This window comes from Juglans microcarpa x Juglans regia, chromosome 1D (genome assembly GCF_004785595.1).
Source record: "Juglans microcarpa x Juglans regia isolate MS1-56 chromosome 1D, Jm3101_v1.0, whole genome shotgun sequence".
Lineage (NCBI taxonomy): Eukaryota > Viridiplantae > Streptophyta > Magnoliopsida > Fagales > Juglandaceae > Juglans > Juglans microcarpa x Juglans regia.
Genome location: NC_054594.1, coordinates 8842253 through 8913997, shown reverse-complemented (window position 1 = coordinate 8913997; position 71745 = coordinate 8842253). Strand labels below are relative to the sequence as shown.

The window sequence follows — 71745 nt, the reverse complement described above, 5'->3', positions numbered from 1 at the left end:
CTTTCGGGAGGGAGAAAGGGGACTGAGGAAGGGGAGAAAGTCTCATCGAGTGAAGGAGGGGAGGAAGCGAACCATGATGTGGTCGACCAAACCGGTTCGCCACGTCAGGTGTGCGGAGGTTGTGCTATAGTGGGGAGGTTGTGTAGAATATTTCTTTCTTTGGAATCTTCCTATCTTGTTACTCTTTTGAGATTTCGAGATATTCAACTCTAAAAAGAACTCATACAAACAAGGGCGGAACAAACTTCTAAAACTTGTTTTTTGCATATACGTTAGTCCTCGAACCAGTTATGAAATAATATTTTGGCATTGATTGACTCCATTAGATATCCATATTTATTTCCAAATTATTTAGTTTCTTTTCCTCGATTTGTTCCTTTTGTTCTTTTCTGAATAAGAGGAAAAATGAAATTTAGTGAAGTTAAGTTTTAGTTTTTTTTTCTTTTTTTGGTAAAATGGATGATAATGAAGCATTTTTTATGAGTTTTTTTATGTGTTGATATCTTTTTTTAAAGGTCTCTATTAAAATACAAAACTTTTTGCATTTATAGACATCTATTTTTTGTATATAATTTTAGGACGTATGAATTTTTTTTTATATAATCATGTGTAAAAAATATATATTACTTATACTGACACATACGACACACTTTGCCAATCGCCCCCTCCCCCCCCCCCCCCCCCCCCCCCTCCCCTCCCCACACACCAAATTCTAGTTCCGTCCTTGGTTGTGGGTCATTGAGGTCACCACCCTCTAACTTGATAGAGTGAGGTTTTTTTCTTTGGTAGGACATTGGGTGTAGAAGTAGGTGTAGGGCAGCTAGCATTAGTGCTAGTATTCAGACTTGACCCACGATCCATGGAGTCACAAACTCACAAATACCTGAAATTATGCAAAAAATCAATAAACAATTAAAATCATACACAAGCTATTTTGGGGTTTCAAAAGTGGCACCCCAAAATAGCTTGGGGTTTCAAAAGCAAAACCGTAAAATTCCTTGGGGTTTCAATTTTGAAACCACATACTGTTTTGGGATTTTAAAATTGAAGCCTAAATTAGTTTAGAGGTTTCATAATCAACCCTAAACTAATCTAGGGTTTCAATAAACAAATCCTAACATAAATTAGGATTTTGAATTGAAACTCATCATACAAATAATTAAATTAGGGGCTCAATCTGAACCCTAAATCAACCCCAATCAACACACAAAGTTACAAACACCAATCAATCTCATCCTCTAAATCCAATGAAAAATTCCATCCTCCATAGTCCATTGTAAAAAAATAATAATAATAAAAAACAAACAAACAGAAAAGGGAAACTTTCATATTGATACTTACAGAGATGGTGAGAGAATAAATTTGGCCTTGGTGACAGCATGAGTTGCGAATAGCGATGGAAACGTCGAGTGAGTTGAGAGAAAGAGACTGAGGCAAGAGTGAGAGACAAAGAGAGCTAAAAGTGAGGATTGAGGAGGAGTCGAGACTTCAAGCACCAGGGCAGGAAGGGTTTCATTAACCCTGTAATGAAACAACATCGTTTTGGATATATCCAAAATCGCGTCATTTCATTAATGTCGTTTTGGATATGTCCAAAATCACGTCGTTTCATTATAAATCTAACTTATATTTTATATATATATATATGCATGATAGACGAAGGATATCCCAAGTAAGCCTAGGCCCAACTCAGGCCTCATCCCCATAACTCACTAACGTGTGGGCGGGGGCACGCACGTCCTCACCTAATGGGCAAGGCCTCCGTCTGCCCCTAGTAAGGTCCGAACAGTGGGGGCAGGTAGATGGGTGGTGGCGACTAGCCACGCATCCCTATTGGAGACAAAAATCGAGGGCCTGATAGTCGAAGGAGGAGATAACTGCACCAAATTCTTTCACTGGGTGGCTAATTAGTAAAAGAGAAACAATGCCATAGAGATGTTGATGGTGGATGGGGTGGCTACCTCAAGCCAACCCAAGATCTCATATCATGTTGTTAACTACTATGGGAATTTGCATTAAAAAGTATGGCAAATGATAAAGCTCCACATTTGGATGGCTTCTCTATGGCTTTTTTTTAAAACTTGATTAGAAGTGATCATGGACAACATTATGGGAGTCTTCCACAAATTCCATAAGAATGAAAGGTTTGAAAAAAGACTCAATGCAACTTTTATTGCTCTAATTCTAAGAAAACCTAGTGTAGTAGAGGTAAAACATTATCGACCTAGTAGCTCGGTGAGTGTGATGTATAAGATGCTCTCAAAGGTCTTGACAAATAGATTGAGCATGGTGGTGGAGAAGCTAATATCAAAGCCCCAACATACCTTTGTTAGAGATAGTCAAATTCTTGGCTTGGTGCTTATTGCCAATGAATGCTTAGATAGTAGACTCAAGTCAGGAGAGCGGTGAGTCCAAAATTTTGTGCAAACTTGATATGGTAAAAACCTATGACCAAGTCAATTGGAGGTTCTTGCTTTACATGCTCGAGAGATGTGGCTTTGGTATGATATGGTGTTCATGGAGCAAACATTGTATATTAGTCGCTTGCTTCTCTATCTAGGTGAATGGCACACTAACAGGCTTCTTTAAAGAGTCACGAGACGTAAGACAATGTGGTCCTCTATCCCCAATACTATTTGTTTTTGTAATGAGAAATATTTAGCAAGTTGCTGACAAGTGTTGTGAAGGGTAATTTCCTATTTGGATTCTCAATAGGTGAAGCACATATCGACTCACTCAACATATTTCACCTATTATTTTCCAATGACACTCTAATATTTTGTGGGGCCAAACATGATCATATTCAAGTTTTGATGGCTCTTCTTCTATATTTCGAAAATGTTTCAGGTTAAAGATAGAATTGGCCAAATCAGAAGTAGTTCCGGTTAAGGGTGCTCCTAACGTGGATAATATGGCTTCCATTTTGAGATGCTAGATATCACACTTGCCGATGAATTATCTTGGCCTCTCTTTGGGTGCTCTATTCAAATCAAAATCAATTTGGGACAATGTCCTAGAGAAAATGGAGCTGAATTTGACTAAGTGGAAGAGCATGTACTTTTCCAAAGGTGCTAGGGGGTCACTTTCAGTAAAAGTACCATTTCCAACTTGCTAACATACGTCCTATCATTATTCTCACTCCCCACCAAGATAGCTTATTGCGTGGAGAAACTACAGTAGGATTTCTTAAGGGGGATAATTTATGAGCTTAGATTTCACTTGGTAAAATGGGCTATGGTATTCTCCCCTGTTTCAAAAAGAGTATTGGGCATTAAGAATTTGCAGATTTTTAACAAGGCTTTGTTGGGCAAATAGCTTTGGAGACACCACCAAGAACGAGAGTCCTTGTGGAGAATTGTCATAGAATTGAAGCATAGTGAAGCATGGGATGGGGCTTTGAAAACAAATAAGAAGTGGATGGGATACATAGTTTAGAAATACCCGCTTTAAGGTGGGGGACGAATCTAAGATCAAGTTTTGGCATAACATATGGTGTGACGATAGGGCGCTCAAGGAAAGCTTAATTAGAATTCTATGGATAGTAAAAATGAAAGAAGCCTCAATTGCAAAACTCATGATGCTATCCAATGGAATGTTACATTCTTTAGAAGTGCACAAGATTGAAAAGTTGACACATTTTCTAAGTTTTATGACCTAGTATACTCTACTCATATGGTGGGAAAATCGAAGACAATTTCTTGGCATTACTCTAAGAAAGAGATATGAGGGGGAAGTTTAAGACAAGATTTCTTGGCATTACTTTATTAAAGAGAAGCTCATCATCCGCTCCTTCTACCAAGCCATGAACACGAATAGTGCAAATCCATTCTCATGGAAGAATATTTAGAAGACAAAGGCACCTCTAAAGGCAAAATTCTTTATATGGATGACTTCCTCGGGAAAGATCTTCACACCAGACAATTTAAGAAAATGCCAAATTATTGTCATGGATTGGCGTTGTATGTTTTAAACAGGGGAGTCTGTTGATTATGTACTATATTCTGATATTGTCATGACCTTGTGGAATAAATTCTTAGCTCAGGTGAGACTACCTTGGATAATGCCAAGAAGAGCGATCAATCTCCTAGCTTCTTGAAGAGGCTTCAGGTTAATTCTTAGTTTGCAAAAATATCAAAGATAGTCCCAATACACGAATTGTGATTTGGAGGGACAAGAGTGAATGAAACCTCAATGATCGAGAATGATCAATGGATGAGTTTAGAAATTTATTTTTCAATACTTTATTTCATTGGCTGGTTGTAATTAATTTAATGCAATGAACTTTCATGAATTTCTTATATTATTAAATTAGCATGCATAGACGATGTTTTTGTATATGTCCCACATACTTGAACTTTTACCTATTCTTATGATCAAAAATATTTTATTTACCGATAAAAAAAATTACTAAACAATTTGTGTGTCATGTATCTACTAAGGAGGAAGAGGATCACCAATCTGACCTGTTCAGGGGAAAATCCAAAAGGAACAAATTGATTAGAGATATTTTTATGTGTAGACGCGGCTAATTGTCAATATTATTATCCAATGTAGGGGGATGATAATGAATTGCATTTCCTAAAAGACAGACATTGAAAATAGGAGTGACAATATATGACGCAATTCGTGAACCCAACACGAAATTAGGGGTGATAAATCGTGTTTTCAGGTCGTGTTCATGTCGTGTCAAGTCATGAACATTCAACTATATAGGTCAACCTGAACCCAACCCGTTAAGCTAAATGTGTCGAACTTCCAAACCACAATTCAACCCATTTAGATAACGGGTTATGTCATGTCACCCATTTAATAATTACTTAGAAATAAGTTAACACGACATTACTCATTTAAACCCACTTATTTCACGTAAATGGATTGAACTAAAACGTATAACACATTTGACTTGATTAACATAATTCCACATAAAAGTTAAAATATATATTTATTAATAACCAGAATATCTTAAAAAATATATCAATATTTTTCAAATTTTTACATATAATAAAACCAATATTGCAAACAGACAATAAAAAATATGAGCATAGCTCTAAAATTACAATCCCAATAATAAAAATAATAAAAACATAATCATATTTAATAAAATTTTAATTTTGAAATAAATTCTAAACGGGTCAAAAAGGGTTAATTTCATGTTAAGCAGGTTGACCCGTTATTGTCCCGTTTATAAATCGTGTATTAACGAGTCAACTCGTTTTGACCCAAACCTGTTAACATCAAACTCAAACCCGCTAATTTCGTGTCATGTTCGTCTTGGGTTCACGGGAGCTGTCACATATTGCCACCCCTACACGAAATAAGAGAGTTTGGATTTGATATAAATGAGTTTAGGTCAAAACAGGTTGACCTGATAAAACAATTAATAAATGAGTTGATTGCAGGTCAACCCGCGAAGCCTGTAATCGACCTGTATAACACGAATATATTCTATTTTCGAATTTTATAAATATTTAATTTTATATGCATTTTTTTGTTGTTGGGATGTAATATTAATATTATTATTTGCATATTTAATATCTCAAACTATTAAATTTTTTTGTTGATATGTAATTTTATTTTGTGAAAATATTAATTTTCTTACATATTATTGGTTTGGATATTGATAATAAGATATTTTATCATGAATCCAGTTATAGTTGTGAATGATTTTATATAATTATTTTGGTATTATATTTGAAATTATATTTATTTGAGACGGATTAAACGGGTTAAAGCAAGAAAAGCAAGTTGACATGGGTTAAATGTGTCGTGTCTAGATTGACCCAATAAAATTTAATTATTAAACGGATTGAGTGAGTCATATCGTGTCACTCGTTATTTATATTCGTTATTTATATGAATTGTGTTAGGATTTATAGTCTGACCCGTTTAATTGAACGGATCATGTTTGGGTTAACCCATATATTTGTATACTCATAATTTAACATGATACAAACACAACCTGCAAATACAACTTGTAAACCCTAAGATACCGTTTGGATAGTGAGTTAATATGAAAGTTGTAAATTGAATAAAATATCATTAAAATATAATTTTTTTAATATTATTATTGTTTTGAGATTTGAAAAAGTTGAATTGTTTATAATATATTATATAAAAATTTAAAAAAAAATTATAATGGTAAGAAACACTTTTTGTAACCAAATAGGGTCTAACTAAAGATGCATGTTAGCAGAGATTGAGCCCCTAAAATACACATGCTTTTGTGCCCGTGTTTGACGTGTCTCCTTGTCTACGTTTCTGGCTGCCCTGTGGTTGTTCACCCTCAGTTGTGGATTTTTTATTTTCTTATGTTATTTTATGTTCCATAATGTCAGTGCGTATTTGGGAGGGGTCTAAACAGTTACTAGCATATAGTTATGGGGAGGCTTATCTTGGTCCCAACCCTTCCATCTTTACGAAAGAATTTCACACGCATTATTTTATTCATCCAATTAACCCATAAATTAGAACGTACCATCCCATTTACCTTAGATTTATAGCTGATTTAACATCATTTCAGGAATATAAAATATTTATAGTGAACTTGACATTGCATCTCTATTTTTAGGATTTCTTTCCAGAGTGTTCATTCTATTATGTTCACATCCACTAATTTTGTACACCTCGAAGTTAAATATCAAGATACGTGATTTCAGATGGATTTAAGAACTTCAAAAACTAAAGACCAACCCATAGAGGACACAAAGCCACAGGTGAATAAGATGTGATTAAGCTAAAATAACTCTACCAAGTGCAAGTTGCAAGAAAATCCCATTAATTACACTAAGCCACCAAATTCCCCTTTGAAAGAGCAATAATCCCATCCCATCAGTGATGCAAGGACTTGCAGATCTGAGGAAGAGACATTGAATACAAGGCCATATACACGAGCACAATCAGCAATCACTATCTGTACCTAAAACCCATGTCCACTTCATGACCATACATCCCCTGACCATGCCCACCAGTGGCAAAAGGCTGAATCTTCTTTGAATTTGACCTGAGTTCCAGCTCGAGAAGCCTTTGGATTGCCTCAGGATTATTACTACCACCACCAATTTCAGGAGCTGAAAAAATCCAACAAAAAATAAACGAAAGAATATAATGGACGTACACGATCATTAAATAAATAAATAAAATAAAATGGATAAAAGTCCAAATGCACCTCGGAAGATTTTAGAGTTTTCTTTATTTTCTTCCTGTGGTCTATGAAGGTTTACATTCTAAAAAAGTAGGCAATTAACAAAAATCAGCAAATAAGTACTTTCAACTTCACAAGATATTGTGTCCAGTATTGCTTTCAACTCACATCGTGAACCAACCCCCCTCTCAGGGGAAAAAAATAAATTAAAAAGCAGGCAATCAATGAGTAAGGAACTTTTTTCCCCCATTTTAAAACATGGTTGTAAAAGTAGTTGTGAAAAGAGTTGTGTGGCTATCATTGCTCGATAACAAGATGGGGCAATGAACACGGAACTTGGTCAATGGTCACCTGTTGGAAAAGAAATCATAAAAGGCTGCTACAGTCAGTCATTACTCGGCTCATCGAGAGAAATGAAGTAGAGAGAATCAATGGCTTCATGTTCAGGTTACCACTTGAGTAAGGTACGGTTACCCTTAATTTGAACTTATCATTCACTCCAAAATAGAAAATTCCGGCAAGTAAATGGGAAGTCAAAGGGTACATAGAAGGGTAAGTTTAGGCTGAGAGGCAGATTGTAGATTGAGAAGTAGAATTTTACATACTAAAAAAAAAAAGTAGAATTTTACAATCCTAAGCCAAGAGAACCATCAGCACAATTTGAGCACAAATGAAACCATTGTAGAGAATATTACCGCAAGCCAATTAAAATAAGCAAGGGAAGCAGGTAGTTACATTTAAATTAAAAATAAACTACTGAAGAAAAATCACATAGGTGAGAGCTTTACCCGGTGGTGGCATTCCAAGACCAGCAAAGTTGGGTTGCCGGTGACCAAAAGGAAAAGGTTGCAATGGATTGACTTCAGGCATAAAGCCAGTCATCTGATTATTGGCATGAGAAGGCAAAGGTGCACCCCTGCTTGGCTGAGCTGACATTGGTGTACTCCTGGGAAATCCTTGAAGCAGGTGAGGAGGAAAGTTGCCTGACATATGCATCTGTTGCAACATAGGGTGATGATTGGGAGGATCAAAACCAGTCAATCCAGTGCTGGGGTGATGAAAATGAGGATGAAGCATATTTGCAGGAAATTGATGATTTGGCGGAGAATCATGATGGATGATTCCTTCTGGTGTCATAAATTTCATCTGAGGATTAACGTTAGCAGGGTGAGAATCTAATGGATGGGAGAATGGCCCTACATGATTTGCACGAGGGGGGTGAAATTGTGGGGAAGATGGTTGGACACTAAGATTCTGATAGGGAAAATCAGGCTCCCTCACATCATAAGCACCACGAAAACGAGGTGGACCTTCTTGACCTCCCATGAAAGATCGTTCATCTTTGAAGACAGATTTTAGAGCTGCTAGTTTCTCAGCAATGTCAACTTGGGTGTTTGGGGAAGGTAACAACACTTCAGCTCTAGCTGCAGTCTTCACAGATGCATAATTCCGAAGGTTCAAAGCATCATTAACTGTAATCAAGCTATCCTCTTCAGGAAGCCGAATATCAACAGGCCCATCAAAGCCACCAAGCTTAGAGTTTAATCCAGTTCGAAGCTGCGATGAATCCAGTTCAGTTTGAGGATCATCAAAACCTAACCATTGCTGCTCAATATTTGCAGGTTTAGTTTGCAGTCTTTGCTTGGAGGTCAAAAGACTGCTTTCATAACCAGCTTTATTGGGGACAATATCATTAGTAAGAACAAGTGCATCATCCATGACAGAAAAAGGAAACTGATGAGGATCTGATTTATCAACTCTTGCAGGCCTAAGTGAGCCTCTTTGGACAGAAACTGGTGCTCCAACTGATTGCAGCTCCTTCATAAAAGCAGTCCCAAAAAGTGTTTCAAGTGTCAGTGTCTGCCCTAAGTTGGAAGAATGCTCGGCATTTACCTCTTTTGTCTGAGCTGCAGAGACAAAACTTGTTTCCTCATTGGTCTGTAGTTTCTCTGACCATTGGATGTCTAGGTTGGAGGATGGCACACCGTCTTTCAGTAACAATGAAAGGAGGTGATGAGAAGCATGGTCGTCAATATTAACTTTTGGCAGCTCGGTCTTTGGATCGGGAATGCTTGAGACGTGGACAGGCGGCTGCAAAGTTGAGCCATTTTCACTAATTTCTGACAACATTGACTGTTCAAGGTCTTCACAAGTAAGGACAGCTGGAAGTGCCTGTGGTTTATTGTTCTTGTAAAATTGCTCAGAATTTTCAACTATATCAGCTGTTACATTTGATGTTTTATGCTCCTCTGCTGGTTCAGATCTTTCAAATGGAATATTAGGTAAAATGTGCTCAGTATTCTTCACATCAGAAACCTGGGATCCACCTTTATCCCCACCAACAATCAATGAGAGCAAGTCATTCGGCATGCTGGAGAGATCATGCATTGGTTTCTTTTCTGCAGTAAAACGGAAAGAAGCATCAGAGTTTAAAGCTTTCTTGTTTAACTCAATGTACAACCAGTTCAAATTTGAACATGTCCAAAAACTTTTTTCTTTTAATCGGTAACATGTCCAACAACTTAAAACCAGAAGATTAATGTCAGCATACCTTCTTCAAGAAACCAACGGGCAAACTTGGAAGATTGAGTAGCATGAGAGCTCCTTGTCTCCTCTACCATCCTATCACCCATCTCTTCTCCTGTACTAACAGGATGCTATACAAGCAACACAAATAATTTTATGAGAGATGCATCAAGTAGAGGAGTATGTAATCACAAACAAGAAAACAGATGTTTTTTGAACAAACTGAAGAATATGCATCAACCAAAAGTTAGCAAAGCATCCATTCATTGGGAGATGCAGTGAGAAATCACACAAGTAAAGATCTGCCAAAAGATCTACAGGCAGGTCATATATTAATGCAAAAGCTCAACCAATAAAATTTATTCTCACTTCACTTGGGACTTAAATTGGAGCCATAAGATGCTCCACCCATTTCAATAAATCATAACCCTTTTTTCTTTTTTTTAATGTCAGGGAACCTCTCAAAGATAGGTCCCTTCGTACCCACCCCTGCAGAGTAAACCCCGGTCCCGAGCACCCCCGGTCCCGAGCACCGCACCCTCGGAAGTTTCCATACACAGAATTGGTTAAATCGCCGGCTTTTCTCCAAGGGGTGTGGCCCCAAATGATTGTTTGCACCCATGAAGTGTTGAACCTTGGACCTTGAAGGGAGTCATACCCCAAGACCAAGGCCTTCACCACTTGGGCCAACCCCTTGGGGTTTCAATAAATCATAACTTTGAATAAAACCTAATACAAGCAAAGTCTGATTGTAAGTAATGCAATTATTATCAGTTGCTTGACCAATTTTGATGATAGCAAAGCATGCTTGTATTCTCTGTATAGTCTTCTAATGTTGACAGACATGGTTACATTCGGTTATCTACAAATAGTTAATGAACCTTAAAAATTCTTAGGAAGCAGATATCATTACACTATCAGTTAATCAAGTACGCTACACTCATACAGCAAATATCGTGGCTATGGTAGAAAGAATATCATGAAAACATCAGAAACAAAATTCAGAATAATTCATTGTATACAAAATATCTCGATAATTAGATTTAATCGTATAATAAAGGTTTAAAAGACAATAGACAGTGTACTATACAGCCAAAAGTTTATATATGTACCAAATAAAAGTCCACTGGAAATCAGCATTACCTCAATGAAACTAGAGGACCCATCAACACTTGATGTTAAAGCAGAACCAAAAAGCTTATCTAGGATTGAAGTTGAATGATCATGATTGGATTCACCAACTATTTTATTCCCTGTCACCTTCTCACCACTAAGCTTATTAACTTCACTATTTTCTGAAGCTTCAAAGGCTTCTGAAAAATACAAAATCTTATGCAACTGACTATCTACATCCATCATGCTACTGGATGGTGCTTTCAGATTCTTGTCACTCTTGTTATGTATGGAAACTTTATTACTAGTACTTCCAAGTTGCAGTGCGGAGAAACCCGTTTGTTCTGTCAGCTGTTTCTCCACTTTATTATCAGAAGTCCCATTTAATACAAGGTTAACTTTGGAATGTGAAAGGCTATTCTCAAGTTCAGGATTCACAACCTACAGAAGCAACAGGCACGTGCATGACTAATGAGAGGACAAGCATAGGTTAACAAATGACAAGCAAGACAACGTTTTTTATACAGGTAGCAGGCAAGAGAATTCAAACTTTGGTCAAGATATATTTAGCTATAAAAAATTGAAACAGGAAAAATCTTAAGCAGCATATGCTGAACATATACAGCAAACTTGTCTGAAAATTATTAGCTCTTATGAATCCAATAAATGATTTTCTACAAAACCACATGTTTTTTATAGGTAAAATTAAACTTTATTAATAGAAAAGTAGGTGCAGCCCAAGTACACAGGGAGTATACTCAGTAACAAAGAAAACAACAAAACCCCATGTTTCATTAATGAAAAATTCTATTCAACATCCCCACACACCACACTTTTTTTTTCTCTAGAAGAATTCAATTAGTTTAAGAAAAATAAAACCAAAATAAAAATTTCAAAAAATTTCAAAAAAAAAAAAAGTGTGCTGTTGGTGTGGGGATGATAAGTAGCAAAGCTCTTCATTAATATTTTAGAAAATACATGTAAACAATTATTCATGGATACATATATCAATATATTACACAGCAATACAAATATTTACAGGTTTTGTAGCACATGGAATTGTAGGTTTAGAGAGAGCAAGAGAGAAGAGCGCAAAAAAGAGTAAAGAATGACAAGAAAAGGGGCAAAATCCTCTTTACTCCCTAGAATTATCTAGGCATAGTCAGTATAACTTTCAAGTTATCTTAAATTCACATTTTATTCTTTATGATGAAGAGTTTCTCTCTTGAGAAAGTACTGAATTTAGGTAGAGTTACTCAAGATTTACAACCAGGATTCAGCTTTTTTCCTGGCTACTTTTCATAAATTACAAAAAATTGTAATAAACTATAAAAGCACAAGGAAGGTAAAACTATAGCTTAAATTGTCAATAAATCGGATGAACATGAAAACCCATTACCTCTGCTGTCTGAGGATGAATCATGGACTTAGGTCCAGAATTCCTTTCCAAAACTGTGCTTTTAAAACCTGGTGGTACAAGTGGTCTGGATGCAGGAGTTTGAGGGGGAAGCAAAGATTTTTCAGGATCATTGAGTGAAGCTTTTAGTATCACAGGGTCATCAGACTCCTTGCTTCTATTCAAAAGGTTTTTCTCATCCTTGGAGTCCTCTAGCAGTGTGGTGATGTCAAACTCATCTTTACGCTTGTCAGGATTTAAGTTCTGCTTGTCTTGAAATGCTTTCTGCTGCTCCTTCCTCATTAATTCAAAGGATGCTGAAAAGCAAGTAAATTAATTTTAAAATTGCTAACAAGAGAAGCAGTTAAAGTTGCTAACACATCAGGGTTGCCTTTTTTTTATAACACATCAGGGTTGCCTTGCCAGTCAATCTGGCAAAAATGTGCAAATTACCTCTTCTCTTTCTTTCCTCTTCTGCTCTGTCCTCACTTGTGTGCTCAGAAGAACCAAATGTTTCATCATTGAAGGAGTCATGGGTTCGTGAATAAGGTGCTGCCTGAAGAATACACAGTACAAAAATAATGATAATTTATTTTTATTTTTTTTTATAAGTAAACAAGTATTATTAATCAAAGAATGGGCAACAACTGCCAATTACAAAAGTCATTATGCCCTATCTACATAGAATAATGATAATTTTTTTTTTTGATGAATAATAATAATAATAATAATAACATCATCAGTATCAAGGAGGCTCATATAAACGAATTGCAACTGGCTTTCGATCTTTTTGCATTTTATTTATTATTTGAGGTAGATAAAATCATGCTGGAGCATAGAAAAAGTCATGTTATGACTCCAAATCCACAACTCTAGGCATCATATTCTATTCTTTCATTCAAATAACGGTGAGGAACATAAACAAGAATAAGTCCAACCTTATAAGGCCGCGGAGGATGATAGGGCTCGGTGCTCTTATTGAGATGGTAGTGATCATTAGCTCGAAACTTTGAAGCCGAAACTCCGGCAGCAAGTCCAGATGGTCTTGGGAAAGAACCACTACCAAGAAGTCCATCATGTTCAGGAACTTGCCACGATCGCCGAGATTGGTTCCCATACTGCCTACCTGTATCTGCTTATTAATATAATTAGTCAAAAAGTACAACATAGATTATAGATCAGTTGCTTATCTTAGGCAAACCGACCATCTATCCAGATCTCAGCACTAGAAAAAAAATATATGTTTTGTAATTTTCATGCAGTAGAAAGATAGGCATAACCGACCATCTATAGATCAGTTGCTTTCAGGACATGCAAGTAACAAACAGGCAAGAAGGGGTTACCCAATTCAATTAGGTGACAGAAGATAGATATCAACTGAGCACAAAGGAGGCCCCCCCCACTGGTACTCTAGCAAGAAAGATGAAATTATGTATTCCACACGCATTGTGCTCATGAACAACCCACTGGAAAGTAAGACACAGGACATAGGTTCAGGTCAAGAACCTCATACAAGATCTTGTATGGTGGAGGCTTTCCTGCCTTCCCTCCAAATCTTTCAACATGGTCATCTGATCCATCATCCATCAATGATCAACTAAAAAGATCTTAAATGTTCTAATTACATTACAACTTCCATATGTGTGGATATCGCAAGACATGATTTATTACAAATTTAATTGTTGCCATTCCAAGTTTAGTACACCCTCTGTCACAATGTATTAAACTTGTCATCAGTAGTCTAACAATTTTATTAATATGCAAAAATTTTACTAATAGAATACTAGCAATGCCCGAGTACACTGGATGTATGCAAGAGACACTTAGTTCAGCAGTCTAATAACAACAGGAGTGAGCTAAATATATGTTGCCAACTAGCCTTTTATTTTTATTTTTATTTTTTTGATTGGGAAATAAGGATTTTATTGATGAGAACTAGGCATAGCCCAAGTACACAGGGCCAACCTAGCCTTTTTAAATGTTAAAGGAGATTTGAACCAGCACACCCAGGCAAGATGTATACTTTAGACCAAACTTTAGTTACAAAGTACTTTCTTCCCCTTTTGATTTTAACTCACGAGCTCCCCCTTCATCCCATTCTTCTGGTGAGAGGTACCATTTGAGCATGGGCTCATTGGATAAAATGATTTCAAAAACACCAATATCTTAATGGCTAATTCTACACGCGCAATGGACTCATCGTTTCTTCCCAGGGTAATATTGCAGGCAACAAACTTATAAAGCATTTTCTTCTGACAGTTCGTAACAAACTATTAAATATTGCACGAGGCATATTAGAAATGTCATCAAGGAGGGCTTCCACATGCCACCAAGAAATACACACCACACAAATAGGAAACAAAATATCAATACACAAATAGATATGCATAGAAAAAATATAAAATCTAGTCCATGTTATTATCGAAAAAATTACAAATAAAAAATATTAAAATTAGCATGGAATATTCTACCTGACTCCAAGTCAGGTTGCAAATCACTATCTTTATCGCTTCGCACAGATGCGCGACCTTCCCATCTTCCATGGACACCCCGTGAATAACTACTAAAATCCCCTCTGGTAGGTGGGGATGAACCATATTCATTACGCTTGTAACTATGCGATGACAAGCCACCAGAGATTCTTTGCCGGTCTTGGAAAGAATCCTCAAAGTCACTAATTTTGTTCAAAAAACAAAAACAGATTAAGGCATAGCATGATGCACGAGTAAACCAGTTGCACTAACCAAAGCAATACAAGGCAAGGCAATGCTAGCAAAAGCAGACATTTTATTAGCCCGTCTAAAAGAGACTTCTTACCTTAGAATTGATTGATCAAACCCACCAGGCAACTTTTGGCAAACCTCCAATTCGCTTAATGACAATAGAAACTCCCTTGAATATGAAATTTTCAACTTCCTACATCATTAAAACCAATTTTTTTATCAAAGGTCACCAGAAAAGAAAAAGAAAATATCAAATAGATGGCGAGAAGGAAAATTGGACCATCAAAAACTGGAAATGGAATATAAGTTCATTACTTTTGCGTTTCATGATTCGTTTCAACTGGATGATCCAATATATGGTCTTCGTTCTCTAAGCTCATTCTGCAAAGTTTGACACAAACAATATTATGACAACAACAAAAAACCGTGCGGTCTCAACCACGGATACCAATACCGACTCCTCACCAACTATTAACAAACCCTTGCCCTTAAGGAATCCCCCGAAATCATATCACCATCTGAATAACTAAAAACACTTCGACATACTTAAATTTTTCGACAACTATATCCACTCAAGGACAATCCAACTCCTACTCAAGAAGCTACACTACAAAACCCTACAATTTAGTGCAAGGGAATCGCAAGCTCCTGCTCATCGATCGGCTACTCCGGCATTTCCGAGCCAAATCTCAACCCAAACAAAATGAAATAATAGAAAACCCTGAAGTGCCAACTCCACAAGCTGGCTTTTTCCTTTATACGATCTAGCTCAATCTACAAAGAATCCCCATCGAAAGCGAAAATTCCGAAACCATCGAAAAATACCCGTTTTCTAAGTTTTTTTCAATTCCCAGCGACCTTCCACAACCCTATTCCCGCAAATTCAAGCCCAAACAACAGATATATCAACAGAAAATCAGCCTTCTCACAAACCAGAACCCGAATCTCACATATTATAGGAAATGAATCCCGAAATCGTCACAAAATATTCTCGAATTTCGATCCCATCAGCTCCGGAAAAGCATAGATAAAAAGCAAACTCTAGGGTTTCGGTTTAATCTAGAAGCTGCAAAACTTTACGGTTCCGTAGATCGGAAAGAAAAGAGAAAAATAAAGTGACGTGCTGTAGAAAGTGAAAATTAGGGTTTTGACGGGTGGGATTGTGTATCTATTGGTTGGGGAGCGATCGACGAGAGAGACGGAGAGATTTCCAGACACAGCGAGATACGAAACAGAACTTGGTATGGGTGCTCTCTATCCTTCTGTTGCAGAAAAAACCATCACATCCCTCGACAAAATAACAAAAATACGCAAAGAAAATACAAGTACCACGGACCTGCTTCGTTCGTGACTACCACGCCCTCATTCATACAACATACCTCATAGTTTACCTCATCGTTATTCGTATTTATAATTTTTTTGTCTGAAATAGAAACAATATTAAATATTAATATAACTTTTTTATTATTTGAGAAGGAAAACAAAAATCTAAAATTAGGAGTTAAAGTAATCATCTTTCTTTAACCCTCCAATGATCAACTTTTTATGTTAGAGCATCGGTGATCTAGCTAAATGCCAATGTAAGTTTATAATTTGACTATATTCATCAAAAATCTCTCACATTGAACTAGTTAAAAATTTAAAATTTAACACTTGATCTACAGTAAATCTCAACTCTTCTCTAAACTTGGTGAGTCACTGTTCACCATTGAAATGTTTATTTTATTATTTCTTCTACCTTCCCTCTCTTTCCCTCGTTATTTCTCTTTCTTCGTCCGATTCCCTCGTTTTCATTTTCTTTCATCTCGAGGTTGTAGTACCAGGAGTTGGGCGAGACTGGTGGACTAGAAGGAGACTGGCATACACGAGCCTGGTGGTGGACTCGATCTCCATCGCCATAGCTTGAATACGCTCGCGCAAGCTTCCGGACTCTTGGAGCTGAACTCGGAAGTCCTCGAACTGCTTCTCCAGCGAAAAGGACGAACTAGGAGTTTGGGCTTCACCGCCACCCGCCATCGAAGAGGAGCAGAGAGAGAGAGAGAGAAAGGGAGAAAGAGTACAAAAAGAATCACTGTGACTCCGCAAGGTTGCACATTCCTCCACAAATCCCTCACAAGAAAATCGCGATTTGAGTATTTTTTACAAACTGATTTGCGATTTTGACAAACTGTGATTTGCAATTTTGATGAACTGTGATTTGCGATTTTAGATAGTACTATTGGTTTCTTTTGGTTTTGAGGCACTTCCAGTTTATGAACTATGAATGTTAAATTTGTATCACATGCACATACTTTTATGAGTTTATTTGATGCTTATCAATGGAGTTATGTTAAGTGAGGGATGCTGAATGAGGTTGGCTACCCAGGTAGAAGAGAAGAGAAGAGAAGAAACGAATTTTTTTTTTTTTTAGGTTAAGGGATTCTGTACAAGTAAGGGATTTAAGTGAGGGATATTTTTTTGGGCCTTGTTGGTCATATTTTGAGATGAAGTAAATCTAATACTAGCAATGTTTGTTTCTTCATATGGTTGATACAAGATTTGGTTCTACTCATTTTGTCACACTTCTTTCCATTTCATGAAGTTTTGTTTAAACTAAAAAATCGAGACATGAAGTTAGGATTTCACCTTTAGATATATATATATATATATATATTTATATAAAGTTTAACATTTGTGGAGTTTTATAGCATCTGTTCAATTAATCTGTTCACACTAATCTACCTGGGAAGACTCTAGTGCCCTCTAATAACATCAGCAACAAGATGTCAATCCATCAAGATATCACAAGTAAATCGTATACACAGTAGTATTGTATTGAGTGAGTTCTCAAGCATTGAAGTCCAACAAAATGACCCAAAGCCACCTCCCATTGAGTTCTCAAGTATTGTACTGACTCTGACCAACTGTTCCAGACTTGGTAGTATGTACCTTTCTTTCTTAGTCTAATTTTTAAAAAAAAAAAAAAAAAACATAATATTGCTTCTTGGAAATTTACTATTATAGGATTTGGTCTTGTATCATAAGTAGCCATGAGAAAATATGTGCTGCCTTCTGCAGCTCACTTTACTGTTTCTTGCTTTTTGTATAGGAACATTATCAAATCCATCATCTTTACAGTTTGTGAGGTAGATTAACATTATATTCAAATGGTTAACATTATAAAATCCATGAGTTATGCATTGCATTTTTTATTGTGCACTTATAACTACTGGAGCTGGAATTGCATTTCTATGATTATTGTAATTAAAAACCAAGGCAACTAAAGCTGGAATCTTGTGAACGTGCTGGAATCTTGTGAGTTTGTACTTATATTGGGTAACTTTTCTGACTCCTTGAAAATTTAATCTTTTTCAAGGATGGATACACATTTTGAGGATGACCCCTTCTTCACCACTCTCTTGCAAAGTGGGGGAGAAGGTTGTAATAGCACCCCAATTCAGCATTCTAATGTTGTGATCCAAACAACCCCAACTGACGGTGAAAAGAGGCATCATTCAAAAAAAGTTCAAAGAGGTGCATCTTTCACTGTAGAGGAGGATAATCTCATCGTCTCAGCTTGGCTCAACAGTAGCATCGATGCAATAAGGGGTACTGATCAAAAGTCAACTCAAATGAGGGAAAGAATTACCACATTTTATCATGAATATAAAAAACCAAACATTGCTGACCGTTCTAAGGGCTCATTGATGAATCGATGGTCTATGATTCAAAAATTGACAAATAAGTTCTGTGCATATATAGCACAGGTAGAGTCATTGCACCCGAGTGGTGCAATCGAGCAAGGCAAGGTATGTACCATTTTGTTTTAATTATGAATTTATGTTGGACTTATTTATGAACTAACAAATATTCCTTCACCTTTATAGATTGAGAAGGCAAAGATGTTGTACAAAGAGATAGTAGGGTCTAATTTCACAATGGAGTATTGTTGGTGTCTTTTGAGACATCAACCAAAATTGCAGCAACACATATCTACCTTTGGTAAGAAGAGAAAGCCACAAGAAAAATATGTTGGTGAAGTTGATGTTGATTTAGCCGAGAAGGACCTGGAGGTTCTTACTGAGAGACCTTCAGGCAAAAAAGCTGAGAAAGAAATGGAGAGGAAGCGGAAGTCGTTGGAAGGCAAAGAGGTAGAGATTAAAATTACATTAGCTAAAATGACCGAGGATAGAGCGATGACCATGGAAGAGTGGAGAAATGCTATGTTGAAGGCAGACGAAAAAAGCGAGAAAGTATTTAAACTAAAGAAGAAGAAGTTGGAACTAAAGGAGAAGAAATTTGAACTAGAGAAGAAGAATGTTGAACTAAAGATAATGATGCTAGATGTACGTGGCATGAATGTCATGCAACAAGAATATTTCCGTAATATTCAACTAGCAATTTTTGAGTATTCGAAGTCCCATTCCGGAGGTACATCTACATCTCTTTCGACACCTTATGGAGGTGTCTAACTTCTAGTGTTGGTAGTACTAACTTTTTTGAGAATTTAGTGGCTACCCAGCCGCATGTAGGCTGGATAAATATGTGGCTGGGTAGCATTTAAACGCTTGGATTGTTACCCAATCTGTATATATATTATTTTGTTGAGAACATATTTTATTAAACTAGATTGTGTGTCTTCATTATTTTGTTGGACTGTGGAATGTGTTTGTATTTATTTGTGGATTATCTTGCTCAATACTAAAGTTTATTTTATATATGTTGGACTGTGGACTGTGTTGGTGCCTAAAAGGAATGTGTTGGTATTTATTTGTGGACTGTGGACTCAGTTTTGACTTGTTGCTTATAAATAAATTTCTGTTATAGTGTCCTTCTTAGTATTTTTAATAGGCCTGAATTTTAGTGTAGTGGACAGATCAAAAGGTCCGAATTTAACAAGGTCTGCATTTGTATTTTTGATTCCTTCTCATGAATGAGAATAGAGTTTTGTCTCAATTCCTTTTGTCTTTTGATTTGCTTTTGATTACATTTGCAATTTTAGGCACATTGCATAAGAAATAGGTTGAGGAAACAATAATTTTAAGTAAAATATAAATTATTAATTAATATATGAAGTGTATTTGTAAAATATAAAATTAAAAAAAAATTAAAAATATAATATTATATTATTATTTTCACTTTAAGATAGCTAGTTCAATGTGGACTCAACTAGTCAAAAGTTAATACTATAGTCAAAAGTTAAGATTCTAGTCAAATTTTAGACTTGGCAATGGCCTAGACTAATCCACATCATAACTCATATTTTTAAATTAAATTTTTTTTTAGATAAAACAAAGAGAGAGTACTGTAGCGGGTGGCCAGATGTAAGTCGACTTTGTGAAAGTGCTATGGTTCGTTCGCGCCACCTCAGCGCTTGTGTGGTGCTGAATTTGCATATCGGCAATATTTGGCCAATCAAACGTTGAATTCTACCTGAACCAATCGGATTTATCTAGAGCCAATGCTAGAAGATCTGGCCAAAGATGTGCCTTATCTGGTCGATTTCTGTGAAACTAGCACCGGTTTTGGCAAAACCAAATCCAAAACCGGTGTTGCATAATTTCCAACCGTCTCTCTGCTGCTACGAAATACAATTAGAGCAGTGGTTGAATGAGATTTAGGCTGCGTTTAGATGTTGAGCTGAATTTAGTTGAGTTGAATTCTTTATTAATAGTAGTGAGTTGAGTAGTAAAGGAAGTTATGTGGAACTCATCTAAACTGAGTTTAAAATGTGTTTAGATGTTAAGATGAGTTTAGTACTTTTTATGAGAAATTGAAAAAGGTTATGAGTCCCACGTATAAAAATGTTTTAAGTTAAAAAAATTGTAAGTCCCACGTGTAAGAAGACTTTGAATTGGAATGAGTTTAATAATTTAAAAATTAGATGTTTGGATGTTAGACTCAGCTTAAAGTTAGACTGAATTCAAATGAGCTCAGCTGAATTTGAAAACCAAACGCAGCTTAGAAATTAATTAGCGCTAGTCTTTTTTTTTTCTTTTCCAAACTTCCAATTTTAGGGTTTTAATAATAATCTTGTGTGGTCTAGTCTATTTTGAAGTGTATAGGATCCTTAGGTGGTAGCATGTAGTTTGTGGGTTTAAAACTTACACCAACTCCCGATCAAAGATGCACCCTTATTTGAAAATAAGAATTATTAAAATTATTCACATTGAATTTATCTATGTATTAGATTATTTAATTTTTATAAAAAAATATTGAAGACGGTCTGTAATTTCTTATTATAAGGCTATAAATGAACCAACTAGGGCCCGACTTGTATAAACTAAATCTGGGTGTCGTTTGGTTTGAGAAATGATACGTATATAATGTTTTTTTCAACTCTTTTTTATAACTATGTTTTAAATAGAGTGTGTAGCAGACGTGTTTCGTAGCTTTGACAACGATTTATAGTGACCCAATCAGAAAGTAGAAGGAGCTGGGTATAGTTAGGAACACATTCAATGTCTAAGTCAGTATGTATTCTGGAGAGTATTTCAAGTGAAAAGAGTTCCAAAATTACCACAAACATGTCCTTTAACATCTATTTCTACGGGATGAGGGAGGCTTGACTCTTGCCGGGATCCCCTCTAATCATCATTGGATCACGGATCCTTAGGGCTCTTAGTTAGTTTTTATCCTAAATGAAATTAATGCCCTGGGTGAATATCCTAGGCGTATATCACGCAGGAGATTGTCTTGATCGTTATGTCATTAAATAGTGATTGACAACAATTGTATTTGAATTCTATGTTAGCACACAGTGGTTGTTGGTCCTTTGGTTGTGGATTACAGGCCTTAGACTTTTAGCCCGTAGGTTTTCTTGGTCAAGGGACTGACCCACTCTTTTATGAGGGCTCATTTGGCTATTCAATTACCCCGCAAATTCCTGTCACATCTGTGGTGGAAATTTTCAATTCTATCTATTTATTAATTATCCCTTACGTTTGAATGATTGCTTCGACGATACATTTCCCTATGCGGGGGATGGCGTGTGCTAGTTTATTCCCCACATCCCTTCGTGCAGCATAGATCACGGGATTTGGTTGTTCCGTATATGTATCGGTGATACTTTTCATGGTCTAGTTGGGGTCGTCCAACCATTGATGCCCTTATTTAAATTCCTTTTTTCAAATGTCTTCATTTTCTGTCATTGCATCTTTTTCCAAAACCTTAATTGCCTCTTGTCATCGATGTCTCTTTCAAACCCTAAATCTTCTTCTTCTTCACAACCTCTATTCTCTCACTTCCTCCGATGGCTACACACAACACTTCTCGTTTTGGTTCTCGTGGTTCGTGCTCTTCTCACCCTAAACTTCCCCTTAAAAGGTTAGGGTGCTAGTTCTCATTGCTCAGATGACTTTGAGGGTCATCGTGGTCTGCCACGACTTCTCAGGTAGACCTAGACTTTGTGAGGAACTTGACTCGATTGTGTTGGAGGCACTTAGGCCAAACTGAGGGGTTGTTGATTCGGAAGGGTACACTAGACAAACGACCATTTTCATGAGTTTGTTTCTCATGGGGTTGCATCTCTTCTTTTTCTGTCCAATTCAGGACGTTCTAGATTACTTGGGCTTAGCCTCAATCCAGCTTCATCCCAACGCCTGAAGGGTGCTATTATCATGTTGTGTAGTGTGGCGCCAAGTATTGGAGCCAGCCGGAAAGAAATTCATTGACCTTACTACTTGGGATTTCCTTTATACTCATGGTATCTGCTGCCTTGATGGGAACTTGTGAAGCCTCTGCTCATGGACCAATTGTAGGGTGACCCGTTATTCTCATATCAAGGACTGACACAAAAAGTTATTTTTCGTATCGGGTACTAGTTGGGAGTACCATATGGGAAAGGCTCAATGCCAAGAGTTTTCCGTCTGAACAATGTGGAATGTAGTCCCTGAAAATCGCGAGTATGACATGGTGCTTTCCGTCTAAGAGGAGACTGACATTCGTTAAGTTTACTCCTAGATTGGGCAAAATCTCAAGGCAATTTACTCTGTCTTTTTTCTCACTCAAAAGAATATTGACCCATGTTTTGTTGTTCCAGGCCATTTCTACAGCATGGGACGTAATTTGTTTAGGGGTCCGCCCCACTCTCGCTGACAAAAAGATATGTCTTCAATCCTGCCAAAGCATAAGGGAAAGAAGCCTCATTTGGACAATGATTTGATCTATGGCGGGGATGAATCTTCCAGTGAGTCAAGTTCTAGGGATGCCTCAGCTCCTTTTCGTGGGCATTCTTTGTCGCTTCCTAGGGGTAGTGGTTCAACGTCGACAGTCGGTCATCAACAACATGTTATGTTGCCTCCAAAATATTAAGCCTACTCGTCCAGCTTCGATTCATGGTGATCGCTTGGAGCAGATTATGAAGTAGGTTGAAGCTAACTTAACCTAAGTCTTGAAGGCCAAGTCTTTTGAGTCAGGTAACCAAGAGTTGACCAGTCAAGTTCCATCTATTCCTGATCTTACAATTGAAGTCCCTAGTAAGAGAGCGACATCAACGTGGCCCTTCATTCTGCATTTCAGAGGCTTTTCTCGGAGGGCCCTACAAGTCTTTTTCTTAAGGTACACTTTGAGACCACAGAAAGCACGTCTCTAGCCTTAGGGGACTAGGGCGAGGTGATAAGGTTGGCAAGAAAGTGTTTCCTCAAAGTGACCAAGATGCTTTCCTACCTTCTATTCCTTCAATTATTTCTGGCGGGGATACTCCTAACCTCCCACTTGATTCTCTGGGGTTATTCCGCGAAGAACCTTCAAGAGTGGAGTTCAGTGGTGATTGGGTTTCAATTCATTCCCTGTCTTATAATGTTTCTCCTCTTAGTGGCGGCGATCGAGAAGAGGGAGAGGGGTCTCTCTGCCTATTAATTGAGAAGGGATCACAGACTAGGCCATTCTTTCAGGTGATGTTAAGCCACTCGAGAAAGGCAAACAAAAAATGAGTGTCATCGCATATTAATCGCTAAGGGTGAGTGTAATCACACTCGGCTTTAGTGAGCGAGAGTTGAAGCAGCCAAGAGACTGTCATTGTCTGTCAGCCGCCATGCAAATGCAAGGGCATTTGGCATAGGTGGCAAGGGTTTAAGCAATCGAGGGACTGTCATTGCCATTTGGTTGCCATGCGAATACAAGACTATTTGACTTTAGGTGGCGAGGGCTGAAATAGTCAAGGGGTTGTCATCGCCCATTGTTCATCGTGCGAATGCAAGAGCATTCAACTTAAGTAGTGAGGGTTGAAGCAGTCAAGGCACTATCATCGCCGGTTGTTCACCATGCAAATGCAAGGGCATCCGGCTTAAGGGGCGAGAGTTGAAGCAGTCGAAGGACTTTCATTGCCCATAGTGTTGAAGTAGTCAAAGGACTCCCACTGCTAGTTGATCGTCGTGCAAATGCAAGGGTATTCGACTTTAAGGGTAAGAGTCAAAACAGTCAAGGGGCGGTCATTGTCCGTTGATCGTTGTGTGAATGCCAGGGCATTCGGCTTAAAGGGCAATGACCAAAGCAGTCAAGGGATTGTCATCGCCTTTTGATCGTCATGCGAATGCAAAGACATGCAGCTTAAAGGGATTGTCATCGACCTTTGGTCGTAGTGTGAATGCAACAGGATCCACTTAAGGGGTGAAGGTCAAAGCATTCAAGGGACTGTTAGTCACCGTGCAAATGAAAGGGCATTCGTCATAGGTGGCAAGGGTTGAAGTAGTCAAAGGACTGTCATCGCCCTTTGGTCGCCTTGCAAATGTAAGGGCATTCGACTTTAGGGCGAGGGTTAAAGCAATCAAGGGACTGTTCTCGTCCATCGATCGTTGTCCAAATGCAAGGGCATTCGGTTTTAAGAAGAGATGATCGAAGCATTCAAGGGACTGTCATTGCCCATTATTTATAGTGCAAATGCAAAGGCATCCAACTTAAGGGGTAAGGGTTGAAGCAATCAAAGGACTGTCATCGCCTATTGTTTGTCGTGCAAATGTAAAGGCTTTCGACTTAAGAGCTAAGGCTGAATCAATCAAGGGACTCTCATCAGCCGTTGATCGTCATGCGAATGCAAAGCATTCAACTTAAGGGGCAACGACTGAAGCAGTCAAGGGACTTTCATTTTCTCTTGATCATCGTGCGAATGCAAGGGCATTCAGCTTGAGGAGCGAGGGCAGAAGCAGTCAAGGGACTGTCATCGCCCTTTGGTCGTCATGCGAATGCTTTGCATTCGAGTTAAGGGGCGAGGGCCAAAGCAATTAAGTGACTGTTAATTGTCTTCGCCCATTGATATTCATGTGAATGCAAGGACATTCAACTTTAGGGGTGAGGGTCGAAGCAATCGAGACACTGTCATTGCTCTTTGTTCTCCTTGTGAATGCAAGAGCATCTGGCTTAATAGGTGAGGGCCGAAGCAGTCTGGAGACTATCATCACTCATTGATCATCATGCGAATGCAAGAGAATTTAGCTTAAAGGGCAATAACCAAAGTTGTCAAGGGACTGTCATTGCCCTTTGGTCACCATGCGAATATAAGAGCATCCGCTTAAGGTGCGAGGGCCGAAGCAGTCAAGGGACTGTCATTGCCCGTCAATCACCATGCGAATGCAAGGGTATCCGGCATAAGTGGCAAAGGTTGAGGCAATCAAGGGACTCTCATCACCCTTTGGTTGCCATGCGAATGTAAGGGCATTCAACTTTAGAGGCGAAGGCCGAAGCAATCAAGGAACTGTCATTGCCCATCGATCACTGTGCAAATACAAGGGCATCCGACTTAAGATGCGAGAGTTGAAGCACTCGTGGTCAAAGGACTATCATCGCCCTTTCGTCGCCATGCAAATACAAGGGAATTCGACTTTAAGGGAGAAGGCCAAAGCAGTCAAGGGACTGTCATCACCCATTGTTCGCTGTGCGAACTCTATGTGGCAGGCTGAAGTAGTTAAGGGACTGTCATCGCCTATTGGCCGTCATGCGAATGCAAGGGCATTCGGCTTAAGGGACGACAATCGAAACAATCAATGGACTATCATTGCCAGTTGATCATCGTGCAAATGCAAGAGCATTCGGCTTTAAGAGTGAGGGTAGAAGCAACCAAGGGATTGTCACCGCCCTATAGTCGTCGTGCTTGCAACAACATTCAGCTTAAAGGGCCAAGGCGGAAGCAGTCAAGAGACTGTCCTCCCCCATTGATTGTCATTCGAATGAAAGATCATTCGGCTTTAGGGCGGGGGTCAAAGCAATCAAGGGATTGTTATCGTCCATTGATCATTGTGCAATTGTAAGGGCATTCGGTTTTAAGGGCGAGCGTCGAGGTAGTTAAAGGACTGTCATTGCTCATTGATTGTCATGTGAATGCAAAAGTATTCAGCTTTAGCAGCAAGAGTCAAAGCAGTCGAGGGACTGTCATCAACCGTTGATCACCATGAGAATGTAAGGGCATTCAACTTTTGCAAGTCGGGAGAGGAACATCTTGAAATTATAGGCACACAATTTGGAAAGGAGATAATTTTATTTATAAATTTTTATATACTTGGATATAGTTAGGCAAAATATTTCCTTAAGTGCTTTGCATTCCATGGGTGAGGTAGCTCATTTCCTTGCACGTCTTTAAGGCGATACAACCTTGGTCGATTGCTGGCAACTACTGCATACAGTCCTTTTTACCGGGGACTGAGTTTCCTTTGTTCTTTTATAGTTGTTACTGTTTCTTTTAAGACCAGGTCGCTGACTTTGAACAACTTGGGCTTGACCCTCCAGTTGAAGTATTGTTCTGCCTTTCTTTTATAATCACCATCTGTACTTCTGCCTCCTTTCATCTTTCCCCAAGTAATTAGAGACGTTCTTCTAGCATCATATTATTGGAGACTTGGTTGAAGTGCTTGACTTGGTAGCTGGGCATCCTGCCTTCCGACTTCCACCTGTACAACCACCTCGCTTTCGTAGGTTAGGTCGAATGCGACTTCTCTTATTGGTGTTTTGAAAAAGGTTCGGTATGCCCGCAAGACTTCTGGAAGTTCCTCCACCCAGTTTCCTTTATATGTGTTAGCTTTTTCTTTAGAATCCTATGCAAGATTTTGTTGGTTGCTCCGATTTGCCCGTTGGCTTGTGGGTGACATGGGGAGGATACCTAAACTTGATTCCCAGCTCTGCGCACCGGTTGCGATAGTGGCCAAAGTCAAATTATTTTAAGTTGTCCAAAATTATACTCCAAGATATGCCAAATCGAAAACAAAAGTTTTCCATAAGAACTTGGTGATGTTGTTTGTCGTAATTGTTGCCAAAGTTTCTACTTCAACCCATTTGGTAAAGTAATCCACAACAACAACTACGAACCTTACACCTTCTTTGCTTAGAAATAGGGGACCGCTATGTTGACTCCCCACTATGCAAACGGTCAAGGCGACTTGACCAACTTCAGCTTTTCCGGTAGGCAATGTAGTGCATGCGATACTTTATGCATTTTTTGGCAAATTCTTCATTATCTTTGAGGGCACATGGCCAATAATCGTCTACTCTAATGACTTTTCCAGCCAAATCTCTCCCGCAAGAGTGATTACTGCACACTTCATCATATATTTCTGCCAATATGTATTGTGCTTCTTCCAATGAGACGCACCTCAAGAAGGGGCAAAGAAACATTGCTTGTATAACACCTCATCTATAAGGGTAAAGTGTGTCACCTTGTTCTTGACCTTTCTCGCCTCCCATTTTTTGGCGGGGAGTTATTTGACATCTAAATACTTGATCGCATCCAGTGCCCACTTTGACACTCCCTACCTTACTTTTGAGACTTCAATCTCAATAACAGAAATCTCTAATGTCTTGACCGCTGTTGCCCAAGCTAGGATGGACTCCTCCATACTTGAAACAGTTTGTGCTAGTTTGTCTGCTTTCCAGTTTTTCTCGTGTGGTGTCTACTTAATGTTGAAGTACTAGAAGAGGAACTTAGTATATCATCGGAAGTGGAACCATGCTGAAACAAAAAAGAATGAAAATAAAAACTTACAAAATAAGTTTGCGAATAACTATGAGGATAAATGTTATATGTGTGGTATAAATAGATATTGGTCACGTACCTATTGTACACCAAAATATTTGGTAAACCTATATCAAGCCTTCATTAAAGAAAATAAAAAAAGTTTCGAAAAAATTTTGCTGATCACAAAAATCCAATATATTTAACTTATACCCCAAATCGAATATATCTCGCCCACCTGGATGTTTATGATTTCTTTGTGAACCCAAACGAAAATACAAATTTTTTTATTGGTGATGATTATGGTTACAAAAATTAATTTTCCTTCTTTGCCTCATAATCACATTATATTTTAGTTATTATCTTCAAATATATTTTTTAATTTTCCTTTCAATTAATAAAGTTTTACATATATTTTACTTTTATAAGGAAATATGGATTTTACTGATGAATTGATCAATTTGAAGAAAATTATTGGATACAAATATCTCACAGACAGTTGTACCACACATACAATTCTTAAAGATAAGAAATATTTTCAATATTTACAATTAAATAGAGCTAATTTCAATATCATATCTGGTTCTTCGAATCTAATTGAAGGCTCCAGAAGATCAAATATAATGTTACTAGAAGGAACAAGATTTTGTATTGGCGATACTTTCTATTCCTCAAAATCTAGAAAAAATTTATTAAGTTTTAAAGATATTCATCATAATGGTTATCATGTTGAAACCATCAATGAAAGCAGTAATGAATATCTTTATATTACTTTTATGATTTCGGGCCAGAAACTCATATTAGAAAAACTCTCAGTTTTATTTTCAGGGTTATATTATAAAAGTATGAGTACAATTAAATCAAATATTGTAAGACACCAAAAGTGCTATAATCTAAAGATATTTATGCTTTGGCATAATTGCATTGGACATCCGAGATCAATTATATGAGTCGAATAATTGAGAACTCATATGAAAATCCTTTAAAAAACCAGAAAATTCTTTTACCTAGTGATTTATCCATGTGCATGATGTACTCAAGGTAAACTAATTATCTGACCATCCCCTTCTAATGTAGTAATTGAATCCATGTCACTTTTAGAAATAATTCATGGAAACATATGTGGGTCAATACATCCACCATGTGGACCATTTAGATATTTTATAATCTTAATAGATGCAATAACTAGGTGGTCATATGTTTATCTACTCTTTACTCGTAATGTTATATTTGATAAACTTCTTAACAAATAATTAGACTACGGGCTCAATTTCCTAAATATTCAATCAAGTCTATTGGATTGAATAATGCAGGAGAATTTACATCCTAAGCCTTAGACGATTATTGCATGTCAATAAGAATTCATGTTGAACATTCAGTTGTCCATCGTTTATTAAAATACTACAATTAATTGCTAGACATTTACTTATAAGAACAAAACTACTCATTTGAGTCATTTCTACTTGGAGACATGCAATTTTACGTGTTATATCTTTAGTTTGGATTAGAACAATTGTCATAACAAATACTCCCCATTAAAACCTTTTTTTGGTCAATTACCAAATATTTTTTATCTTTTTATTTTTTGTTGTGCTGTCTATGTTTATAATTTATATTGATTTTAATTCTCCTTCTATTGTTAGATATCTTGAACCTTTAACTGGTAATATTTTTAACACATTTTCTAAAAATTGTTATTTTGATAAAATAATTTTTCACCATTAGGAGAAGAAAATGAGCCTGAAGAACAAAAATAAAGAACATGAAATGCTTTGACATTATCTCATTTTGATCCTCAAACAAATCAATGTAAACTGAACGTTCAAATGATTATTCATTTGCAAGGTATTGCGAATCAATTACCGAATGCATTTACTGATGGTAAGAAAATAAAAAATCTCATATTCCAGCTATTAATATCCATGCGAGGATTGAAGTCTCTGTAGGACAATAAAAAAATCTAACAATAAATGAATCTAAGACATGCTTGAAACATAAAAGACCTATTGTTGTAAATGATAAGATTTTCCGAAAGATAAGAGCAAAAGAAAAAGAAAATGGTGTCGATGAATAAGTCATATCCACAAAATAGACAACAAAATTAATTGATCCATCCAAAATTTCCACATCAAATTGTACCAGAAAATAATGAGATTTCGATACATTATATAAGTACAGGAGAATTATGGATATAAATAAAATTGTTGTCGATAACAGATTTTCATTTAAAGTTGCCCTAGATATTACAAGAAGTGATGATGAAATTGAACTACAAACTATTGCAAAATGCCAACATGGAAATGATTGGCTAAAATGAAAAGAATGCAACTCATATAAAATTGAATTCACTTGCAAAATATGAAATATTTACGCATGTAGTCCAAACACCTAAAGGCGTGACGCCTGTTAGATATAAATGGGTATTTGTACGTAAACATAATGAGAAAAATGAAATCATGACATATAAAGCACGACTTGTTGCACAATGTTTCTTGCATATTCTCCTGTAATAGATTCATTTACATTCATATTTTTTATGAACTTGATAGTCATAGAAAGTTTAGATATGTGTTTAATAGATGTAGTTACTACATATTTTTATGGATCGCTAAATAATAATATATAGATGAAAATCTCTTAAGGATATAAAACTTTTGAAACATATAATCCAAAATTCGGTAATATTTATTCTATTAAATTACAAAAATCATTATGTGGACTAAAACAATCCGGACGCATGTGGTACAATTGTCTTAATGAATATATATTAAAGGAAGGTTGAGAATAATTCAATTTGTCTATATGTTTTCATTAAGAAATCAGAGTCTAGATTTGCAATTATTATAGTATATATAGATGACTTAAATCTCTTTATAACTCCAGAAAAGCTCATGAAGATTGCAACTTATTTGAAAAACGAATTTGAAATGAAAGATCTTGAAAAAATCAAATTTTGTTTTAGTCTACAAATTGAACATTTTTCAAATGAAATTTTTGTTAATCAGTCTACATATACAGAAAAAGTCTTGAAACACTTTTATATGGATAAAGCTCACCATTTGAGCACTCCAATGGTTTTTCGATCACTTGATGTAGAGAAAAATCATTTTCGACCTCGAGGGGAAGATGAAGAAGTTTTTGGTTCTGAAGTACTATACCTTAGTGCAATTGATGTTTTAATGTATCTTGCAAATTGTATAAGATCTGATATTGCATTTTCAGTCAACGTATTAACAACATATAATCCCATACCAACTCGGAAGCATTGAAACTGAGTCAAACAAATTTTCGGTTACCTTCATTGTATGATCGACACGTGATTATTTTATCCAAAAAAATTAAGTTAATAATTAATTAGATATGTAGATGTAGGTTATCAATCTGATCCATATAAATGACATTTTCAAACAAGATATCTATTTATATACAGAGGTGTAAGTATTTTATGGAAGTCTGTTAAATAAACAATAATTGCTACTTCTTCAAATCGCTCAGAAATTATTATAATTCACGAAGTAAGCCGTGAATACATTTGGTTAAATTAGTAATTTAACATATTCAAGAGAAGTGTAGTTTATCCACAATCAAATGTAACCCAACAATATTATATGAAGATAATGCGGTATGATATTATGTAAATAAGAGGAGAGTACATAAAATGTGATAGGACTAAGCATATTTCACCAAAATTCTTTTATACACACTAGTTTCAAAAAGGCGACGACATTGATGTTAAGAAAATATAGTGAAGTGATAATTTGACAGATTTATTAACTAAAACTTTACTAATTACAATATTGAAAAATTTGGTACACAATATTGGAATGCAACGGCTCATGGATCTTTCATCATGAACAATTGAAACTCAACATACTTATGAGGGGGAGTCAATTATTATCTAGATTGTATTATTTTTTCTTCACTAAGTTTTTTTCCATAGATTTTTTTTTTTTTTGCAATGTTATAATGAGACAATCTTAAGGCATTCAAAGACACTAGAATGTTGTACCTTTTTTTTGTCACGAGTTTTTTCCACCATATTTTTATGGTCTTTGCAAGGTTTTAACGATGCATATTTTTTGTGTATGGTCATCCAAAAGGGAGTGATGTAAATACATGAATATAATAAAATGCATTTTATGTATTTGATAGATGATTATTTGAATTCTTACATATTCATGTATGTATCGTGCTACTCCTATGAGAAAACTTAACAAGAAGGTCATTTTTTTAATACATTTTTTTATACCCTTAAACATTTAAAAAAAGATTCATAACATCATTAAAAAAAACTTATATAATCACCAGGCCTTGTTTGTTTTTACAACACATATCATATCATATCATCTGATAATTATAATTTTATCAAATTTTCACACAAAATAAAATAAACAATTCGATTTTTTCAAATCTCAAAACAATAATAATATTAAAAAATTATATTCTAACAATATTTTATTCAATTTTTAACTTTTATTTCAACTAATATCATATCATCTCATCTCATGTATGAAAACAAACGAGGCATAAGTAAAAAAAAATATTGGGATCCACTCCTGGGACCCACATATTTTCCTTCATATATTCCTATTTCGCATATTCATATATATCTTAATTCATGTATTGTCATTGTTTAAATATTTATTTAATATTATGTATCCTCTCACACTTATAAAATGAAATCTTGAAGACAATTTTTTCTAAACACACAACAAAAAATTTAAGAAGAATAATATTAAATTCATGAAAAATTAATTTCATATTTTATAATATTTCAATTCTCATGTTACTTCCCTCTAATTTTACAACATTATTATTATTATTATTTATTATCAACAATTTCGGCTTCATATCCCATCCTTATCCTCTTCGGCTCTTTTATTCACTGTAAGCCGAACACGACAACAATCACCCTGCTCTTTCCATTTTTTACAGAAAAACCAAACCACCACTTTTTAAATCTGTTCCGGCCGAAGCTCTCTAACGCAGTCCACGCAGCAGCGAGAAGTCTCAAGATGGCGAGTACTCCTTCCCTATTACGCTCAGCAACGTCGTCGTTTCACGGCCCGTCGCCACTCGTTTCGGTCCCTCTGTCCGTACGAGTCCCTCGCGGAAGCCATGGAATCGGTGTTGTCTCGGTGAGGGCGGCCGTCGGGACTCTGGTGGTGGACGCCGAGAAGGTTCATCGTCTCAAAGCTACTTACCTCGAAAATGTCGTTCCCAAGCTCAAGGAAGAGTTCTCGTACCAGAATATTCACCAGGTAGCTATTTTTTCTCTCTTCTCTGAGATTAATTACCTTGATTAGTTATTTGGTTTTCTGGATTTAATTTGGTGCTGAAGCCGAGCGTTTGGGGTTGGGTTATGATATGTGGGTTTTTTTATTACAGTTTTTTCTTAATTGTATATTTGCGTATTGAATGAAGTATGTTTGTTTGGATGAAAATGGGTTTTGGAGGGGGGGGGGGGGGGGGGGGGGGGGGGGGGGGGGGGGGGGGGGGGGGGGGGGAGCTTTCTTTGGTTACAGAGAAAATGTTGGAGATGATAATAATTCAGTTTTTAAATAAATTCCCATTTATAGATATTTATTTCAATAAGAAGAAGAATAAAAAATTCAACCAATTGGAGTTTGGTTCTATTGTTTGGAGTAGATGAGCTGATCTTTTTATTTTTTCAAAGTCAGAAAGACAAAAGTTCTCATTTCATTTGTTTTCCGTTACTTCCTATCTTATTATCCAAGCCACAACATTATCCTGCGTAAAAAACAGGGTCTTAAAACTTTTGATGATGCATTGATTTTAAGTTTGTACTTTGCGCAATAATTTGTGTTCCTTGAAATTTCAAACGGAGGAGGTAGGGAAATATTTATACTTCAATTTTTACAATGTAGGTTCCAAAGATTGAGAAGATTGTGGTGAATTGTGGTATTGGAGATGCTCAGCAGAATGCGAAGGGTTTGGAAGCGGCAATGAATGACCTGGCGCTCATTACGGGGCAGAGGCCTGTAAAGACACGAGCCAGAGCTTCCATTGCCACCTTCAAGATCAGGGAAGGTCAACCACTTGGGATTGCTGCCACACTCAGAGGAAATGTAAGCATGCTTTTGTTCCTTCAACTGTTGTTCTTATGGGAGGCGGCTGTCTGCTTGGTTGAGGGAGTTGGGGGAAGAGGGAGGGGGGCCGCGGGGGGTAGGAGGAGGTTTTTCATTGTTACTGTGGTTCATTTGTTTGCTCATAATATCTTTTGCTTGGTTTAGATCATACTGACGTTTTGAATGCTCCATATATGATCTTGTAGACATAATTGCCATGATTACTCACTTAAATCTGACATTAGGGTAGAATAAAGAAAAAAATAGTAGAGATATAACTGCTTTGCTCATCAATTCGTATTTGATTTTATTGCAAGAGCCAAGAGGTTTCTGTTCATCCTAATTGATTTTCTTTTAAGATTGTTTCGGCACATCTTCTTTCTTGCATATAATGAAGTACTTGCTGCAAACCACACAAATTCCAATTTAAATGAAACAAAACCTATTTCTTGGTGTAAGTTTAATTATTATCAAGCATTCAATGGCAGATCCTTTCACTTGGCATTCGTCAACTTTCTCATTGACCAAAAGTATAAAGCCTTGTGCAATTTTATTTTATTTTATTTTCATTTTGACAGGTAATGTATTCCTTCCTAGATCGGCTTATCAATTTGGGGCTTCCAAGGACCAGGGATTTTCAGGGAGTAAACCCAAACAGCTTTGACGGACATGGGAATTACGGCATTGGTATTCGTGAACAGAGTGTATTCCCAGAGATCAGGTTTGATGCACTTGGGAAACAAAAGGGCATGGACGTTTGTATCACCACAACAGCTAAAACTGATCAAGAAGCCCAAAGACTTTTGGCTCTTCTGGGGATGCCATTCCGAGAGGGCAGTGGTTCTACAACTTTGGTGCGCAAAAAGAAGCTGAAAGCTCACCATTTTGATTCGAAATCGAAGGGTAGAAGCCGGAGATAAAGTGTTTTTTCTCCTCCTCATTTTCTTCTTAGACCGAAGATTTGTACTTTTTCGCAGTTCTGTTGCATGTTTGCTAGTTGTTCCCTTAATGATGATGTTAAATGGAAAGGATCTGGACGTGTAAATCAGGCGGTTGTACTTGACTACTTGTTTATCTTGCTTGAATGATTTTGGTGTAGTTGTTATCTTAGAAATGTTGGCAGGGCATGCAAATCTCGCTTAAAAAAAAAAAAGAGTAAATCTATAATTTACATGAAAAAATTATTTTTTTTAATAGTAGAGTCGATTTTTTTTTAATTTTTTCCATGAGTAGATGATTTCATATTCCAAAATTGTATTTAATATTACCTGTTAAGATTCACTCTTTAAGCAAGTTTAGCAATTACTTTCGAGCAATGTTAGATATAATCTTAAGTTGTAATTCTTACGGACTCACTTTGAAAAAATTGGGATCATCATTAAAATAATAATTTTTTCATGTGGGCTTTAGATTAATCTATTATTTTCAAAATGAGTGTACGGACTTGTACATTTTAAAATTATAAATATCATTTTTCTTAAAGAATATGATAGGAGGACACCGAAAATGGTGCACCCCATTTTGACCAATACTCTGTTTTTTTTTTTTTTAACTTAATTGAATACTCTGTGTTTTTTTTTTTAACTTAATTGTTAAAAGAAGAGAATATTAGTAAATTTGTATTTTTTTTTAATTTTTTTAATTTTTTAAAAGATATTTCAAAAATGTTTGAAAAGAAAAAAAAAAAATTGCATTTGCACTGGCGGTATAATGCATGGGCACTATTCTCGCTCCCCTAGCGTTGTTCTTTCTCTTATCTCTAAGCCTAATAGTAAGTGATCAACATTGGAAATTCAGCCTCTGGAAAATGAATAATGATTCCCACGCGATATATTTTATAATATGTTTTATAATATATATTTTAAAATAAAGATAGTTTTATAAAGTGTTATTATTTTTATAAGTTATTTTATAAAAAATATCATTCATTTAAAATATAGTTATGTAAAATGTAGTGAAAAGTAATATGTATTTAACATTTTTTTGAAAATTACCTATCCAAAATTGAAAAAGAAAACAAAATTCAATCATATTTGTTAATATCACGTCAGGTCAATAAATGAGTTAAAAATAATAAAAATTAGGGTATGTTTGGACAGACAGAAATCTTAAAATTTTTCATAATTTTATTTTTAAATATCACTCAAATAAAAAATAATTTTCAATTTCAAATTTTTAATTTTTTTATCTAATTATCGAATCATTTTTTAAACATAAAAATCAATACAGTTTTTACAAATTTTAAAATAAAAATAATATTAAAAAATAATTTTTAAATAATTTTTTTACCTTTATAATATTTAATTAACATTTTCCAAAACACATCTTCGAAAATTCAATAAAACTTCTTCACACAATTCTTAAGATAAAGTAAAGTCTCCCTTTTTTTTTTTTTTGGGTTATGTAAAGATAGATCCGAAGGGGGGAGGGGGAAAAGCGGGGTTATGTCGTGACAACGAATGTTAAAGCGGAGCTAACAAGGTTAGGCCGCATCAACGACATTTTAATCATTCAAGCAACGACAATTCAGAGATTAATAACCCAAAAGAGAGCTGCGTGACAAAAACAAAACGAAAACGATGCCCAGTTTCTGCTATCAGATAGCATTCGGAAGAGTGGGACTTGCAATGGCTAAACCCTCCGTTTTCAGAGTCGACCTACAACCCACGGCACCTCATCTCTCCACCGATGCGCCCTCCTCCACTTCTCCCCGCCGCGACATCGTTTTCGTCGTCAACCCTCGAGGTCTCTCTCTCTCTCTCTCTCTCTCTCTCTCTCTCTCTCTCTCTCTCTCTATTGCTTTGTTTTCTCCAAAGAATTGGCATTGGATCGTTGACCCCATTTTCTTTTCGTCGAGATTTTAAATTTGAAGAGCGTTGTGGGTCCTTAACATAAAGCTTCGCAGGTGCAAATGGTAGAACGGGAAAGGAATGGAAGAAATTACTTCCATATCTAAGGTCCCGCCTCGGTAGAGACTGCAATGTGAATTTTCTCTCTCTTTGATTTTTTTTTCGTTGACAGGAGTTATAGAGATGTATATACATATTCAAATACGTGCACACATATCAAGCTTGTTCGATTATGTATTGCATAATATATTGTGGGTTGGGTTGCGCTTATTCTCATAAACTGTAATTTAGAATTTACCATTTGGTACACTATGAATATGAGCGCTATTCTGGGGTAACTCACTATGAGATGAATTTCCCATTTATGTAGTTTTATTTGGGATTGGATGATAATGGTCGCTTTGTACTTGATGAGCTTCATTTTTTGTATTTTAGATGAAAGCAATTATATCTTATTTCTATATCTATCCTGATATTAAGTCATGTTAATAAATATTTTATTCTTTTTCGTGTCATATACAGACAAGTGAAAAGTATTTCCTTATATTCACAAATAATTTTACCATATCGGAGTGATTTTAGGCACTAGAAGGATATTGAATTTGTTGATTTTGTAGAGTCCCAATGTAGCTTTTTATCTATAAAGTTTATGGCGAACTCATTTTTTCTTTACCTCGAAAAATTTAATAAGGAGGGTATTGACGGTATCAATATCTATCTGGTCTGTCAGGGGATATGCTACATCTGTTGCATTTTTTTACAAATACTTTGTTTGGCTTGATATTTGCGTTATTTTGTGAAGAGCTTTCTGTATTTTGGCCAGATATGTGAATCCATGACTTCGGGTCCTTCTCATGCAGTAGACATAACGAGGGAGGTAGGTGCTGGAGGCTGTGACATTAAGACCTAAACATTTTAGGGTCTGTACTGAAGGATTGGTCTTGATTAATTCTTCTATTGTCAATCTACTTGTATGCAGGCCATACAGGATGGTGCCGATGCTGTGATTGCAGTAGGAGGTGACGGAACTCTCCATGAGGTTTTCCACATTACATCTACTGAAAACTTATTTATTCATGAACCTTTCTGCATAATTTCTTTATGCAGTACTCGTGGCTTCTACTGGATAGATATCTTACTTGGCATTTGCTTATAAACAACTTGCTACGATTAATGAATTTAATAAAGAGATGCGAATTTGCTCATAGAGTATTTCCTTTGTACTATCAAACGCTTTGGTTGGATATGGACCAATATAAGTTTGTTGCAAAGCTAATTTGAAAAATTTTCTACTGAAATTGTGGATGATAAAAGAGTTGATATGATGCAATTTTAAGATTGGTAATTTGGGATATTATAATTCTTCATAGTAGATGATGTATTTGGTAAATAGAATACCACCGAACGCTTTGGTTTGCAATAAGCAGGTTGTTAATGGCTTCTTCTGGGATGGAAAACCTATTGCTAATCATGGAGAGCTAGCTCGCTCAACTGCACTTGGTGTAAGTGCCTTTCGCTCATCTTAACTGCAAAATTCACTCAACAGTAACATGTTAGTGTGGTTTTTGTACTGGTTCACATGGACTTTTCAAGAGGAGATATAATTCTATTGTGCATTTGTACAGATCATACCCTTAGGGACTGGATCCGACTTTGCCAGAACATTTGGCTGGTCAGTTCACGTTACTCTTTGCCATTTCTCTCGACTCCGTGTTCCATCTAAAGGTATTTGTTCAAGATCATTGATTATGATATCTATTTTCATTCATTGTTCAGGAAAAATGATCCTCATGAAGCCATTGAGCGCATAGCTAAAGGTGCCTTTAAGTTTTTCTTTGATTCTTCATTACTTCCGTTATGCTTGTGTTGTCCCAAGACTTGAGGAGCTTCATTAGCTGACCGTTCCTCCATGCTTTTTAACTTTGCCATTTATGCCTTGCTAAGTAAAGGGGGTTTTTTTTTTTTCAGGACTGAGATCAAGGATAGATATTGGGGTTATCAGTACAGAAAGTGGAGAATTACATTACTTTATAAATGTTGCCGACATTCATTTGTAAGGCTAATTTTATAGTTTTCAGATTAGTGTCTATGCATGCTGATATTGAATATCTCATTACTCTGAGTTGTAAATTTTTCAGGAGTGCAAAAGCAGGTTTTTATGCCTCTAGATATAAGAGATATGGAAATTTATGCTATGTTCTTGGTGCCTTGCAAGCCTTTATGGGGCACCATAACAAAGACTTGAGAATCAGGGTCAGTGCAGCCAAATTTTGTCTAGTGTAGCATTTTTATATTCCTTTTTTCACTTTATTCTTGCCATCATGTAGTTCCACAGTATTATTATTAGTACTAAAATTTTCTTTGTATGCTGTGATTATAGGTCAATGAGGGTGAGTGGGAAGTATGTTCTCAAGTGACGGCCCTTTGCATAGGAAACGCTAAATATTTTGGAGGTGGCATGAAGATTACACCAAATGCTGACCCTTGCAGTGGAAGTTTAGAGGTAGAGCAGTTTTTATGTGAATCTGATCCTTAACTGATTAACATTTGTTTTGAATAATCTAAATTAGGTGCTTTGCTGGTAACTTTGAATTTTCCAAAAATTTTCTATTCAGGTTGTGATCCTCCAGGACTTCAAGTGGTACGACTTTATCTTTAAACTACACAAGCTTTACTGGGGAACCCATTTATTGGTGAAAAATGTATCTTCAAGAAGGTATATTCTCTCTTTGTAAGTGACAGGTTATACCGTTATTTTCTGTTGTCTCGTATGCTCAATATTTGGTTGGGTTATGCCTATTTCATTATTAATAAAATATCTTCTTACTTATAAAAAATATATATCTCAATATTTGCACCTTTTGTCCCCTGATATGTAGCTATGATTGAGAATCTGGCTAATAAAGTTACAAATAAAATATCTTCTTACTTATAAAAAATATATATCTCAATATTTGCACCTTTTGTCCCCTGATATTTAGCTATAATTGAGAATCTGGCTAATAAAGTTACAAATAAACTTGATAATCTTGATGTGAGGGTACTTGATCAATTTACTTTCATCTCCCATGCAACATGACTTAAGTTTGTTGCGACTTCCTGCTATTGACTAAACTAACGTGTAAATACACAATTTTATATTGTATTTCTGTTGGGTGGGGTGGTGTTCACCTAGTCTTAATATAAGCTGGTCTTAGCTACTCTGCTTCTTACTTGGAACCCCCAACAGCTTGTAATTTGAATTTCTTGACACATTTCATCTGGAGGATGTATCTCTGTAACCATAGCCTTTGGGGTGGCCTGCTTTTTCTGAGGCATGCCATCCATGCTGGTGGTCTTATTTAGCTCACTTGGGTTTGTAGTTGATATTCATTACAGCCGTTAGGAGGTGTTTGACTTGGTATGTGTGCCATTCATTGGTGGAGGGGGGTAGGTTGAGGAGTGGCAGTTGCTCCCTTCCCTCCACGGAGATTCCTTTTTTTGCCCTCCCCAAATTTGCAAAGATTACTTTTTTTAAATGAGATTACCTTTCAAGAATAACTTATCAAAAAAAAAAAAAAAGATTACCTTTCAGAATACTTCGATCTCAAAGAACCAAAACGAGGCTATCTCCCAAGAATGAAACATACTTTGGTACATTTTTACAAACTAAGAGAAGGGTAAGTTAAGATGTACAGGTTGATTGTAATATATATTGTCATCACATCACAACTGCTCATGCCAAAACGATCCCTTATTCCAGGTGAACTCATTGAAAAGAGCAGTCTAACGGCATCACAGAATGAATGAAAATTTCACTTCTTTAATGTTTTACCAATCGATAAAAGTTTATTCAGTTATAAATTTATTTTTTCTTTTGCTGAACTACAAAATGTTTTACAAATTAAAATTATATTTATTCTTAGCTACTTTTCAATTTTGTTCATTCTTAAGTGAAGTGGTATTGCAGTGTGTATTCAATTGAAGTGGAGGACCTCTCAGGCAGTGGCAGCATATACATTCAATCTGATGGGGAACATTTAGGGTTTCTTCCAAGGAAGGTTTGTGTTTTACCTGCTGCAATTGAGTTGATATGCTGATACCAGCACTAGAGCACGTCCGAGTAATGCAGGAGAATACCCATCTACATGAAGTGATTTACTTTCCCCAAATGGTCTTTAGATTCCTTCATCCTTATATGTATCAAAGGGAAAGCAAGATGCCAGAAACTAACAACCCAACCAAAGTGAAGTTTTAATCTCTTAGAGAAGTAAATCCGAGATTTTTTTTATTATTTTATTTTTCTTTCTGTTACCAAGGAAATAAGGAAATTTTTCTGTTTAATTTGTGCTTGGCGGACCATTTCTTTCGAAAGGTTTGGGACTGTTTTTTTGAACGGTAACAAATTCTTTTAATGTGCCCGAGACAGTCAAAACCCTGTATTGCTGGGCATAAATTGCAATTCATTTTTTTTATATATATTTTTCGGGAAAAAAAAAGATATTATTGCTTTAGAATATATGTGTGATGGCGCATCAGCAAATATTGAACACCCATCATTCATGGATGTTATGTTTTCTTTTAAGATCTTTGCATAGGCAATTCATGGATCTCATGCTTAGGTTAGTTTCTTTCTTTCTTTCTATACATCGACATCAACTTGTTTTAACCTATTGAAGCTTTAAGAAATACTCCCGTCATAAAGAGATTATACAAAAATAATTTTATAAACTAATGTAACTTCATGTGGATCGTTACATTGTAAAGTTATTTTTATTGTAAAATAGACCTGATAGATCACATGAAATCACATCAGTTTGTGTGATTATTTTTGTGTAATTCATTTGTGGTTATAGCACTCCTCTAAAAGTTTTTACCTACTAGTGCTCGCATATGTCCTTTTCCAACTTGAATTTGGATAGATCTACGTATCAAGCTGAAAGCTTCCATTTCTTTAGAGTCTTTGTTAATATACTAATCCTGGGGTATATAGGTAATCAAACATGCTTCCATTTCGAATAGAGAAAACCTTCCCGCAGGCATAACCTTTCTCTCCTAAAAAGGGGCATCAAATGGGAATGTGCCATGTAGACACTCTATTTTCAAACCTTGTGGTCGCATTACAGAGAAACTCTCCTTTTTCCATCTCCCTCCCCCCCCTCTCTCTCTCTCTCTCTCTCCTATTTCTCTCTCTCAAGAACCACTCCCTCCCTCGAGCCCTAGCCCCACCCACTCTTGAGTTGTGTTTCCTCTCTCTTCTTGTCATGGTTGAGGAGACAAATGTGAAAATGATTCACATCAGTGTGACATATAGACTAGCCATCAAATCCACTCCTATCTAGACCAACATCTTCATTGTTTACCTGAAAATCACATGAACTGAATTTTCAAAATTACTCAAAACAAGAGGTTCAGAATCATGAAACAAGAATCTGAATCTGAGAACAAGAATTTAGTGGACAATAAGCAAACCATGTGCGATGGGTTGGAGAGGTTCAACGGGCTGTGACGGGCTAGGGAGGTTTGCTGGGCTATGACGGACTGGGGAGGTGCGGCGGAGTGCAACGGATTTCACTAAAGTGAATATGTTCTCTGTTTTTCTAACGTATTTAATTTTGCTATCCCTTGTAACATGGTTCATGGGATTTAGATGTGGATTGCTGACGTGTCCATTTGTTATTTATTGTCGTTGAAGGACTGAGAACAGCGTAACCATCCAAAAGAGGGTATGTTTCGAATAACCACATCCTATTGTATTGATCTGCAATGTTCATAGTGACTAAAGGTGGTCGAAGATCAAGAAATGAGTTATTTATTAGCTAAACATCCTTCTTATGACTAGGTCCAATATCAAAATAATAATAAACAATTTAATTTTTTCAAATTTTAAAATAATAATAATATTAAAAATAATATTCTAATAATATTTTATTTAATTTTTAACTTTTATCTAAAACTATCTCATTTTATCTTACTACCCAAACGGAACCTAAGAATGAAAAAAAAAGAGTTTGGCAAGAAATTACTTTTGGGTTTCTATGGCTGCATTATTTGAGGCCTAGAGATCTTTAAAAGAAGGATAATGATATACTTACTACTTATTTATATTTACTGTGCTCTTTATTTTTCTAATTTTTTTTTTACTTAATAGTTAAGAAAACTATTAATAATTAATGTTGTATATTTTTTAACTTTTTATTAATAATTAAGGATGCTAAAAATATACTTAAAAAAATAAAAATTTTAAATACACCGTGACTAAACGGGTGGCAGAGGTACTAATTATCCTTAGAAGAAACCGCGGCAGAGATTCCAACTCCCAATTCCATCTTTCAACTACCACACCTCTCTCTCTTTCTCAACATGACAACTGTTCTTTCCTTTGCTTCCATCACTCCACACCTCAACTCCCAACGCCGTTGTATCGTTTTCCGCCCAAACTACTGTCCCAAAACATACAGATTCCGATGCAATGGAGAGAACCCAACGAGCAATTCTTCAACTAGTAAAGAATCTGAACCCGAGAATGCGTTGCTCAAGGTTGCTTGGTATGGCTCCGAACTCTTGGGAATTGCTGCTTCGTTTTTCCGTTCCCCATCAAACGTTGAAGCTCCTGAAAGAGTTCTTGAGCTTGCTGGAGATGGGTTGGGAGTGGTTGATCGTGCCCAAGTCGTGGAGACTATCAAAGACGACTTTGAAAGATCATACTTCGTCACAGGTTAGAGAAACCCCATTTAATATCTGCTCAAACTTTCTCCTTTATACCATACCTTGATTTTCATTTGGTGTTGCCCCAAGGTAATCCCAGATACACCTTTCTCTTTGTTGCTTTCTTGTTTTCCAATACAGTTGCAGATTTATTCCGTCCAATTTGATATTTTTCATTTTTTCTTTCCCTCTACCTTTTTATCTGTTGTTGGATGCTTATTCAATTGCTACGGTAGTAATAGTGAGGGAACTATGTTGTAACCACATACCACTTGATAGCCCCTAAATTTGAGCATCCTCAATATATTAGCTAAAGTTAAAAGATATTTTTTATGAATGTAAAAGAAATTTAACTTTTGACTATTCTATTTACATAAATCTCTATATTAGAATAACTATTTTTTCATTATATAACAATAAAATAATATAAGATGAATTTGATTTTAGTTATTCACATCAAACTCTACATTAGATTATCTATTTATTCATTATATAGTAATGAATAACTAATAATTTCAAAAATATTTAATTTATTTAATTTTATCATATTTTACTATTCTACCTATTATATATTAATTAATAATCATATTCTAATTAAATTAATATATCACTAACTCAAATTAATATATCAATTGTGATAAAATATGTGATAGAAAGAAATGGAGAGAGAAATAATTGAATTTAGCTAATCTATTATGAGAATATTTTACTCTCTAATAGCTAAATACTCAATGAATTTAACTTTTAACTAATCCATTGAAGATGCTCTAAAGCACCGACTTTTAGTATGTACCAAAGTACCATTTTCCCTAGAGGGAACGTTAAAAGATGCTAGAAGAAAGACTTTGGGATTTTTTATTTTTTTTTTTATTTTTTTATTTTTTTCCTGGTGGGAGGAGGCTGACAATTGGGCTTTCAATACATAATTTGGGAGTTGAGAGGCTGTGGTAATTCTTGAGGAATAATCACATATTGTCTGTGGACAAGGTCTTGGACATATTTATAAGAAATGAGCATTCCTCTATTAAATTACCGGTTTTATGCGATGAGTTAGGCCTATAAATTTCTTCAGGAATTTCCTTTTCTTCCCTGATGTGCTTACATTACCGAGCTTTTCCTAGAATTGCTAGCTATTTCATTTCTGAGACATCAAGATCTTTCAATTCTAGTTCAGGTAAAATCCTGATCGTAGGAACTTGAAGCATAATACACTTTGCTTTAATAATCATTTCTAAAGTAAAGAATTCTAGTGGCAAATGTTCTTGAAATGCGTAGAAAATGTCACCGCAAGTGTCAAAAGAATTAGAGAATCTTGGCAATTTGAAATAGAATAATTTCTGAGAGCCTTTCTTAGTTAGTTGGTCACAATCCAAGAGCTACTTTCACCATATTATCTAGTTAAGAATTCAAATGACATGGAAACTTTCAAATGATTGGGTGGAGAAGCATGATTAACACCAACAAATATGTCAATCCAACAATTGTATGATATATGCTTGGGTACAAAACACGGCAGCAAAGGCACAAATAGTAGTCTTTCTGCACAATAAGAGTAGAAATTAAAGGTAGCCTTGTTATTTGCATCATTATGAACTTCAATTAAGAGTTATGCTCCTATTAATTATTCTAACTCAGTATGCAAGCCTGTTTACTTCATTAAATGTATGAACATAAACTGTCAATTAAGTGTGGATTATATGGATTGATGTGGTGCCACATGCAACTGGATCAAATTTAGATCCAAACATTGTATGGTCTGTGAATCCATTTTCTGTTGGCCTCACTGAGGATTCCCCCTTTCCAAATGATCAGGGAACCTTACACTTGATGCTTATGTAGAGGATTGCGAATTTGCGGATCCAGCAGGTTCCTTTAAAGGGCTTCGCCGTTTCAAAAGGAATTGTACAAATTTTGGATCCCTTATAGAGAAGTCAAATATGAAGCTTATGAAGTGGGAAGATTTTGAGGTGAGCTTGTTGTGTAGATTCATCATCTCTTTTATCGTTTGTTGTTTCCTGATTAGCCACCTCAGTCTTGGGACTTGGCATTCCCATCTACACCTCCATAGACTGCATAACCAGAATCAACATATTTCTATCATGATGTTTCTATTGTAATTATAGGATAAGGGAATAGGGCATTGGCGATTCAGCTGTATCCTGTCATTTCCTTGGAAGCCTATTCTTTCTGGTACGTATAATGCTCTTTTGCATCACACTGCTTCAGGCTAGTGAACTCATTGGTCCTCTTGGGACTACAGTTTCAGTTTCTTCTATCAAAGACATCATTGCATTCACAAAAGTACGGAAAAAAAAAAAATTCCTTTTCCTTCCCCCCACAGCAATTACAAATCTAGTGAATGTGAGGGGGGTTCTAGTCGAGTCTCTGATTTTGATCTGCAACCCTGCTTGTTTTGAACCAAACAAAGCTAAAGTAAGTTAAAACAAGCCTGTTACATTGATTTGAGCCTCTGAATCTAACTATTTTAAACCATATGTTGCAGCAACCGGATATACCGAGTATTACTTTGATGCACAATCTGGAAAAGTATGCAGGTAAAGTTTCTCAATCTAAAGCATTCCTTTCTTTACAACATTATTATTTTACCATATTGATCTCATTTATAAATTTTTTAGGCACGTGGAGCACTGGAATGTTCCCAAGATGACTTTACTTAAGCAAATTTTGAGGCCTAGCCGGGGGTTATGGCGTAAAAGAATAGGTGCTTAAGTTAACCTGGTGCTTGAGGTATGTATAGAGTGATCAGATGAACCTTATGGTTGATCAGGTTTCGATGAGAGATACACTCCTAAGTAGTAATTAAATCATGATATATGATAGAAAAAGGTTGGGTCCATGACATCTCTCCACTTTTAGTGGGATCAGCTATTGTGATGAAGAATCCTTTCAATACATGATTCAAGCCTCCGTTGTGGTCTGATCGGCCATACTCCGAAAATGGTGATTCATCTGCTGTTCTCACTTTCCTCGCAAACATGATCAGTGTTGGAGAGCTTATCTTGGAAGCATTAATTCAGCTAGAATTTATAGGGAAGAATTTATTTAGTTTTGGTCTTTTTTTTTGCTTTTGGCATATTAGTGAAGTTTAATGTGCAAGCTTTAGCGAATATCCCAACATTCCATCTCTCTATTTACTGCCGGATTATCACTAGTGAATAGGATTTTCTGGAAGCATACAATCCATGAGTGCCAAGTTTTATCGAAATAATCAATCAACTTTTTCAAGTTTCAAATAAAAATTATATTAAGAAATTATATTCTAACAATATTTTAACTTTATAATATTTTTATTTAACTCTCTCTTCTTTCCTAAAATTCAATAAAACAAACTCAAATCATTTCACTACTATTTACTAACTATTTATAATTATTTATAAAATTCTCATCTCATCTAATTCTCCAAGCATCCCCGACTTCCAATTTTCATAGTTAGATTTTTTAATCCCTCTTTTATTTCTATATATTTTGTCATATATAAATTTTGTAAACTTAGGTAAGCCTAAACTTCCAAACACCCCCCCCCCCCCCCCCCCCCCCCAAAAAAAAAAAAAAAAGACATCATGATATAATATTTTTTTATATCAAAATCAGTTTTATTGAAATCAACCTTACACAGGTTTATCAGTCTAAAGGACTTGAGAAATAACATCAGGGAATGACCCCTCCAGATACTAATATCATTCACATCCCAAGTATATTTAGCTAGCCTATGTGCTACTTCATTTCCCATTCTCCCAACATGTTGAACTTTGCAGCTTCTGAACCTCTACACCAACTCTTGAGTGTCTTTGATAATGTTACCCAGCATGGACATTGGATCTTCCGCACCTAGAAGCTCTTGCACCATTAGCAGTGAATCACTCTCCAAAATAAGATCGCTTATTCCCAAATGAACACTCAGTTGTAAACCCCTGAACATAGCTAGCATTTCAATCTCTGTGGGATCATTAACCTCAAGCTCATTCTTACTTGCTGCCATGAGCACTTCCCATTGATTATCTAGGAGAATTATTCTCACTCTTGCACTGTGTTGATAAAAAAAACATAGCACCATCTACATTTAGTTTCATAACTATTTGTGGGGATTTTCTAGTGACAACAATATTTATTCATCTTCAGTGGCCTACATTTGAGCTCTTTATAGGCCTTCTGCACAGCGAGGGCATGGCCAATCCTTGGTTAGGCATCAAGCTTTTATTTTCATTTACCATTTGATTTCTTCTATACCAACAACTCCATGAAATTAGAAAGAAAAGTTCCACATCCTCCTTGCTGCCTTTTACACCGACCTGTCTAGCAATATCCATAAAATCTAGATGAGTATCAATTTTCTGCAAGTTAGGTAAATGTTTCTCTAACTCTCTTTCAATGTAGGACAGTAATAGAGAGCATGTGCAATATCCTCCACCTCACCCTTACAAAAATGGCAATTGTCTTCCGTCAACATCTTCCTCCGCTTTAGGTTGTGTTTAGTTGGCAGCCCATCTTTATAAGCTCTCCAAGAAAAGGCTTTCACCTTATGGAAAAAGCTAGTTTGCCCACTCTACTTGACCGTTCGGGAATTTTTTATTTATTTATTTTTACTTAATATCAAGGAAGTGATTTTAAGTGTATTGGTGTATTTTTTTATTTTTTAAAAATATTTAAATATATTAAAAAAATGTGAATAGAAAAATGAAAAAAAAAATTGCGAAAAGCAACTATCGATCAATTAGAGCGGCTACTTTGGGCAGCAGAGTAGCCCTACTTTTCACCTTATGTGGGAGTTGCATATTCCAAATCACTTTCCATATGCGCTTTTGCCTCACAACATTAGAATTCTCCCCTTCTAATCTTCCATTCTCTATTTCTCTGAATAGTCTATAAGCATTTTTTACAGAAACTTTCCATCCTTTTTTGGTGCCTATATTTGAATGTCTTCTAGTTCTCTTGGGCTTATAATAGTTTTCGAAGCCTCAGTTGTAGCTGATGGAGGTAGTAGATTCCATACTTTGTCCACATCCCACCACTTTGCTTTAAGCTCTTGACCCCATGTATCAAGTAATCACTTCATATATTTATCGATTTTCTAGATCCCACTCTTCACCTACAACTAAGAGCTAACTCTTTCATTTCCTCCCAATTACCCCTCCAAACATAAGAGGGATTGTGACAGCCTTGAATCTAAAAAGCTCACATTAGGAAAGTATTTGGTTTTACAGATTTTGTGAAGTAGAGTAGATTTATCTTGCATGATTCTCCTTTCCTGCTTAGCTAACAGAGCCTCATCAAAAGTTTTTGAGGTCTTTGAACCCCATCTCTCTAGCTTGTTTAGGCTCACACATCTTCTTTCAACTTACCTAGTGGATATTGTGTTCATCCTATTTCTGGCCCCACCAGAATTCCATCATTTGCTCCGACTCATTACAAAGGCTTCCATGCAGCTTAGAACAACACATGGAATAAGAAGCTATAGAAAGAGCAACTCCTTTAAGTAAAACCTCTCTTCCTCCTTGTGACAAAAGCCTCTCCTTCCAACTTTGGTACTTCTGCCATACCTTATGTGTGATATTCTGTATTTACGTGTATTTTGACTAAATAATTATTGCATTTCTTAGGATTATGAGATTTTTTGTTTTAAATTTTAGATGATTTATGTGGTATTTTTTATGACTTTTAGCTGTGAAATTTAAGACAATGTGTTTTATTGCTATTAATTATTGTTCATTATTTAAAATGATCTTTATTTTAAATTAGTTTATTGTTGGATTTTATTAGTTTATTTTACTTAGTCACTGTTTTTAAATTAGTTTTATTTAAATTGCTGTTTTGAAGTCATTTTCGTTGGATCAGTTTCGAGACCCCAAGTTGAAAGATTGGATCTCATTTCTTTCCCTCACTTTTTTTTTTCATTTTTTCATTTTTCTCATCTTTTTCTTTTTCCTCATTTCTTTTTCTCCTTTCTTTTTTCCCTGCCTTTCTCTTCCCGCGCGCCACCTGTGAAGCCCCTCTATCTCCATTTTCGATTTGGGTGTTTTAGCCTCCAACCGCCGCCCACGGCCAACGACCACCACCACTAGCCTCACCAGCACTTCTAAGCCATTCCCTAGCCATCTCAAGTCTTCGTTTATCTCTATTCAAAAGTTGAATTTTTAAGACCCATGACCATAATCCAAAATACACTGTTACCTCCTTGATCATTCGAAAATTATATTTTAGCAATGTAAGTAGTTTTTCAAAGAATTTATTAAGATTTAAATATATTTTTGTACTAACAAATCTTCTACAATTTGGTTGGTTGTGCCGGACATTGAGTCTGAAGAGTATGAGGGTTGGTTGAATGTGAGGATAGGTTGTTTATTTAATTGAATTATGCTTGTGTGCATTTATGTTGTGTTTGGCATCATGACATTTATTGCATCATGTCATGCATGCTTATGTGTTATGAATGAAAACTGGATTTTCATGTGAGAGATGATTTTGGGTATGTTTGAAATGATTTGATTGAATGGTTTGAGAGAGGATAAAGAGACTATAGGGATGGTGGTAAGCAGAGACGGTGATAGAGTCTTGCCTATGATTATCGCATATGGTGCACGCGGTAAAGATGGTGGTAAGCAGGAATGGTGGTAGAGTCCCGCCTGTGATTCCAACCTATGGTGCATGCGGTAGGGATGGTGGTAAGTAAAGATGGTGGTAGAGTCATGCTTGTAATTCCCGTCTACAGTGCTCTGATAAGTACCCCTTGTATGGAAATGAACTATTAGGATGGTGGTAAGCAGGAATTGTGGTAAGCAGGGATGGTGGTAAGTATGGACGGTGCATGTGATAAGGATAGTGGTAGAGTCCCGCCTACAATTCTCACCTACAGTGTCCTATAAATAATTATGTCGGGCCATTTTTTGGGAAAAGTGTGGTTTATTTTTTAATGGTTACGAGCATCGTTTTCTGGAAAAATGGTTGGTTTATGATTGGGCCATTTTCTGAAAAAATATCGGATATTATTTATGGCGTGTTTTGGGTCAAATGAGATTTTTGGCATGCGTTGGAAAATAATCATTTTTGAAAAAAATGAGGTTTTGGGTGACATTTGTGTTTCGTCATGTGTATGAATATTTGTTGGTTGCATTAAAGCATTTATATCTCTTAGGTTGCTTGGTTGATTACTTGCTGAGACTCATAATTTCACGGTATTCGATATTCTGCGGTAACGTTTTATGATACTGTAGATTTTGATGCAGATGATGTTGATGTAGAGCCCGAGGATTCAGCTTCGCCGGAGAAGTGATTTGGAATCACTGGCTCATGTATTGGGATTTGTCTCCCACTTTTTGACTATGTATTTGGTTTTTATTCTATTTATATTGGATAACTATATAATTTTTTTAAAGACATTTTATTTTGAAAATTTGTATTTAAATTTCTGGTACTTAGTGGGCTAACTTTTAATTAACTGTTGCGACTTTTGTTGTGCACTTTTGGTATGTTGCACACACTTGAACACTTATCGTTGTGATGCATGACCCGTGTTGTCATCATCCCGACATCACGATTTCCGTACGTGGGAGTTGGGGCGTCACATTATGCTTGATATTAGAGAATGCCTTGGTTTTTGCTTGACCAACTATAAGAGGAAGTCCTAAGTACTTACCATATTGTTGGAAACTATGAATACCCCAAAAAGACTAGAGTTCCTCTTGCTATACATAGCTAACATTCCTGGTAAACACCATTGCAGTCTTCTCTGTATTGACCATTTGGCCTGAAGCCTTTTTATATTTCTCAAATAAATACCGAACTATCACATTCTCTTGTGGATTTTCTTTACAGAATAAAAAACTATTATCTGCAAAGAGGAGATGATTAACCTTTGGTGCCCTTGCATATTTTAACCCCAAAGATCTGCTTGGTAGCTTCAGCTTGTTGCAATAAGATTATCAACTCCTTCTGTACACAACAATAACAAGTACGGTGATAAGTAGTCTCCCTGTCTTAATCTTCTAGTAGGTATCATTGGGGCCTTTGGTTTTCCATTGATCAATGCTGAGAAAAAAAATTTCTTACACACATCATGACAAGTTCAATCCACTTTGCCTCAAAACCCATCCTATGCATAACTTATTCCAAGTAGTCGCACTCTATTCGATCATAGGTCTTACTCATGTCCAGCTTTAGATACACATAGCCAGTTTTTCCTACTCTTTTTTGCCTAAAAAATTGAATTATTTCATAGGCTACTAATATCAGTAATAAGCCTATCTAGTACAAAAGCACTTTCAAAGATAGATATTTCACAATGAAGTATATGTTTAAGTCTATTTGCCAACACCTTAAATAGTTTGTAAACCACGTTATAAAGACTTATAGGCCTAAATTCTATAATTCTTTCAAGCTTATCCTTTTTAGGGATCAAAGTAATGAAAGTGTGATTGAGTGAGTTAGGGAACATACTACAATTCAAAGCTTGTAACATGGTAAAGGGTACTAACTCACCAATTAGGGATGTGAGACTATTGGTCAGGACCGGAAAAACCGACCGAACTAGATCGTTTTTCCTGTCTGCACTGAGACCGACCAAATATATTTTTAAATATTTAAATATATATATAATATATTATTTTATATAGTAGTTGTATATAGGGCTGTAAAATAGTCGGTCCGGCCGACCGGTTCGGTCCGATCCGATCCAATAAGTGAGGGAATTTCCGTCTTTGGTCCGGTCCCGAGGTGGAGATTTCTCGAACCAGACCGGACCGACCAAAAAATATATATATATTATTTATATAATAATTGTACAATTAACAATATAAAATTTTAAATATGTTATTAATACTTGTTAGTATTCTATAAATTAACAATATTTTATATATATCTTCATCTAACCTATCACTATTAACAATATAAAATTTTAAATATGTTATTAACATTTGTTAATATTCTATGAATTAACTAATATATAATATCAATTAGTTAATTATATAGTAATTATATAAATTAATAATGTAATTTTTATTTAATTTATTATCATTGACCATATAAAATATTTTTTATTGAGTTTGTTACATAATTCACATTAATAAATCACTTAATTTAATTTAGTATTTTAAATAATTTTTTTTATTAATTGATTTTAAAAAAAATTAGGTCGGACCGAAACGAACTGATAAATACCGGTCCCGTCCCGTCCCTATGGGTATTCGGTTCGGTCTGGTCCGGTCCGGTCCAATGATGGATTCGGTCCATCGCCGGACCGGACCGGACCATTTGCACCTCTAGTTATATAAGTTAATTATGTAATTTTCATTTAATGGATCACTAGTGACCATATATACAATGAAACCATTTAATGTTCATTAACTATATATAAAATGTTAAAGAGATCACTTCATTTTAATTTTACTAATTTAATTAATTTTTTGTATTAATTTTTCTATTAAAAATAGAAAAAAAGAGGAAAAAAATGTCCATGGATTGAATCAAACTGAATGGTTCGACCGGACCGATAGCTAATGGCCTGGTCCGACAAAAATGATGGATTGAAATTTTCGGTCCATGACCCTCTCAGACCAGACCGATTACACCCCTATCATCAACTATGTGCTAGTACTTTTAAAAAAATATGGGCACCATGCCATCAGGTCCTGGTGTTTTAGTAGGATTCATCTGGTTCAAGGTTGTGCACACCTCTTCTTTAGTAAACATCTTAGTAAACTCACTATTCATGTCTTTAGATATTCTCCCCTTTAAACCTTCCAAGAAATCCAAATCCATTCTCTGAATTGATGTAGCAAACAAAGCTTGAAAGCAGTTCAGAATTACCTTATTCCTGCATTCCTCAACCTGCCACACCCCTTCTTCATCCTTTAGGCCTACAATCAAAATTTTCCTCCTTTTCTGTGAAGCCTTTGTGAAAATATTTTGTGTTTTGGTCCCTTGATTTTAACCACAAAGCATTTGATCGTTGTCTCCATAAGATTTCTTCTATTTCTAACCAACTTTGTAATTTATTTCTAGCTACTTGGTGTTCCACAATTCTCAAGCAAAGAGTCACTAGCTAGGAGTTGTAATATGGATTGTTGGATCTATTTATGCACTAATCCAAAAGTCTGCTTGTTCACACATCTGATTTCTAGTTGCACATAGAAATCTTATTGATCACGACACCCATATCTGCACAATTATAGCCCTCCCTCCAAGAGTTTGCTATTTCTTTCTCACAATCTTCAGTTTCCACCCACATGGCTTCATTTCTAAACAATCTCTTCCATTTTCTATTACAATTTCCACCATTTACATGCATAATAATAGGTACATGATCCGAATAAGCTGTTGTTCCATATACAACTTTTGCATTGGGAAACAGATTGCACTATCCATTACTTGCCAAAAATCTATCCAAACTTTCACTTATGTTGTTTTGCATCCCTCTTCTATTACACCAAGTATACTTAATACTCTCATATCGCATGTCATACAAAGCACATTTATCCACCATAGTTCTGAATTTCACCATTTGTCTTTCTGGTCTGGCTCTCCCTCCCATCTTCTCCTGTCTGCATAAGATCTCATTGAGATTTCCAAAAACTAGCCATACTTGATCATCCTCCTCTTTTAAAGATCGGATGAGCCTCCAAGTTTCATGCCTTCTTGTTGTATCTGGGTTTCCATAAATGCCTATTAATTGCCACTCCCTTTCCCCACTCCACACTTCTTTTACCCTAGCATCAATGTAATGTTTGGTAGAACTCTTAACAATTAACAGAATATTTTTTTCACATTAAAGCCAGACCCTCACTTCGACCCTTATTCTCTACTGCCAAGCAATACTCAAAAACCAAATTGAATTTTAAAGACTCCCTGATGAGCATCCCTCTAAAACTTCAAGAATCTAACCTGAAGAGATGGATGCTACCTTTTTGAAACGTGATCCAAGATTACGTCTACAAATATGAAAATCTCCTACTAACCTACAAGATGAGATCCGACATGCCTATCTTAAAGTTGATCTATATCAACTATGGGTGAAGAAAAAATCGATGAACCGATAAACCAGACCCAACCGGTGGGTTCAGTCTGGTTCTAAATCGGTTCAGTCCGGTATCAATCCACCTGTATGGCAAGTGGATGTGGACAGTTATAGGTGTAGGTACGCACAAGGTGCAGAGGTCAATTTAGCCACCCTACCTATCGTAACTGTCAAAATTTGAGAAATGTGTCACTTGCAAATTTTTTATAGTTGAAGGTGTGGTATTGGTAGTTTAGGATGAAGTGTAGAACACTTTGGTTACCAATATTTATCTCATTTTGGTTTGGTTACAGATTCATCTCATATAATTATTATAACTTTTTCAAATTTTCATACAAAATATAATAAATGATTCAACTTTTTTAAATTTTAAAACAAAAATAATATTTTATTTAAATTTCAATTTTTATCTTATCTATTTTCATCTCATTTGTGTTACCAAATAATTATAATTGGAGGGTGGAAAGTGTATTTTTCCATAAAAATGTTTGTATTCATAGTAGAATGTCTTAATATAATGACGACAATTTGATTTTTGCAACTGTGTTAATGTAAAAGTAATATATTGGCATCTAACAACAAGTTTAACCAAATCCTTATGTACTATAACCAATATGTATTTTATGTGCTATCAGTAAAATTTTATGTTCTAAAATATGCCTCAAAAGTTCCTAGAAAGAAAACGAACAAAAAAAAAAAAAAAAAAAAAAACAAAGATCATCAAAACCCAAACTTAAGTAGCTATTTATTAATTCACCTAAAGGCAAGCCAACTGTAATACATTTTGGGTTGCTGAGCAAATCCTTTTAACTTTAAAGGAACATCTCATACCATTTTAACCAAATCCTTATTTTGCCTACCATTTTAACTTCAAACACACAAAATTCTCATTCAAACACACAAATAACTCCACTAATCGATCCACAGCCACAAACAAATCAGTCCCATTGTGCATCTACCAACAATAAACAACATATTTGCACAAATTATTGATATAAAAAACAGCTTAGAGGGTACTATGGAATACCTGGTTTGACCTCTTTCTTAGACCCGTGGTATTTGTGGAATCAGTGAGGAAGTGTTTATGACAGTCGTTTTTAAGAGATAAATGATGGTTGTAGCACCTAAACGTGGTGGTCTCTCGGTGGGTTTTCCTGGCTTTCAGCATGTCCTATATGCAAGGAGCTTGGGGCAATGAAATGAGAGAAGACCAAGCAGCTGCAATCGTCGAGTGATGGGTAGAAGAACAGGGAAGATTCGCACGGCTAGCTCCACAAAGGTTTGGTGCAGAGTCTTCAATTCTTGGAGATATAATTTCGATGCCTCATTCGGAAGCCAACTCACGCGACGACACTGTTGTGTAGAAGAGGATGCACGCGAAAGGGCAACACGAGAGAAATGAGATCGAAATCTGAAAGAAATATGTGATCGAAAGGAGGGGGGTAGAGGAAGATTCGCACGAAAATATTGATCAGTGTAATGCAGAGAATGAGTGAAGACAAGAGAGAAGATTCTGCTGGTTGGTTTCACCATCAATGAATAGTTCTGAAATAAAGAAGAGAACAAGTGAGAATTGTGAGATGAAAACCAATAGTCTAAAAGTGAGTGTTTGTTTTCGCAAAATATCTGATCGTACGAAAACTTTCAGACGTTTTCAAAATCTTGAGTTTTATCCCCAAAAACAAACGAGGCCTTAATCTATGGAGTTGTAGTTTGTTTGGATGAAGTTTAGTTCCAAGTTGCATAAAAAATTGAAGACATGACTGTGAATTTGCTAGAAGCACGTCACACTAACGATTGAGTGAACAGTTCATCGTGTGATAAGGAAGTAATGATAGGATTATAGCTATTTTTATAATAATTTTTATTTTTTATTTTTACATGATTATAAGAATATATATTTTTAAGTCAATTCAATCACATGATCTCACAATCAACGTTTTAAAAGTATTTAAAAATTTATCTTTTTAATCATAATTGTGTTAAAGTTGTCTACAAGTCGTCACTTTATCATTTTTGTTGTCGGTGAAACTATAGAAAAGTTCTAGATTGGAGAGTTGTTAGACCGCAGAGATCGAATTGGTCGCTCACGAAGATAGCAACTTTGGTTTAATTTTGTGTCAAACTCGATTATGATTATAACTTCTATAGTAGATTTACGTCTTGTTTAGATACATAAATGATTTATTTCATCTTATTTTATCAATATAATTTTTTTAAATTTTTACATAAAATATAATAAATAATTTAACTTTTTCAAATCTTAAAAAAATAATAATATTAATTATAATAATATTTTATTCAATTTTAAACTTTCATTTAAAACTATATCATCTTATCTCACTATCCAAATAGAACCTTGGTGGTTGCTAAGCAATCAGAGTGCTTTTTCTTCTAAAAGAAATATTCAAAAGTTTTTTCTTTGTTACTAATTTTACTCATTGTTTTTACTATTATCTTAGATTTTGATTTTTATATGATCTTCATTTCAATACTTTGATCTGTTAAGTTCTTTAAATTCATCAAAATTGTTATAGAACACAATCACCCTCTCTAGATTTCACTCATTATTTAAATTGAACATTTTATAAATGTGTAATAAAACTTTTATCTTATTTCCATTTCTTCGTTATTTAATAAAAAAGGTCACAACTTCTTTCATCCAAACATGAGTCTTTTTGGGAAAGAATTTAAAAAATAATGCTACGTATAGTTATGGAATACGTAAATATCATGCAATTGTTTTAAAAAAAGTAGAATCTATTATTAAAAAATTAATTTCTTTTTATGTAGATCTCGTATTTATTTATTTTTTTAAAAATAATTATATTATACTTATGAACTCACGAGTGCAACTATTATTATTTTTCAGAAATTTTTTTTACCGTATAAAGTTATAAACTGGACTAATATTATTCTTTTGCCAAACATTGGTCCGTTTAGTTTAGGGTCAAAGTTCGGGTCGCCTTTTTTCGGATCCGACACTTCCCCGTTTCTATATCAACCCACGCGCTTCAGAAGAGGCAACTCTCTCTCTCTCTCTCAGACTCTGCAGCGTGAAAGTCAGAAAAAAATGGCGTTTCCGTACATGGAGGCCGTTGTTGGTACTCTCTCTCTCTCTCTCTGTCTAATGGGTTTTGCTGCTATGTCTTTTCTTTTCCGTAGTATATCGATTCGAGGAAATTTCCACCCCCTCCCGTTTCACACATTTTACAATGATTCGTTCAATTAGGGATTGATTATTGGTTTTCATTTTATTTAGTTGATTTTTGTGTGTTTTTTACCCGTGGTAGGTTCTCAGTAGCGTAAATTTCACTCTGTTTATTTCTTTCAGTCTTTTTATTTCTCTTCAATGTTCCTCTTATTATTTAACATTACCTTTCGAAGTTAATTTTTGGCATTAGTTGATATTTCAAATACTTGGTTGTCGTGGAATCTCTCCTTGAGCTTTTGGGTAGTGAGACAATGTTCGCTAAGATGGAAGCTTTTAGCTTATTGATGGGGCTAAATGAATAACTGTAACGCCCGGGGTGTTACAATAACTTTTTAGCTTATTGTACTCAATACGACCTCAAGGCGTACTGGGAGTAGGGGTGTCAAATAATGTTAACGGGTCGTGTTCGTGTCGTGTGAAGACATGTATATTATACTATATAGGTTAACCTTAACCCGATCCGTTAAGCTTATCGTGTCAAAATCTCAAACCCTAACACGACCCGTTAGCATAACGGGTCGTGTCGTGTCGCGTCAACCCGTTTTAACCCGTTTATGTAAATTGGTTGAACAGACCCAAAATTAACTTGTTTGATCTAGTTAAGTTTAACATAATTTTATATAAATTTTAAAATCTCAATATCTATAAAAAAAAATATAAAACTAACTACAAGTCCAAAATTACAATCCAAATAATAAAAATATTGAAATTAAAATTTCAACAATTTTATTTTTAGGTATAAGGGTATAATTGTAACTTTAACTTTCTTAACGGGTCATAACGGGTTGACCTGTTATCAACCCGTTAAGCAATCGTATCTTTACGGGTCAACCCGTTTTGATCCGAACCCGTTAAGGCTAAACCCTAACCCGCTTTTATCGTGTCGTGTTCGTGTTGGGTTAATAGGTCGTATCACATATTGCCACTCCTAATTGGGAGTGAGCTTTCCGTTATCGTTTAGTTGAATGGGTGGACAAGAGAATTCTGCAACACTGATAGCAAATTGCCCAAGATAACTAATCATTGGCGTCACCAGCTCAAAGTTAAATTTCTCTTTTAGTGTCTCACATGTTTTGGCTATTAATGAAATAGCTACTTATCGAACATATGCTTTAACTATTAATTATAGCTTTTCAAGACAGTTTAAGTGAAAGGTGTAAATATTTTTGTTTGCTGTGGTTCTATTATGGCATTTTACTTCCTAAAAGAAAATGATCAATGGCATTTGACTCAGACATTGAAAAGGCTTGCACATTTGTTGCAATTTCTTGTTATTATTTGATAAATTTGAGCAAAGAGAGTTGGTTAAAGATGATTGCTTTGTTTAGGTTTTTGAAGCTGCAGGTAGTATCTGTTAAGCGTTGTGAGTTCTGGAATGGATGTTTTTATGAGATCATATACATTTTTTCTTGTTACTTTTTTGTTCACCCACATTTTAATTTCATGGTATTTTTGTTATCTTATTGTTTGGAATTGATCTCCCCCCTTCCCTCTGCAATAATGGTTGATTCTTTTTGGTGTAGAATTTGCAACCCTGCCCTTTTCTTCATGATATATCTTTTCCAGGTTTCTTGATTTTATTGTATATTCCAGGTTTCATGATTTTAATGTATATCTTTGAAACTTATCTGGATCTACGGCAACATTCTGCCCTCAAACTGCCAACTCTCCCAAAAACTTTGGAGGGAGTGATCAGCCAAGAGAAATTTGAAAAGTCTCGAGATTATAGTCTTGATAAAAGGTTTGTTTTTCAGTTTCAATTGATACTTGCAATTGATGTATTGTGGAGTTCTACAAACAAGCTTCCATCCGACATGCTTTTAACATTAAATTATATAATTTTAATGATACTACTACTACTACTACTACTACTACTTTTACTTTTACTACTTACTTTTACTACTGCTATCTCCTGATGCAACATTTTTCGTTTCAGCCACTTCCATTTCTTTCATGAGTTTGTGACTATACTGATGGACTCTGCAATTTTGTTCTATGGAGTTTTGCCTTGGTTTTGGAAGGTGAGTTATTGGATGCTGTGTTATTTTACACCCCACTTGAAGTTTTATCATCCTTTTTGTCTTCTTGTTATGATTGCAGAAATCAGAAGAATTTGTGGTGCTAATTGGCCTCAATGCAGAGAATGAGATATTACACACCCTTGCATTTTTGGCTGGTGTTATGGTTTGGTCACAGGTGAATTTTCCTCCTCAATCTAAAAAACAAATTGATCTTTCAATGTTATTGTAGATGAGAAAATTCCACTTGTGTGTAGTGTATCTTCAAATGTGATGATACATTCAGCTCAATCAAGTGCCATCTGCTGCTGAGTGGATAGATATATTGCTTTGGATCTTACTTGTCTTGTGATTATGTTGCTGAAGATCTTAATAGTTTGCTCATGGACCTTGATTTGGAAGGGTTCATGAGATGTTGTTTATACGTGAGAGTCAGATGTTAGAAGGGGTGTGTATAGGTCTTGCGGGTTGTGAATATTTCCAGAAATTTCCTCTACATGCCATGTTTCCTTCTTTTTTATTTTTTCTGTTTTATTTAATGACTTGTGGTGGCCGATAGATATGAAGTTATGAACTTGTATGATTGCACCAACAAAGTTATGCATATCTACTATTTTGTGATCACTTAGCACTGACAGTTTCTTTTGGAATTGTTTATGCAGATCACTGATTTACCGTTTTCTCTGTACTCAACTTTTGTGATTGAGGCCCGCCATGGTTTCAATAAAGTTTGTATTCTTTCCATGTCCTCTTATCATGTTTATCTCTTGTTATTTCTTGGTTTCCTCATTTGGTTTTTTGGAATACTTCTGATTTTATTTCCTTTTTTTTTGGGAACTGGTACAAAACTTCTCTTCAATTTGTTTTCTTTTTTTTTCAGCCTTCTATCCCATTTCACTCTGCTTCTTGACACTATTTATCATCTGTTTTACAGCAAACATTATTGTTATTCTTTCGGGACTTATTTAAAGGAATTTGCCTTGCTGTTATACTTGGCCCACCTATCGTTTCTGCAATAATTATAATCGTACAGGTAAGATCATGCATCAATACCTAGTATTTATACTTTTTGGTCGCTGTTGACTAACATGGTTAAGTATTACTTCATCTAGAACTTAGAGTTCTTTACAACCTGACTTATCTGCCCTCTGTTCTGTATGTTATTGTGAAATTCCTTTCTCACAGTGGTGGTTTCATCTGGTGGATGCAGAAAGGAGGTCCTTACCTGGCAATCTATCTTTGGGGGTTTATGTTTGTTCTTTCAATCGTAATGATGACGCTCTACCCTATTCTAATAGCCCCACTATTTAATAAGTTCACCCCTGTGAGTATTCAAGAATTTTATCCTTGACCGAGTAAATCAAATCACTCGTTTATTATGTTTGATTTAATGGTCTTTTTTCTTGGTATGCTGCAAAAAAAGCTCCCAGAAGGTGAACTCAGGGAAAAAATCGAAAAGCTTGCTTCCTCCCTCAATTTTCCTTTGAAGAAGTTGTTCGTTGTTGATGGATCCACAAGGTCAAGCCATAGCAATGTGAGCTTCAAGTCTTGAACATTTTTGTTTTTTTTTTTTCAGTACTCTTGTACCTTGCACAAGTATATAATGGGCTATACAATGAAATAGTCACTAAGATTATTTTTGATAAGTAAACGATTATATTAGTAAGAACAGGCATAACCCAAGTACACAAGATGGTATACAAGAGGTAAAACCTATTTAAGAAGAAGAAATGGAAATAAGAAATTCATGAAAATCAAGGCCACTAAAGTCTACAGCTGTGGCCGATAGAAATAGAGTGCTAACAAAAAGTAATCTAGTTTCTTCTAATGACCGCTCCTTGTCTTCAAACGTCTGGTCATTTTGCTTTTTACATAGGCACCATTGGATACAGATAGGAACCATTTTCCACATGGCTGTGATTTGTGGAATACCTTGTAAATTTGTCCAGCTGGCCAAAGGCTCACCCACCGTGGCGGGCATAATCCAAGCTAGCTCTAACCTATTGAACACTTCATCCCATAATGCTCTAGCAACCTAACAATGTAGTAGAGGATGATCTACAATCTCATCACTTTTCTTACACATACAACACCAATCCACTATTATCACCTTGCGTTTTCGTAAGTTATCCATCGTCAAAATCTTACCTAGTGTGCTGTCCAAGCAAAAAATACCGCTTTGGGAGGCGCCTTATTTCGCCAAATCCTTCTCCATGGAAATTGATTATTCTGTGGTTGTCTGAGACTTATAGAAAGTATAAACCGAGAATGTACTCTTACCTACGGGTACCCACCACAACATGTCATTTCCTTGAGTTCTCGGTTTCATGGAGTATAGAATAGTGTTGTTAATACTGTACCGGCCGGTACGGCAAGTATTTGCTGTACTGGCCACTGGGCCGGTACAAGTACTATATGTATTTCATACCGGCCATACTGGCCTATATTTTGGCCGGTACCTGCAGATATTTTGGCCTCTATTTTTTTTTGCTTTTTTTTAAACTACAAGTTCATTTTTTGACCTTCAATTCAGACTAGGTTATTTATAATTTATATATATATGTATTTATATATAGACTATTATTTTGGAATATAATTTATATATATTTATATATATAATTTATTCATATATCGACTATCCCGAAACGGTACTGGTACCGAAATATTTCGTTCCAGTGATTTGACCGGTACAGTATTCAAAACATTGGTATAGAAGACTAAAAAGCTCCTAAAGTTGCCAACTTCCTATTCTTGGGCCCACTCTAATGAAAGTCACGTTCCATTGGACTAGGTCACCAGATATCTCCATACAATTAGTCACTGATGCTTCTTTCTCATATGCAATCCTGAAAACTGAAGGGAATGAGTCCTTAAGAGCGTTATCTCCACACCATAGGTCGCTCCAGAATTTAATCTAGAACCATCTCCTAAAACCAGTATAGTGTGCCGAGCAAAAACCTCCACCCTCTAATGTGCTTCCATATTCCCACTCCATATACCTCATGTACCTCCCTAGTGCTCCCCCTCCCCCCCCCCCCCCCCCCCCCCCCCCCTTTCTCTTCCCAAAACAAACCTCCATGTTTGAAATCAATCATCGACTTCCATAAGGCTTCCGATTATGTATTATATTACCACAACCATTTTCCAAGTAAGGTCTGATTGAAAATTCTCATATTTCTAATTCCCAACCCATAAGAGATTGGGGAGCATACCTTATCCCACTTCACCAAATGAAATTTGAAGTCGTCCCCCAAACCACTCCAAAGGAAAGCACGATAAAGTTTCTTGATACGGGTTGCTACACTTGCTGGAATTGGAAATACAAAGAAAAAATACGTTGGTAAATTAGACAATGCTTTTGATTAAGGTAATCCTACCACTTTCGGCAAGTACAATCTCTTCCTATCAATATGCCTTCAATCTTCTCAATCATTGTATCCCAAATTGATTTAGCTATTGAGGCTGCCTCCAAGAGAAGACCAAGGTAATTCATGGGAAGAGAGGAGACCTTACATCTAAGGTTATTAGCCAGTTGCCGGATGTTGTGAACATTACCCACTAGCACCAATTCTGATTTGTTGAAATTTACTTTCAAACTTGATGTCGCTTCAATGCAAAGTAGAAGTGCCTTCAATGCCTAAGTGGGGACAAAGGGTCCCCTTGTCTTAGACCTCAAGAGCTATTAAAGAAACCAACTGGATGTCATTCCCCAAGATTGAAAACTTCATCTTTGAGATGCACCATCTGATCCATGAGCACCATCTGATCCATGAGCACCATCTCTCCCCAAAACCACATCTTCCATGCAAGTAAAGTAGGAACTCTCAGTTGACATGATCATATGCCTTCTCCATATCCAACTTACATAGGATCCCCAGATTGCCAAATTTTAGCCTACTTTCTAGGCATTCATTGGTTATGAGAATTGAGTCCAGAATTTCCATACCCTTTACAAATGCATTTTGGGATTTTGTAATGATCCTCCCCAGAACCTCCCCTAGGCGATTTGCAAGTACCTTGGAAATGATCTTATACATCTCATTCACAAGACTAATGGGTTGATAAACCTTCACCTCCGATGCCCCAATCTTCTTGGGAATAAGTGCGATAAAAGTGATATTAAGACTTTTCTCAAATTTTCCAACTGAAAAGAATTTCTGGAACACCTTCATTAAATCGTTCTTCACCACATCCCAACATGATTGAAAGAATCCCATAGAAAAACCATCTGGATCAGGTGCTTTATCTTTGACCATTCTCCTTACCACACTGTGAACCTCATCTCCCCAAAGGGCCTCTCCAACCAAGAAATGTGCTACATGTCAATGGACTCAAAAGGCTAGTCCATCGAGCTTTGGCCGCCACTCCGCTTGTTCAGGGAGCAAGTGTTCAAAAAAACCAGCAACATACTCTCGAATCACAGGAGCCTCCATACAATCCCCAACATCTATATTCAACATTCAATAGTATTAGTTCTCCTACGAGAGTTGGCCACTCTGTGAAAGAACTTTGTACTTCGGTCTCCTTCTTTCAACCACAATGCTCTTGATTTTTGATGCCAAGAGATCTCCTCCAATAAAATAACCCTCTCTAATTTTGAAGCTAACTCAGACTTCTGAGATAATTAATCCAAGGAAAGAACTCGACGCTCCTGTATCCTCTCCACCTCTTGTAACTCCTCCAACATAGACTTCTTTTGGTCACCTATATCACCAAATGATTGAGCATTCCACAGCTTTAAATCTGTTTTTAAAGCTTTCAATTTACTTGCAAAAATGAAGCTAGGGGTGGCATGAATCTTATATGAAGACCACCATTGCCTAACCCTTTCCACAAAATCTTCAGTTTTCAGCCACATATTTTCGAACTTAAAATACCGACGCCCTCCTTGGATACCACTGCAATCCAGCAATTTAAGACTTAAAAATATTCATCAAGGAGCATAAAAGAAAAAAGAAAAAGTCACTAGTACACCCAAATAAAAATAACTCCAATATCACCTTCTTCCTAATTGTTATTACTACTCTCAGTTATTTAAATTGACTGTGGGTTATAGAAGCAAATGGACTTCGGTTAATTTGACAAGTGATAAGAAAATTTTATTGACAAGTAAATAGGCATAGCTCAAGTGCTCAAGAAGTATACGAAAGAAAATACCTAAATACAAGCTAGGAACTAGATTAGGCTAAAAGCAAATCATGAAGATTATCTCCATTCAAAACAAGAGCCTTTGCCCAAAATACACAAAGTACTAAAGAAAAACTCTCTAAGTTCTCCCATCGAGCGTTCTCTATCTTCAAAGCCCCGCCATTTCTTTTCAACCATAAACACCACATCAAACATAAAGGGGTCGTCCTCCAAATGGCTACAATATGATGATTCCCCTTGAAACCTTGCCAACAAGCTAAGAGATCCACCCCTTGCTTAGGCATCACCCAAGCAATACCCATCCTACCAAAAATCTCATCCCAAAATGTCTTAGCCACCTCACAATGAAGAAATAAATGGTCAATAGATTCACCATCATTCTTACACATGAAGCACCAATCCACAACAAATAATCCACGCTTTCTCAAATTATATGTGGTCAAATTTTTTCCAAGGGATGCCAACCAGTAGAAAAATGCAAAACCTTACTAGGCACCTCAGATGTCCAAAGGCACTTCAAGGGAATTTATTAAACAGTGACAAGTCAATGCCTTATAGAAGGAGCTAACCGACAATCTTGAATTTCTATGAATCAAACCTTATTTTGATAGGGTTGCATTTGGCAAGAACACAATTACTTTCAATGATTGTGAGGGAACAATGTCTGAATTAAAAGCCACAATATTCAATAGTCTTTATGCTTAGATAGCTACTCACAACAACGTCCAATTTTCCTGCTGGTTAGACTTTAAGGAATTGATGATCATCTTTACTTCTTATAGTTGGGTCTAAAATTTTGTATACTTCTGGTCTATTTGAGTCACACACCTCTCTGCTTTTAATAAAATTTGCAGCATTAAAAAAATTGATGGGGGCCAAACTGAGTAAATGAAAAATATTAAGCAAAAAGAATTTCAACACCAAGGTGGCTCCATCACTTCTTTTTATGAATAGAAGTGTAATCTGTACTGTAGAGAGAGTCATCACTTTTATTAGCAAAATGGGGAGTCATAGGACCTTTTACCCTATGGAATTGCTAGTTTGTGGGTGAGGTGGGACTGGATCTCCTGAAATCCAAAGCGAGGACATAGGTATTTGCAGAGTTTTGCGAGAAAGTTGCCGACATATGTATGGCACTCATGTAACACTTATTATCTTGCTTGCTTTTACAATATACTGCTAATGCTTTAAATTGTGATTTCTGCCTTCCTCTTGTTGTTTCTCATGCTGTACTTTGACACGTTAGATTACCTTGCTGTCAACTGATTCATCTTATTATACATAATGCAGGCCTATATGTATGGATTCTTCAAGAACAAGCGAATTGTCCTTTATGACACATTGATCCAGCAGGTGTTCAATAGAACTGTGCTATCCTTTTCCTTTTTATGTCTTGAATTGTTTGATTTCTTCTCATTATAACTTGGGATAATTCATGGAATGTTTGCACTTTGAATGTGTACAAAGTGCTAAAAGAATTTATTGCTTCTTCAGTGTGTTCATGCAGATTATTTACTAAGTTTCTGCATTTTAAGCAGATGGAACCTTGCTTCTATAGCTGTTATTTAGATATGAAATATATGCCCATGATTTGTGCTTGAACAGTGACTGTTCCTGTGCTTTTGTGATAATCTTACATTTGAAATTTGTTCGGTGGTTGTTTTTCTAATATTGTCATCCTTTCACAACCATAGCTTTTGTCCTGGTGAAATAAAGCACTCTTACCTGTGCTCACAAATGTACCGTGGGTCTTTATATTCACTCAGTGTTTTTGTACTTTTACAATGAGTAGTTGGCGACCATGGAATTCTTTTTTCAGCTCGTTTGAATTAATAAAATATATTAGATTATGATGTTACTAGATTTTGCCATTCACAAAAGTGTCAAGTAAGCACCTATTTGTGATCATCTACTTGATGTCACATACGCACATGCACATGTACACTATTCAACGAATTTAGCAAGGAACTAATGGCCTAACCCACTAAACCTCTTTCCTGTATAGTAGGGGAAAAAGGAAATCACACCCCAGCTGTTTCTCAACTATAAACTTCATGGCCCCAAAGAGATGAATGGTGTCCTAAATAAAACTTTGTGCTTGTAGTGTGTGTTCCATTCTAGTAACTATTGTGGATGTTACATGGTTATGGCAAGGTTACAATATATGTTTTTTGTTTTTGGCAGTGCAAGAATAATGAGGAAATTGTTGCTGTTATTGCTCATGAGTTGGGGCATTGGAAACTTAATCATACAATGTACTCATTCATTGCTGTGCAGGTATGCTGTTATTTTCTTTTACTAAGGAAACTCTCATGATTATGTTTTGTTGCTAGTCCACTGCATTCTGTAATGCACTGCTTGACATATGACATATTTGATCATGGCATCAGGTAGTGCATGACTATTGAACTATCCATAAGCACATCACTTAGGCTTTGTTTGAAACTTGGATTGAACTGAGATCAAATATAATCTAATTTTAAGCTGAGTCGAACATCCAACCACCGACTCTCAAATCATTAAACTTATCTTAACTCAAAACCTTTTTACACGCAGGACCCACAACCTTTTTCAACTCAACACCTCTTTAAACGCGGGACCCACAACCTTTTTCAACTTCCCATAAGTACATCTAAACTCATCTTAACGTTTAAATACATCTAAACTCATCTTAGGTGGGCCCCACAAAATTCACTCCACCATCTCAACTCACTACTATTCATAAAGAACTCAACTCAGCTCAACATCCAAATGGGGCCTTAATAGGAAGAAAGAAATTGTGGCCATCAACCATTAAACATATGCAAAAGGCTTCACCTGAAATTTTTCTCTAGAAGCTCCTAGAAACATGTGTCCTAGTTCTTGGCCTTGATTTCTTTTGTTTGTTAGGTTTAGTCTTGTATTATCATTTTTTTTGCCCCTTAACATGAAGGGTACCCAATTACATGATATTTAGTACTGTTTCTTGAGCTCATTTAGACATCCAATTGTCAGAGTTTAACGAGTCCTTTATTTCTTCATTCTAAAATATCACCTCAAATAACATGTTTTAAGTCGTGTTTGATATTAAGACGCATATCCATTTTTATGTCTTTTACTTTACCTTTAGTCTTTTACCCAAAGTATAAGCTTTTTGCATTGCTTGAAATGTTTTGCATCATGGAAGATAAACACTTCTGCTGCTTCCTCTCTACACCAAGATTTTAAAGTTATTACTGCAGTTTATTAGTCACTTGTAATCTCTTTCCAACTTTGGGTTTTTGTTGTATCATACACTATGTTCCAATACATGTATGTATGTATTTAGAGGTTATTCTATGTTCCTACACGTGTGCCCCCGTGCATATACACATATATCTGATATGATAAGTTAAGCTTTCCAATCCAGATTTCTGCTTCTGACTTAGGTGGTTTATCTCACGATTTTTGCTTGCTCTGTTCTTCTTGTACTCTAATCCAGATTCTCACACTTCTGCAATTTGGAGGATATACTCTTGTGAGAAACTCCAGCGATCTGTTTCGAAGTTTTGGGTTTGATACACAGCCTGTGCTAATTGGTCTCATCTTATTTCAGGTATTGATATACAAAACAAATAGAAATCAAGGGGTGGCATGTGCCATTTGTGTTTGCAATATTTGTGTAGTATACTTAAGAAGCGGTTGTTGCCACTGCCCTTCTCTTCCTCTAACATGTTGATTTAGGGCATCAGATTTACCACTACAATATTTATATGAATTTTGTACATATTTGTTATTACTGCACTTTTATGTTTGTAGAATGTTTGATGCTTCACCTTGATGTTTATAGGATAGCAAGTAATTGATGGTCTGTACTTATGTTCTCCTTCTAGTATTATTATGGAACTTAATTCATTATTTTACTAATAAAAAAAATTAGGGAACTTAAATTTAAATTCTACTTTCATTATTATTAAGTACTACTAATAATAATAATAAATTATTGTTATGGAAGTAACTACTAAAGATGGTGAGCTGAATTCTTGTTTTCATTTAATTGCAGGATTTTGTTAATTATACTCAAGTTCTTTCCTAGTGTGTTCTAGTCTTTATCATGGTTGTTTTAAAAGGTTTACATCATCTTTTTAGTCTTTCAATCTCATTCTGTTAACATTGGAAGTAGCATTTACATTGTTTTTGTAGTTGATTTGCTAAGCTGGCTCGAAGCAATAACTGATCCACTGAGCTTATTTATTAAAAGTTTGTAATCGCTGTATATTAATTAGAATATTGCCTGCCCTTGAACAAGTTCTCAATGGTAGTTTTGGAGTAATAAATTCTTTCATCACAGGAAGCTCATGCTGTTTGGGTAGCCTTGGACTCATTTAATTATTAATGAAATTGAGATTCAAATATTTTTGGGGAAGAAAAGCAGTGATGTTCTTCTATTTTACAATGAAATTGAGATTCTAATATTTCGGAGGAAGAAAATCAGTAACACGATTGTATTTTTTACTGGGTTTTGTTGTTTGCAGCATACTGTAATACCTCTCCAGCACCTAGTAAGCTTTGCTCTCAATCTTGTGAGCCGATCTTTTGAGTTTCAGGTAATCTATCTGTGTGGTTCTTCACTAGCTTTGCAATGTGGGCTATTTCTTTGTTGTCGACTTATTCTTTCTCTTGGGAGATTACTCCTACTTAATCTGTTTCATTCTGTCTAGGCTGATGCCTTTGCTAAGAAACTTGGTTATGCCTCTCCACTTCGATCTGGTCTCGTGAAATTGCAGGTGACTTGTCTATGGTTTCCCTCCCTCGTTTTTTTCGTCTATCCTATTTTCTTCTTGTTGCTCTGAAGTGGGAACCTAACCTTATGATGATGAATTTTCACTTTCAAAAGTTAATTTACCAACTATGGATTCCAAATCAGGATTTAGTTTTTTCTAATGTTGATTTCTTCTATTATTGTTTTTTTTCTTCTATTCTATTTCTCATCATGTCTATTATTTTCAGCAATAGATTCTGTGTTTCTGTTCAGTGCTGGGTGGCTCAGATAATATAGATAGATTTTCAGATTATTGATCTGGATGCCTGGACAGATTAAGGGATTATGTGAATTGCACAGCCAATGGAAAATAACTAGAACTCCTGTCATCTTGTTTATATTAGGTCTTTGTAATATTATTATTTTTTCCTGCAAACCGGGGCGATATCAGATATTTGATTAGGCCATGTCCAGTCCAAGGATTCTGTCAATCAATTTAGTTCTTTTGATACTAATACCTTGTCATCCGTTGCCATCCATAACTGAGTACTAACTGGAAAAGATGTGTATTTCAGGAAGAAAATTTGTCATCTATGAATACCGATCCTTGGTACTCAGCTTATCACTATTCACATCCTCCTCTTGTCGAAAGATTGGCTGCACTCGATACACCGGATAAGAAAGCAGACTGACACCAGCAACCTGCGGATCACAAATACAGTACGTTTACCTGTATGAGTTCTTGTAGGCTTGGATACTTGTACTTCCTTTGGGACAACGGTGGTTTGTGAGTGGAGTTTTACTGGCTGCACCCTACCCTTGATATGCCATGGTTTTAGAGAACAAATGAATGAAGTGCTGCAGCATGCCATTTCACTTAATGCAAGTATTTGTAGGTTGCTTTAAGAAACGTGCTGCCACAGAATCGAGAGAATGAAAAATTTTTAGGGTACAAGAGTATCTATCTATAGAGATCTTTTGTTATTTTTCGTTTTTGTTTTCCAAATGCTAGTTTTCCTTTTCGCGAGTTCATAGTTCTATTTCTGAAGTAGTATTCCATAAGAATAGTTATATTTTGAAGTTCCTCCCTTCCCCTCCTCTCACGCTTGTGCAAAATCCTGTTGCCATCATCCACGTGCTGCTCTTACTTGTATTCCCCATTCCCCCCTCTTCCTCCTCTTCCCTCTCCTCGCAGTCGCAACCTCCAACAACTCCATCCACCTCTACCTCCCCAAAACTCCTCTCGCCCATTTTCAGTCACCTTGTCTTTTTTTGTCTAGTATTATTACGCGTTCCCTATTTTTGTGCTATTATTTTGTCTACAAGGTAATATATTGGATTTTTTTTTCTTTGATTTTAAACTCATCTATTACTACCAAACAAAAATGAGTGCTAGAAACTGATGCATTATTGCTAGAACCCCAAAAAAGTTGTAAGAATAAAGAGTTATGATCTTCTGCTTAGGTCTATTAAGCCCTCTTTTGTTTTTGCAGATGAGATGAGATGAGATGAGTTGAGATAAAAGTTGAAAGTTAAATAAAATATTGTTAGAATATATATTTTTAATATTATTTTTGTTTTGAAATTTGAAAAAGTTGAATTGTTTATTATATTTTGTATGAAAATTTGGGAAAGTTATAATAATAAGATGAGATAAGAAGTTTTGTGAAAGTGAACGGGGCCTAATAATCTCAATGCACAAGCAAGCCATTCTTTTGTCCGAACTCCCAATAATATGTTTGACAAAGAATAAAGAAGAGAATTATTAAGATATTGTCATGCTGCTTGTAAGCATAACATGATCAGCACAATATTAGTGTTGCGGTAGATATCTTGATATGCATGTTATCTCAATTATAAAATGATTGGCTTTACTACCTGTCACATCCTGATATTCTGAAATCATGAGTATTATACCTTATTATATTGCAAATGGTATTTTTCATTAAGATAATTATTAGCAATAATAAATTCCAGGTTGGTTGCCCAAACCTCCAAGAAAGCCTAATTGTGATAAAACAAAACAACAAAAATCTTCTTCCAATTCCCATAATTATAATGGTATCCACCCATTTTTTGGTATGCTTTACACCATTGGTGTTACTTTCTTCAGCCAAAAACCTCATGCTGCCTTATCCACGCTCTCTGATATTCTGAAACACGACTGTGATGTTTGGAC

The 71745-nt window shown here is 35.8% G+C and overlaps 5 protein-coding genes across 7 annotated transcripts; 4 read left to right on the top strand and 1 right to left on the bottom strand.

The window, feature by feature from the left end:
* Positions 1–6627: 6627 nt before the first annotated feature.
* Positions 6628–16197, bottom strand: LOC121240397. Of its 3 annotated transcripts, none has more exons than XM_041137851.1 (10): positions 15215–16197; positions 14994–15092; positions 14648–14850; positions 13115–13302; positions 12630–12732; positions 12180–12493; positions 10811–11221; positions 9693–9798; positions 7930–9540; positions 6628–7067 (listed from the first exon to the last, which is right to left on the bottom strand). In XM_041137851.1, exons 1-10 carry the CDS (start codon positions 15277–15279, stop codon positions 6907–6909), a joined length of 3261 nt encoding a protein of 1086 aa, XP_040993785.1. In that variant the 5' UTR covers positions 15280–16197; the 3' UTR covers positions 6628–6906. The 3 variants fall into 3 exon arrangements, with proteins under 3 accessions (XP_040993785.1, XP_040993777.1, XP_040993793.1); XM_041137843.1 differs by having other exon boundaries at positions 13115–13308; positions 15215–16196; XM_041137859.1 differs by lacking the exon at positions 10811–11221 and having other exon boundaries at positions 13115–13308; positions 15215–16195.
* Positions 16198–32700: 16503 nt separating this feature from the next.
* On the top strand, positions 32701–35002 carry LOC121236033 (50S ribosomal protein L5, chloroplastic). Its single transcript, XM_041132526.1, has 3 exons — positions 32701–33076; positions 33704–33904; positions 34483–35002. The coding sequence occupies exons 1-3, from the start codon at positions 32831–32833 to the stop codon at positions 34822–34824; spliced, it is 789 nt and encodes a 262-aa protein (XP_040988460.1). The 5' UTR covers positions 32701–32830; the 3' UTR covers positions 34825–35002.
* A 1343-nt stretch (positions 35003–36345) lies between these two features.
* On the top strand, positions 36346–41251 carry LOC121238664 (sphingoid long-chain bases kinase 2, mitochondrial). Its single transcript, XM_041135639.1, has 13 exons — positions 36346–36649; positions 36810–36886; positions 37577–37630; positions 37733–37792; positions 38181–38255; positions 38379–38425; positions 38530–38570; positions 38722–38806; positions 38892–39006; positions 39134–39256; positions 39369–39469; positions 40703–40947; positions 41104–41251. Exons 1-12 carry the CDS (start codon positions 36484–36486, stop codon positions 40830–40832), a joined length of 1074 nt encoding a protein of 357 aa, XP_040991573.1. The 5' UTR covers positions 36346–36483; the 3' UTR covers positions 40833–40947; positions 41104–41251.
* A 1755-nt stretch (positions 41252–43006) lies between these two features.
* Positions 43007–46673, top strand: LOC121240294. The gene is made up of 5 exons (XM_041137695.1): positions 43007–43450; positions 45253–45407; positions 45564–45630; positions 45944–45995; positions 46077–46673. Exons 1-5 carry the CDS (start codon positions 43096–43098, stop codon positions 46168–46170), a joined length of 723 nt encoding a protein of 240 aa, XP_040993629.1. The 5' UTR covers positions 43007–43095; the 3' UTR covers positions 46171–46673.
* Positions 46674–57390: 10717 nt separating this feature from the next.
* On the top strand, positions 57391–70526 carry LOC121234663 (CAAX prenyl protease 1 homolog). The gene is made up of 14 exons (XM_041130704.1): positions 57391–57570; positions 59274–59421; positions 59617–59701; positions 59781–59876; positions 60361–60426; positions 60633–60731; positions 60909–61022; positions 61122–61232; positions 66137–66199; positions 67031–67123; positions 68307–68420; positions 69340–69411; positions 69526–69591; positions 70142–70526. The coding sequence occupies exons 1-14, from the start codon at positions 57540–57542 to the stop codon at positions 70256–70258; spliced, it is 1275 nt and encodes a 424-aa protein (XP_040986638.1). The 5' UTR covers positions 57391–57539; the 3' UTR covers positions 70259–70526.
* The last annotated feature ends 1219 nt before the right edge of the window (positions 70527–71745 follow it).

Coding starts and splice junctions, on each gene's coding strand:
- LOC121240397 (XM_041137843.1), bottom strand. CDS start 15,279: ATGAGCTTAGAGAACGAAGACCATATATTGGATCATCCAGTTGAAACG. Junction 9,799..10,810: donor GGTCCTCTAGTTTCATTGAG/GTAATGCTGATT, acceptor TTGCTTGTATAG/CATCCTGTTAGTACAGGAGA. Junction 9,541..9,692: donor CCGTTGGTTTCTTGAAGAAG/GTATGCTGACAT, acceptor GTTTTACTGCAG/AAAAGAAACCAATGCATGAT.
- LOC121236033 (XM_041132526.1), top strand. CDS start 32,831: ATGGCGAGTACTCCTTCCCTATTACGCTCAGCAACGTCGTCGTTTCAC. Junction 33,077..33,703: donor CGTACCAGAATATTCACCAG/GTAGCTATTTTT, acceptor TTTACAATGTAG/GTTCCAAAGATTGAGAAGAT. Junction 33,905..34,482: donor CTGCCACACTCAGAGGAAAT/GTAAGCATGCTT, acceptor TCATTTTGACAG/GTAATGTATTCCTTCCTAGA.
- LOC121238664 (XM_041135639.1), top strand. CDS start 36,484: ATGCCCAGTTTCTGCTATCAGATAGCATTCGGAAGAGTGGGACTTGCA. Junction 38,256..38,378: donor CTCGCTCAACTGCACTTGGT/GTAAGTGCCTTT, acceptor GCATTTGTACAG/ATCATACCCTTAGGGACTGG. Junction 38,807..38,891: donor AATGTTGCCGACATTCATTT/GTAAGGCTAATT, acceptor TAAATTTTTCAG/GAGTGCAAAAGCAGGTTTTT.
- LOC121240294 (XM_041137695.1), top strand. CDS start 43,096: ATGACAACTGTTCTTTCCTTTGCTTCCATCACTCCACACCTCAACTCC. Junction 43,451..45,252: donor AAGATCATACTTCGTCACAG/GTTAGAGAAACC, acceptor CCAAATGATCAG/GGAACCTTACACTTGATGCT. Junction 45,408..45,563: donor TGAAGTGGGAAGATTTTGAG/GTGAGCTTGTTG, acceptor TTGTAATTATAG/GATAAGGGAATAGGGCATTG.
- LOC121234663 (XM_041130704.1), top strand. CDS start 57,540: ATGGCGTTTCCGTACATGGAGGCCGTTGTTG. Junction 59,877..60,360: donor GTGTTATGGTTTGGTCACAG/GTGAATTTTCCT, acceptor TTGTTTATGCAG/ATCACTGATTTACCGTTTTC. Junction 61,233..66,136: donor CAAGGTCAAGCCATAGCAAT/GTGAGCTTCAAG, acceptor TACATAATGCAG/GCCTATATGTATGGATTCTT.